At 34.0% G+C, this 71048-nt stretch overlaps 6 protein-coding genes across 12 annotated transcripts; 1 reads left to right on the top strand and 5 right to left on the bottom strand.

Moving 5' to 3' along the window:
- Positions 1 to 2061: 2061 nt before the first annotated feature.
- LOC132043177 (protein SRG1-like) lies at positions 2062 to 6035 on the bottom strand. 2 transcript variants are annotated; one of them, XM_059433668.1, is made up of 5 exons: positions 5654 to 6035; positions 4758 to 5005; positions 3425 to 3749; positions 2601 to 2864; positions 2062 to 2101 (listed from the first exon to the last, which is right to left on the bottom strand). In XM_059433668.1, exons 1-4 carry the CDS (start codon positions 5906 to 5908, stop codon positions 2601 to 2603), a joined length of 1092 nt encoding a protein of 363 aa, XP_059289651.1. In that variant the 5' UTR covers positions 5909 to 6035; the 3' UTR covers positions 2062 to 2101. The 2 variants fall into 2 exon arrangements, with proteins under 2 accessions (XP_059289651.1, XP_059289644.1); XM_059433661.1 differs by lacking the exon at positions 2062 to 2101 and having other exon boundaries at positions 2425 to 2864.
- An 802-nt stretch (positions 6036 to 6837) lies between these two features.
- On the bottom strand, positions 6838 to 12730 carry LOC132043256 (transcription factor GTE12-like). The gene is made up of 11 exons (XM_059433765.1): positions 12558 to 12730; positions 9964 to 10889; positions 9775 to 9838; positions 9594 to 9692; positions 9446 to 9498; positions 9300 to 9354; positions 9123 to 9206; positions 8901 to 9019; positions 8743 to 8809; positions 7506 to 7627; positions 6838 to 7285 (listed from the first exon to the last, which is right to left on the bottom strand). Exons 2-11 carry the CDS (start codon positions 10873 to 10875, stop codon positions 7055 to 7057), a joined length of 1806 nt encoding a protein of 601 aa, XP_059289748.1. The 5' UTR covers positions 10876 to 10889; positions 12558 to 12730; the 3' UTR covers positions 6838 to 7054.
- A 1876-nt stretch (positions 12731 to 14606) lies between these two features.
- On the bottom strand, positions 14607 to 17829 carry LOC132043265 (bidirectional sugar transporter SWEET2a-like). The gene is made up of 6 exons (XM_059433775.1): positions 17633 to 17829; positions 16468 to 16504; positions 16131 to 16347; positions 15885 to 16043; positions 15667 to 15786; positions 14607 to 15027 (listed from the first exon to the last, which is right to left on the bottom strand). Exons 1-6 carry the CDS (start codon positions 17694 to 17696, stop codon positions 14917 to 14919), a joined length of 708 nt encoding a protein of 235 aa, XP_059289758.1. The 5' UTR covers positions 17697 to 17829; the 3' UTR covers positions 14607 to 14916.
- Positions 17830 to 21541: 3712 nt separating this feature from the next.
- Positions 21542 to 30759, top strand: LOC132043274 (exonuclease 1). Of its 6 annotated transcripts, none has more exons than XM_059433792.1 (16): positions 21542 to 21896; positions 23153 to 23272; positions 24263 to 24386; positions 24465 to 24602; positions 24714 to 24923; positions 25013 to 25187; positions 25294 to 25367; positions 26164 to 26287; positions 27094 to 27266; positions 27368 to 27422; positions 27496 to 27864; positions 27939 to 28156; positions 28264 to 28312; positions 29872 to 30094; positions 30186 to 30256; positions 30424 to 30759. In XM_059433792.1, the coding sequence occupies exons 1-16, from the start codon at positions 21736 to 21738 to the stop codon at positions 30447 to 30449; spliced, it is 2310 nt and encodes a 769-aa protein (XP_059289775.1). In that variant the 5' UTR covers positions 21542 to 21735; the 3' UTR covers positions 30450 to 30759. The 6 variants fall into 6 exon arrangements, 4 of the variants coding, with proteins under 4 accessions (XP_059289775.1, XP_059289766.1, XP_059289782.1 ...); XM_059433783.1 differs by having other exon boundaries at positions 30438 to 30759; XR_009411768.1 differs by having other exon boundaries at positions 21543 to 21896; positions 30186 to 30348.
- A 10527-nt stretch (positions 30760 to 41286) lies between these two features.
- LOC132048156 (protein S40-1) lies at positions 41287 to 42082 on the bottom strand. The gene has a single exon (XM_059439074.1). It carries the CDS (start codon positions 41933 to 41935, stop codon positions 41522 to 41524), a length of 414 nt encoding a protein of 137 aa, XP_059295057.1. The 5' UTR covers positions 41936 to 42082; the 3' UTR covers positions 41287 to 41521.
- A 12434-nt stretch (positions 42083 to 54516) lies between these two features.
- LOC132043307 (subtilisin-like protease SBT5.6) lies at positions 54517 to 58753 on the bottom strand. The gene is made up of 8 exons (XM_059433810.1): positions 58377 to 58753; positions 57847 to 58023; positions 57253 to 57364; positions 56531 to 57095; positions 56128 to 56225; positions 55691 to 56030; positions 55303 to 55516; positions 54517 to 55210 (listed from the first exon to the last, which is right to left on the bottom strand). Exons 1-8 carry the CDS (start codon positions 58657 to 58659, stop codon positions 54681 to 54683), a joined length of 2319 nt encoding a protein of 772 aa, XP_059289793.1. The 5' UTR covers positions 58660 to 58753; the 3' UTR covers positions 54517 to 54680.
- Positions 58754 to 71048: the final 12295 nt, after the last annotated feature.

Genomic DNA, 71048 nt, shown 5'->3' on the forward strand with positions numbered 1-71048 from the left:
CACCTTATCCTTTAGCGGACATGTATGCTTGTCACGGAACTCTCTAATTCTGAACATTTCGGATTTTCCAACACTCAATGCGCTGAATTTCCAATCACATTCTTCGGACATACATACAACAGTATAGCTACAAATACACAGATCAACACAAATACATTAAGTACAAAATACATCAGTCAATAAATGCATATACTCTGATAGAACAGTTGAATACATAGCCCAATTTATGATGATACAAACTATTTGAATACATATACTTATACAGTATAAATACATAACATTATATACAGCATAAAACTTTTGAACTTACCTTATTGCATTAGACCTATCGGCACGAAAATTGAACCTATTTGAAATTGCATAATTTGCCATCACAGCTTTTGATGTATCTTTGTTCTGGTAGACTTGATCAACAACAACCTCTCTTTGGTTCTTGTCTTCGATAATCAGATTGGTGCCTTTTTCAAATACAGCAACAGCCTTGCCATAACTTGAAGACGTCAAGTCTACACACCCGACTGTTTCCATAGCATTGAATTGACTTGTGTATCCAAGTTGCAAAACCTCTCCTTGAATACAACTTTCATCAGCTACACAATTGTCGCTGCTCTTATCATTAGTAGTTATGCACAATGGATACATTGCTAACTGTTTATTCTCTTTCTTCGATTCCACATACACTCTCACACCCATATCATTGTGTATTTCCATCGGCATATCATTACCTTCCACCGTGTATTTGATGTATATATTTGTTCTTGTCGAGTCTAGTTTCAACTGAGTTGCAATTGACTGTAACAAATCTATATACATCGAATACTCTTTGAAAACAACAGCATCGATTTTGAAATTCACATAACAGTTCTCATCGTTCCAAATACCAGAGTGTCTAATCAACGATGATACAGTGGATATTTTCCAACAACTGAATTCAATGTGATTGATTAAAACCTGAAATACATTATCAAATAATATACGTTAATCATTAATCTAAAACAACTAACAATGGAGAAAATCAACACATAAAATTAAATACAAATACTGACAATCAAATATATACATACATTAAAATAAATTCATACATTTTGATAAAAAACTTATGCATACACGAATTTGAATGTATGTGTATTTGATTCAGCTCAGGAAAAGGCTCTAATACACATACACATACATATGAATAAATACACATACACATATTTGAACAAATACACATACACATACATATGAACAAATATACAGTTCATCATTGCGTCAAATATACATACACGAATAACAATGTATGTGTATTTGATTCGCAGTTCATCACTGCTTCTAATACACATACACATACATACGAACAAATATACAGTTCATCACTGCTTCAAATACACATACATGAATTTGAATGTATATGTATTTGATTCGCAGTTCATCATTGCTTCTAATACACATACATGTGAACAAATCACTGCCTAAAATACAAAAATTAGATACGAACTCACTATTCAAACAAAAATTAACAATGGAGAAAACCAACAAATAAAATGAAAAGCAAATACAAAACAACCTTCACTCACTACAGTTCGACGATTAGTACAAAAAACTACACAAATTGCAATTACGATGCAACAAATGGAATGCGATCAACAAAAGCTCAAATTCAACTGTTTGTTAAGTGTATTTGATTTTATAAATGATTTTTTCCGAATTACCTGTTGTACGATCGTAACCTTTGTTTTTGTGTTTCCTCTGTTTTGAAAGTTTTTGAAATTTAAATTTACTTTTCTAGGTTGAATAAGGAAAGAGAGAAGAAGAAACGTGTGGTTAATGGGAATCTAAATTGATGGAACAGATTGTAAAAGATTTTATTACGCCTTCCTTATTTAATCCATGATTAATGCCTAATATTCACGGATCTGTTTTTAAGATACACGTTCTATACAGCTTCTGCGTGTATTTGAAGGTCTTCAAATACACGCGAATTCACACGTATTTTGCTGTAATGTTAACTACGAGCTGTAAATTTGAAATGATAGCTACGGTTGGTAAGTTCCACCTTTAAGGTAGTTATTCCTGTAAGTTTCCCTTTTTTTTATCCGGCACATAAATCTACAGAGCAGGACTGTCATGTATTGTTCAATACAAGGAAGCTATGTCAGTCATTTAAATAACTTGTCTAAAAGAATAAAGATAGATTTTTCCAAATATAAAAGAGTGTTTTTTCCAAATCTAAGTACTCTTATCTGTATTAGCGTGCAAAATGTTTGACATTTATAACGCTGGTAATTTTTTCATACAGTTTTTACAATTTACAAGTATTCAGAGTTATATAATATTCAAAATATAACATTGATGCAACTTTTTCTATCAAACTAACTTTTCGACTGTTGTTTATTCTTCCACTGCACCAATATAATACAACAATCAAAGTAACATTTTAAATCCTGTAACAAGTCAAACACCATCGTTTCTAATGGAACAAAGAATGTCACATTTTCTCCTTTATTACAGTCATCAAACAGTGGAATTGCATATTACAACAGCAAGAGTGCATGAGTAACTCGTCAAATATTTCACAAGATGTCGATAAGCTAATAACCAACTAAAGTACCAAATGCTACCTACGATTCGCCATCCCATGCCTCTTCCTTCATGAAATCAATGTACGATTTTCCATCAAGTTTTCTTGCAAAAAATTCCTTGAAATATTTTTCTACGGGAACTCTTCGGAAAATTGGAGGATTGTTTGGTCCAATGAGGCTGTGTGTAGGTCCCAATTCGGAGTCAAGGTTGGAGCTATAGAATGTTGCAACAGAGAGCCTCTCTTTGTCTGAGTTTACAATTGCTCTGTGCTCAATGCTCCTATAAACACCATTGCTCACAATCTGCCAAATCAAATAACACATGTATACAGAATTACATAATGATATTTTCATGAATATCCTTTTTCTGAAAAAGAGCTCTTTAACTTCTTTCCAAAATTAAGATAAAATAAAGTCTCACTTCCAAGTAATAAAAAAGAGCAGCCCCACCACACTATGTGTGGGCTCGGGTTAAGGGCCATACCACACTGTCTTCAGCTAAGTCTAATATCTATGACCTCCAATTTGTTCTAAACGAGCAAGTTTTAACCTAATTAAATCAAATGAAAATGGTAAGACAGTCTTATTTCCACCTCCCTCAAAGCTTTTATTTTCTTTTTCTTTTGTTGGCAGGGAGAGATTGAAGACACTTTGAAGCATGTGTAATTTTATTAACTCGCAAAACAATGGTCTGAGTTAAGACCTTTCATGAATGTAAATGAGTTAATATATGAAGCATGATAAGTTGATAACGCGGTGAATAAACCAGAACTTAACCTATAACTTACAGAACAAAATTGCAATTCTCACTGCGTTACCACCCTTTGAGAAATCAGTTACTTAACAAGTTTGTTCTTATTTACCTCCATAATATCACCAATATTCACAATCAAAGCATTCGGGAGAGGCTTTATAGGCACCCATATGCCATCTTTTCGGACTTGGAGGCCTTCAGTTTCATTTAGCTGGAAAAGGACAGTGAGGGCATCAGCATCGGAATGAGGGCTGAAGCCAATGGTTTTGTGTGGCTCAGGGCAAGGCGGATAATAATTCATCCTCATTGACTGCACGCCATCACTGAATAGCTCTCTCATTTCCTGTTCATCCATCCTTAAAGCCTTTGCCAATTGACATAGGATGATCATTGCTAGGTTTTTTATTTGTTTACAGTATGCTTCCATGATTTCCCTGCATTTTGGGATTAAGTCATGATCATCTTGCAACTATACCACCTTAGAATCAAATTTATCATCTAAGAAGTAGAACCACAATGTTTACACACTCCACGTGACAAAAGAAGCACTAAGATTATCAGCAGATTGTGTTAGAATCGTATCTTATATCTAACCATTTTTAGTCCTTAACCATCATTAATATATTAACAGAATATGCACAAAACTAACTAAAGTATTGAATAGGATACGACATAACCATTGATGAACAAAAATAACGTGTACGTAAAGAAAGCTTATAACTTGAATGCACCTTTTTTAAGATGGTGTGTTTTCTGAAATTGTTGAGATACGGGACGTTTTATATGCTTTTCTTATACAGGTGTGTCTCTCTTTGCATCTTCCCTTCAAAGATGTAACTCCAGTAAACAATAGTTTTATCAGGCATAACTGAAACAAGACCTGGGCGTATCTTTTTCTTTCCGAAGAACATGGGTGTGTTATGTTGCAACGGGTTATAGATACTGCAGCAATACACACGACCAGAAAATGCACGTGGAAAAACATGGGTAACTATTGCAGAAGAATATGATATCTTTAAATGAATCTGATTTCTTTTGCTTTCTTTGCACATAGGTGTGAGGCCACATTTGTCTTACATGGGAAAGCCGAAAAGGTCCAAATATACCCCTGAACTGTGCTAAGTGATTCATTCATGCCTCCATTAATAGTTCGGTTCATTTATGGTTTTTGTAAGGAAACTGAAATTAAGTGACTAAGGGGGGAAGACTTATCAATCTCTAATCGTACTAATTAGCACCAGCAATTGCTACATAAGTCGTTCACAAGGATGTTTCTTAAGGTGGTTCCCCAAGAGGATACAGCAAAGGGACCTTACTCCTGGTTCAAGAATGGTCCAAGGTAAATTTATTTTGTTTAGGACCTCCGCATCATTGGAAAGATCAATATGATAGACTCCGGGGAGGGTGAACCATGGTGAGAGAGATAGTGGGGAGAGAGGCACCTGAGTTTTGAAGGCAATTTTTGAAACAAGTCCATTTGCCGGATATGAGGGGGAAGAGTAGTTATGTAAAACATATCACTCCAATCAAGTTTCTGCTCCTCTGATACAACAAATAGCTGACCAAAACCTTCATGGTTGTCTTCCTGTTGCCATAGCTTCTTCTTTTCTTCCATTGGGAGTCTGAAAAATTCAATAACCTCTCTCTTGAAGTTCTCCAGTAATGAAGGTGTCACTCCATGGTTTATAACCTAACTTCTCAAGAGAAGTGTCAGGAGAAGATGGTAAAAAAAAAAAATTTAAACTAATACTGATACAACCAATAAATGAGAAGGAAGAGAACACGAAATCTTATGCATTTCGGAGTCTATAACTGTGATATTACAGCATATTTCCTGAAAAATTGAACATAAGTCCCTTCTGAAAAAGAAAGAAAAATGGGTAAAGTTGACTCTAATAGAGCTCCAACTTGAAGTATAACGAAGCTTAACTTTTAATCATAGTTAAAAGCAGAGGGGTAAGGCTTGGACATATTCCTAAAGCAATTTCGCACGAAGTATTTTAGTATAACAAAAAGATATTGTACCGAACTGTAATGTATTAAATTGATAAGTGAATTAGACTTTCTAAAACAAGTTTGAGCTGTGTATCTGTGTGCCAAATATTTTAAAAGGCTTTAAAACTAAAGGAAATACCACATAATTTGAGACAAAAAAAGTACTGGTACTATCATTTTCACTGGTTGACAAAGGAAAGGAGTTTTAATTCATAGTATTACTTTTAGGAACTAAAAATGAAAACTACAAATCAAAATATTAACAACCCCAATAATGAATAGAAGAAGCAACGAAAAGCAAAGAACAATTGAATTATTAAACAATTCATGAAGAAAACCAAACCTGGAGGAAACCCCATTCTTGGCAAGCAGAGTGAAGCTCTTTCAGCTCAGAATCCATGGAATCCCCTGATGTCAACTTTTGAAGATCGATAACCGGTACCGTAGGCACCGCCTCTCCAGCAGATACGGCCGGAGATTCCAGTCCTGGACGGACATACCTGGCCGGAATATCAGCAAGGTGCTCTTTGGCAAGCTCTTGAACACTTGGAACCAACACAGATTTTCCAAAGTTTACCACTTCCGGGGGTGACTCCATTGGTTCAGTTAATCTCTTGTTGGGAACTTGAATATATGAGTTCAATGAAAACAAACAAACAAACCAAACCCAATAGATTCCTTAATTAATTATTTGAATTATATAGTACATGCATATATATTTTTATTTTTTTTCAAGCATATATATTTTTATTTTTTTTCAAGTGGAAGCACCGAACCTCCAACGGGAATCTCTAGGTAAATATTTTTACTGGTTTGAAAGAATAATTAAGCAGGATTCTAAATAATTGAAATGAAAACAGGCCGGTACTATCCTAATTACATGGCAAAACAAACTATGGTCTGAGCAAGGATCAATATAAGAAACACAAGATCGCCACGCAAAATTGTACTAAAGCAAATTACTATGAAGCTCTTAAAAGACCCGAAATTTAGCATTCCATATATACTTCTGCGCAACATGAAACTGCAACTCTATGATCTAATTGACTCTCTAGAATGATGAGAAATGTGATGGAAGATATGAAAAGGAATTCCAATGATTTTCCAGGGAATTCTCCACTGCTTCGCTGCCATCTTCACAGTTAGGGGATTCGAATTTCATATGTACCTACAACTTTCAAAATCCATTTGCAGCAAACTATTCCAAACCATGAAACACTACAGCCTCTATCCGTGTTGATTCGTCGTGTTCACATTTGGAGTCCGTATGGTACAGTTCTAAATGATGCTTTTGGATCTTCTCAGGTACGCGTAAGACTTTTCTCATCTGTCGTTCTGTACTGGTATTATCGATAAATTTTTTACCCAATTTCAGGTTTGCTGCATCTCCCATATGAATTTTCACACAAGGGGTGGTGGAATCACAATACAAGGATTATAACACATGGACAGAAACTCAATGCATTGTTGTGCAGAATATTTGGTTGACTGCACTATTAAAATTGAGATACCGAACCAAAACCGTACTGAACAGACCAATGAACACCCTACTACTTGGTATATCACAACCTCTTGAGCATTTCAGATATATGCAGTTAGATATCAGGTTTACATTATCGCACTACGAACCTAGAGAAAAAGGGTGGGATAGAAATTGATGCATTTATACAAGGAGTAGCCTACTATAAACAAGAGGGGCAAGAAACAAGAAACGGTACAAAAACGGGCGAGGCTCCGCCCCTTATTACAAGATCTCCCCATCTTCCCAATCCCCGTCCACTATTGCATCTTCATCATCATCTAAGTAATCCTCTTTGATGCATAAGCCAAGCCTTTCCAGAGGGTTGTCCCCCAATATGATAGTGAATCCATCTCCATTACCAGTGAAATTCTCAGCTTCTGAGCGGCATTTACATAGTTTCTCTAGATCTCTTAGTATCTTCAGATTATCTTCAAATTCAACGGTCCTTTCCATCTGTTCAGGAAGGGAAAAAAAAATTCAGTGAGTGATAGGGGGAATTCAGTTATTAAAAACAGGGATATGTTCTCTTCATTTGTTATTTCTCCATCTTCGCTTCTTGCTTGGTTTTTATTCTTTTCTGGCAAGGGGTGTTGCAGTTGGGGAGGGAGGTATGTGTAAGCGGGGGTAAAGCAAGGAGAGGTGGGGGGTGAGAGTTTCAACAATAACCACAAACCTTTTGTAGAGCAATCCGGGCAGCTTCCCGTTGTCTCTCCCGCTGCATCTTTAAATCAGCCTCCGCCTTCCTTCGAGAGGCAACTTCAGCAGCTTTAAGTTCTGCCTCAATGCGGGCTTTCTCTGCACACACCCAAGGTTCTGTCAGAGAAACAGCACCACATCCAATAAAGGAAATAATGTACGACTACTTGAAATGCAACCACTTAATTACAGATACGTGCTGCTAATTATCTCTGAACTATGAGATTTTATCGCCTCATAAGACGACAGCAAAAGAGTGATATAATTGAAAAGAGGCTGTGGACTACTTCAGCCTCGCAACACGTAGATTCATTCCAAGGCAGGTGTGTGCATTATTCCCCACAAAATGTTGGTTCTTTTATTTATTTGCTGTTATATCGAGCATCAAGATTTTTCAATTGTTTAATATGCTTGCAATTTTTGCGAGTGCTATTGTTTCCTATTAGTCATTTTGCGAGTTTTTGAATAAATATTAATTTAAGACTACTTTTGTTTTATGAGTTTGCACTCTTTCCTCAGAAAGTTTTTGTTTAAAAAAAACTACATTTTCTTGTTCATGAAATTCTCTCTTTCTGCGAAATTAAATCTAAATAAATTCATGATCTAGATTAGTTTGTAGTTACTAATGTCCATTATATACACAGTTTGTAAATATACACTATCTCACTAAATCTCATAGCTAATTAAGAGGGAAAGCGGAACAACTTTAAAAACCGGAAAACCAAACCGAAATGGAAAACCGAACCAACCAGAACTTAGTTTAGTTTGAATTGGATTTTATTGTTTTTCACACTGAAAACTGAAAAATCAAATCCACAAAACAAGACCAAACCCAAAAAAAAGGAATCCAAGGACTTGTTTTTGGCTCAAATAGTTTGAATCTTTTGTAAATTCAGCTATATAGCATCTTTTTTATCCAGGCACTCTCCAAAGAATATTAACATCACATTAAGAGCTTTCTAGAATCCGTGGCAGGACCAAAAAGGGTGACAGTGCATAAAGCATAAGTTTTTGCCTTTTATATAATTTTGTTTTGTTTTATAAGTATCCTAGCATTCTTCTATTTTATCTGCATCAATATTGATAACTAGCCAGATAGAGATCCTCTACATATGTCAAGTGTGTTCAATTACTTGAGTTTATTATCCACATTCCATTTAAGCTACTACCGTAAGAAGAAACCAATCAATCAATCACAACATAAACCATCAAACCTTCAAGCTGCTGCTTTTCCAGTTGCGCTCTTTCCTGCTGCATTCTATGCAAATCAGCCTTATCCCTCTGATTCAGCAAACAAAAAAGTTGTGACAAACCAAACCAAATTTAAATAATGTATGCCATAAGTTCTCTAAGAGGAAAGGGAAGGCATTACATCAACTGGAAGCGATTTCTGTTTTGCTTTGATAATGGTGTCAGCAAATCGGCTCTTCAGCATTGCAGCACGTAGCGCTTTGGTCGGGGAAAGATCAGCGTTCATAAGAGGATCCCACCCTATTTCCAGAAAACAGTAATCGCAGATTAGAATTAAGTTCATTTGCCTTCTTGGGTACCAAAAAAAATGAAATGATATAAAGAGTGCTAGACACACAATCACCTTCACAATATGTAACAGTGGAATCACATGTTGATCTACTTGGACTGGAACATGAATTTTCTTCACAAAGGATACCTCGACCACCTTCATATTATCGAAAGCAGCTCGTCAATAAAGAACATTAAAGATTTTTTTTATGCGTGCTATTGAACAAATATAAGAAAGGTTTGCAATCACCATGAGAGTTCAAATCATTTCTAACTGATGCCGAGGAGTTTGTCACCTCTCTATCCTGAAAATGCATAGAAGGGGTCAGTTGCAAAGAAAGGAATGAGTAACGCCTTAAATCTATTCAAAGATGTTCTAAACATCAAGACACCCACCCTTCTAGCAACACCCAAATGATCTTTCTCTGGCTTTCTTTCTGTTGGAATATCTGAATTGCGAACAGAAGTACAACTTGTTTATTAGCAATTGAAGGTTCAGAGCTCCAAAGAAGCTGAAGAAAAAAGAGGGGCAGAACAAACTTACTCCTAGGAAGAGCATGAGTATCAACACCCTGAAGGTGGCAAGCAACAATGTTTGCTTGTTGCTTGGTATTGACAGAGCAAATAGAACTTGTGCTACTATCTGTGCCCAAAAAGACACATCTCCAATCAGCTTATGGAAAGGATCCATGAAAGCAGAAATTTTATACCCGCCCTTTTCGTACCTTTAGGGACAGTCTCCATGGATGACAGATGCCCACCACTTTGTTTCACGCTAGCGGGCTCTGCCTGTACAAAAGAGCATCAATTAGATAACAAGTAAAAGTTCCAGAAGAAAAAAATGATAAAACTTCAAATTTCCTTCGCAGTAAACAGCTATTGTACCACTTGAGGTCCAATATATGACTAATTACCTTTTCTGTAGCTAAATTGGAATATGCTTTAACCACCCTCTTTAACTCCAATAGTGTGTCGTCATCATACTTATCTAGGTCCAAGTTAACCTTCTCTTCTTTTAGACCCGCCAACCCAAACTTTTGAAGAGCATTCTGCATTTTCTTAATAACATTTCCCCTAAGTAAATCAACAAGTTCTTTCTTCAGCTTTTGCTTCTCCTCCAAAGGCATTGATCTCTTGTTCAGACCATTAGCATGTGGTGTAGATTTCTTGAAGAAAGTCTCCCTTGTATTCTTAGTGTCATTTTCTATACCACTTGAAACACACTCCTCACTGAATTTTTTGCTCTCAGATTTCCACTTCCCTTCTAGCAACTTCCATCTCTGATTAAAAGCATTATCCAATCTCTTAGCCATGAGGTGAAAATCATTGCTAGGAGGATTATACTTCATTGCATTTGCGAACGTCAACCTCACATCAGCAGCAAATTCATCAACATCGAAGTAAAGATTGCCATCCAATTTAGCTTTGACTGTTCCCAAATCCATTGGTTTTCTAATTATAGTGAAGTAGTCAGGAATGTTATACAGGACGGGATCCACTGGTACAAGGAAGGGCCATCCACTAGGATGAGCCATCAAGGTTTTCAGAACGTTACTGCATTGTTGCTTTATACTCCGATCCATTTTCCGCCTTTTCTCTCTTTCATTGTCCATCACCAACTGAGGTGCACGTTTCTTAGAGTCAGACGGCATAGGTAGTTTCACCTTTATACCCATCTCAGAACCTCCGCCAGATTCAGCCCGCACTCCCTTGGAAGAAATTTTTATTTTCAGCTTCTTCGTCACTATACTATCACCAATGTTCATGGTGGGCAACTCCAGGAGCTGAAGAGAACTGTTCACCTTCGGAGATTGAGCATTAACCATTGAACATACAGACCCTGGAAAATATAGAATAACAAAAAGGAGTTAAAAGGGAAACCAGACAGCACTTTTGATACAAATAGAAAGCAAACTTAAAAGACGAAACATTTACCCAGGCCAAAGATATGGTTAAAAAGAACATGACAATAACCTCCTAATCAGATATCAAGACTAAATTTACCTCTTGCAAGTCATCAAAATCCCATCCCTCTCATATCCCACAAGAGTAAAGAGAAAGACAATAAAGCAAAGTAATTGATACTCAGGGACTTGAAACCTTTTTTGTTTTCTTTTTAAATATAAAGAACAGGGACTTGAAACTAGCATACGCTCTTAATTAATGTACTATACTTCCATGTTTCATTGTTAGTGTTCTTCAACATGGATTTGCTTAAAAGGGAGCAAATTCAGATGATTCCAATCAGATGAGGTGAATTTCAACCAATAAATTGAGCACCAAGTTCCATTAATTGAAGGATCAACAAGAGCTCCGTCAAACCCCCCCACACCTTAAAAAAAAAAAAAAAAAAAATAACGCCATAATTTCTTTTCCCCCAAATCACACAGACAGAACCAAAAGCGTTGAATCAAAACAATCAATTCCCCAATATGACCTAAAAAGAAAACCCCATGATTTGATTTTCCCTGAAACCCACATACAAAATTCAGCCTAAGAAACAAGTTCCCCAAAACACAGAGCGTGATCAAACCTTTCTCCTACAGCACAGAGAGAAGGAAAAACCGATGTTTTTCAACAAAAACAGAAAAAATAAACAAGACCCACAATTTATTCAGCCATAAATTGCACAAAAAACAAACTTGACATTGAATTACATTGAAATTCAACTCAAAGCCCCCTAAAGCCGAGTCGCTCTTCTTCAGAGAAGAAAGGGCTCTGAGAGCAAATCTAAACAATCAATTCCCAAATATGAATCCCCGTGATTTTAATTTTCCCTGAACCACATACAAAATTCAACCTAAAAACTAAGTTCCCCCAAACCAGAAAGACCATGATCAACATTCTCTCCTACAACACACATAGAGAAGCAAAAACCGACGATTTTTCAACAAAAACAGGAAAAATAAACATGACCCATAATTATTCAGTCATAAATTGCACCCAAAAAAAAAAAAACTTGACACTGAATTACCCGACAAAGAAAACCCCGTGATTTAATTTTCTTGAACCACGCATACAAAATTCAACCTAAAAAATAAGTTCCCTAACACACAAAGACCGTGATCAAACTTTTCTCCTACAGCACAGAGAAGCAAAAAACGATGATTTTCAACAAAAACAGATAAACAAAAGAGACCCACAATTCATTAAGCCATAAATTGCAAAAAAGTTTAAAAAAAATTTTAAAAAAAAAAAAAAAAAAGACTTGACACTGAATTAGCTGACAAAGAAAACCCCATGATTTAATCTTCCCTGAACCACAAGTTGCCCAAATCACAAAGACCGTGATCAAACTTGTCTCCTACACCGCATAGAAGGATGATTTTCAACAAAAACAGGAAAAATAAACAAGACCCACAATTTATTCAGCTATAACTAGTACAAGAAAAAACAAATTACACACAGAATTAACTGAATTTCAACTCAAACAGAAAGAAGGATGATTTTCAACAAAAAAATAACGAAGACCCAGAATTTATTCAGAGAAAGAAGCAAAATTTGACACCTGAAATTCAACTCTAAAGGCGAGTGAAAAAGGGCTCAGAGAGCCCTCTCTTTAATGAAACAACTGCTGCTAAGAGTAGACCACCACCTGCAAAGAGCGAAGCGACTATCACTGAGGTTTTTAGGGTTTTTATTATTGATTCATTCATCATTGCCTCTCTCTCTAGTGTATGTATATATGTGCCGCCTTTCTTAATATATAAAGACCCTTTTAACCCTTTGAAGAAATTCGTAAATATATATCACCTACTCCTCCTTCCTTTTTCTTTTTCCTTCTTTCTTTTGTGTTTTGCTTGAGCCCCAAGTATCGGTTCAATACTATTTTTTTTCGCACAGATCATAAATAAATTTTTTATAAGTTTAACCGAGATTAACAAGTTAAAGTTTATAAAGATGTCAAAAACAATTTTATAAATTAATGAATTCACAATTATAAGTATTTTCGTTAAAATTAAACTCAGATGCGCTGAGTTTTTTTTACTTTTATGATCTTTTACGTGACAAAACAAAAGGAATAAGTTAAATTTGTCCAAGTCCATATAAGCAGAATATCATTCCAACCAGTATGGGACTCTAACCCTCTCTAACATAGGAAAATACATAAATTATCTCCTAGACTTATTTCGAAATCACGTACACATCTTCTACCCCTCTTCTAAGTATTTGTTGGTAAAAACATACTCGGACCTGGTGTTTAGTAATGTTTTTTACCATGGCTAAGTACTAAATTAGGCGAAAATATATATAAATTAATTAACCATAGTTAGGTGAAGAGCAGGCCGAGGATATGTGATACTATTATTGATTTAGTGTAAATATCGGGTATGGATAAGTTTTTACCGTGTTTGGTAAACTAAGAAACTTGGTATTGAAGTGTTAGCTCATAGTTATGGGATACTATAGTTATAATTGATCCATCTTTCAAAGTTTCTCTTACAATGGGAATTAAAGAAGGGGTTAAGCTTGGGTTGATCGCCTGACCAAAGTTGATCCTTTTTTTTCCCCAGAAGAATTTTCTATTACATTGAACTTTTGAAGGAAAGAACAGTGAGAATCACCCACTTATCCAACAACTACCCTAAGATTTTAAGCCTTGATAATAGTTTCTATTGGTCCTGTGATTATTTAGAAGGGAAAAGGGTCAAATTTCTTACCTCTAAGTATGATTTATAGTTTAAATTTGCCCTCCGTCAAAGTTTGGGATCAAATTTGCCCCTACCCATATCCCCATCCCATAAATATTCTTTCAACCCTAGTTCATTTTTTTTCCAGAAAGAGAGGGAAATCACGTTGGTTATGTTTAGTGTCTTTGTTTTGGTGCATAGCCTCTCATTTATGCTTCTTGTTTATAGCACAATATGAAGTTGAGGTATATGTTTATAGCACAATATGAAGTTGAGGTATATGCAGTCAAAGATAAAGTTAGTCAACTTGCTAGAACTGAACCAAAGTTGCTGGCTTTGTAATGCCTTCGTTCCTAGTCTCTGCTTGCAGCTCTTGACAAAAAAATTTAACATTGTGAGGAGAAGAATTCTTGGAATATTGATTTTCATTGAAGAACACTACCTGAGGACTTCAGGTTGAAATATAACCATGTCAATTTTGGATTTCGCTGCTACTAATTTATAGTTCTGTAAAGAAGTAGGATTGAAAGAATATTTATGAGATGGGGATACGAGTCGGGTTATGGTTTATTGGGTTGGGTATGAGTTGCCTACATGGATCTGATGTGGATCCAACGTGGCTATTTTTTTTGCTGTGATGTGGACTTCCATCCATAAAAGGGCAAATACATCAAGTATCCTAACGGGGAGGACAAATTTGATCCCAATCTTTGACGCAGGGCAAATTTAAACTATAAAACATACTTGGAGGATAAATTTGACCCTTTGCCCTACTTAGATCTTTTTTCTAACGTCAACTCCATTTCTTTTGGTGAATTCTTTAAGATAGCGAGTTGTTGTCTCTCTCTCTCTCGCTCACTCTCTATCTTTTGTTTAATGCTTGCTTGAAACTTTTCATTAAACAATAAGGATGGAAACCCAAAGAGTAAACGAATACTTGCTGAGAGTTAACTCAGCACTTGAACCTTTCATTAAACAATAGATGCTCAATGTGAACTTGAGCACAGAACAGATGATAAATAACTGTAATTTCCCACAAATGACATTATACTGCTATACCACCCTTCACCACTCAACACATCTTACCAAATTCTTCCCTCAAAGAGAAAAGTAACAAAAATTTCTCACCTTCCCACATTCTCGCACAAGGAAAAAGAATTAAAAAAAAAAAAAGAGAGAGAGAGAGAGAGTTTTGTGCCACTTCTTAATGAATCTTCCAGCCATAGTTTCTGTATTTCATGCATAAGACTCCAAAAGAGGTGCTCTTGGCTCCTCTCCGGAATTGCTATATCTATAGTACAGGACCAGTTGTATGACACCAAGAACTCCTCCTATCCCATTCGGTACCTGATCACATTCAGAAGAACACACGTTCATTCAGAAAGCAAAACATAAAAACATACATCAACAACAATCACCATATATCAATACAAAACCAAAACACCGTGGTGGGATTGGTGCAATCTTTCGAGGGACATTTCTTGCTTTCTGGTGTTCTTCATTTTCTGGAGAGTAGGTGAAGAGGTGTGAATCACATAGGTCCGCTCTGACCTGAGCCTCGGCTCCCTTCCCCGAATGTGTAAAAGTAATGTATAAATAGCAATGGCAGCAACTATCTATGCACCAGCACATCGGCCAATGCAGTAGGAAGTAAAAGCAGTTATGCAGAAAGCCAAACATTGGGCATTTTCTAGATGGTTTAAAACATTAATTTAGCCACTTTCCAGTTCTCCTGTTTTTTAAAAAATGATTAAAAGGCAACTAGAATAATGTTCCATCTTTCATAAATAGGTGGTGTGGGAAAACTTTGAAAGTTCATATTCCTCTGATTTATCTCCAGAAACAATGAGAATAATTTCGAACATAATAAAATTTCAACAATGTTGTCTATGACTCAGAGCTATGTTACAAATTAGTTGACTTAAATAGGACATCAAGGAAGTAAAAGAGATGGAAATCAGCCTGAAGAATGGAAAATTTACTCACAGATATGAAGGGATCATTCTTGAACATTCCGTAGGCAAAGAAAGAAAGGCTCATGAGAAAAGTTGCAAGGGATAGATAAAATGGCATGTACTCCACGCTCTTTGTTTTGATCACCAAATTCTGAAAAAAAAAAAAAAAAATTGTTTCGTAAACCAATTAGTCTGAGGATTGGCGTCTTTATCATCTTAGTTGACAGTACTTTGTTTGAGAAAACTTACAATAATGAATAGTGGAGAAGCAAACATGGAAATGAGAGAAAAGACGGATAAATATCCAACAAAAGTCTGCCGACTAGGAGGCTCAAATAGATATAGGCTGATGGCAACTATAGCAGCAAATACAGCAAAAACGCCAAGCACCAATCCTAACATTTTCAACTGCATTGAACATGTAATGATATAAGCAATAGATCAGTTTGCATCAGAAACTTTAGCAAAATTTGGTATGTAAGAACCAAGAATTACCTTCTTGGACCCCTCTGCATGAACGATGAAGATGGTGATATATACTAGCTGGAACACTGCTCCAATTGAATTGACAGTGAAAACCAATATAATGCCAGGAGATACAATAGGCGTCCCATACCAGAGGCATATTAAGCAATTCAAGAGCGCATAGATATAAGGTAATCCAGAAAACTGTTCTGTAGACTTGCTTCTAATGATTCTTCTGAATGTTGGTCTGCAAAAAGGAGGGAATACCATTGTAAAAAAAAAAAATGGAGGAAATACCATCAACTTCAATGCAATTTATGTGTCACTTACAATTCATTGTCACTGTTCAAAGATTTAGGGTACTTACATCGGTGACACAAACAAGACGAACGCAAAGAGGTTCCCTGCATTACACATAAACCAAATATTTGGTCAGAAAGTATTAAAAAAAAAAAAAATCTAACTTAGCTCATGTTTTGGTTGTTAGATTGAATAAAACCTTCATTCTTGGAAGGATTTAGTCAGTCGGATAGAAAGGAAACGAATGAAAAGGACAAGAGAGGAAATGATAAGTATGAACATAGAAGGAGAAGTATAATACTACCCACCACCCTAATTGGATAGGAATCAAATAGCTGTGCATTTTGAAAGCAAGAACAAAGTAAACTTATATATTCTTCTTTCCATTCCTTTCTGTTCAGTTGTCTATGCAATTAAAAGATCACTAATTCTCTTCTTTCTTATCTTACATTCCAATTTCTTCTGACCAATCAAACCATGAGGATGACTTCAAAATATAAAAAGTAGAAGATTAACATTTTGTTACCTTGACTGTGCCACTGTTTGGAACTTTAGATCTTAGAAGTCAAGCTTTCTAAAACTAAAGCTTTAAGGAAGGATCAGTCTGACTTTTAGACACTATTGGATCTTCATCAATATGATGCCACTCCAATTTAGTTATTGCCCTAAATGCTATAACATGACAAATGCACTTAATCAATCTTTGAATCTAATTATTAAGATGAACAAACCACACCCTAGCTCATTCAATTTTTGGGTTTTCGACAGCAGGTCTGAATAATACTCTTAGATTTTTAGCATTTATTATCTTTAAAGTCCATATCAAGAGGTCAACAGCTACCACATCCAGAAAAAATTGATACAACATCCCTTTCCCCTCAAAAAAGAAGGAAATAAAGAAAAGGAACCAACTTTCTAAACAAACAATCCTCATTAAGCACAAAAGTCAATTGGGGTTTTAACAGATATTCTTCAACTATGTGCCAAAACTTGTCAAGTTAGAAGAAAAAGATGGAACTTTTACTAGGGAATAATGCAAAAAATTAAAGAAATCAACCAAAAAGAAAGAAGAAGAATAAAGTTCAAGATTCTGTAGAGCTTTAGTAAATGAGATCCAATTATTGCTGACCACCAAAGTTTCTTCTCTTTAAAAAAACTGAACAACACCATATCAGAAACAGACACAATTGATAAAAGTAAATGGTTGAATTGGGGTGGAGAAAGAAGAGTACCTGCAATCCCAGCTGCAAAACTGCAGATTGAGTAAATTGAATACAATTCACCTAATGCTGACATCCTCTCTTTGTTCAAATAAACTTAGAGAAAACAGAATTTTACATATAACACAAGAATATCTCAATTCTTGTTCCTCTTCCCAGTTTTCAGAAATAAATATGCTAAGACAACATTTTAAAGGTGCTAGTGGTTATGTATGTAATGACAATTTTGCATAAATACATCAAGATATTGTTGTTTTCCATTGGTGGGGCCAGCTGGAGAACACCTTTCCATGTATGATTATCGACAGCACTTATCTGAATTGATGATTGAATTAACCCCTAATACGCATATGCCTAAATTGCTTACGGGTCAATTCCTACCTTAATGACGTTATTAGTCAATTTTCCCCTTCCAAGAAAAGGAGGAGGAAAAGAACTACGTTTGACAAATCAAAGTCAGTGGTTATCATTAGAGTATTCATGGTTTGAGGTCGAAAATGTCAATTTTAAAATATTTATTCTAATATTATCTGTATTTATTTCACATATAGACATAATTTTGATCAAGAAACAATAAGTTATGTCATATCCGCGGCTTTTATATTGAACTTGCCATTGAATTGAACCTTGTTCCTCTTACTCTTTGGAGGCTAAACTAATTGATCAATCATTAAGAAAAGAATTGAAATGAGAAAATTATTTCACAAGTTGCACTTTTAAATAACATTCAACATTGGTACATTACTCACATAAATTCCTTTTTTTACTCCCATTCTTTGAGAAAGATGATAATGGAACAGATCTTGGTAAGTTTTTTTCTTTGAATTTTAGAGGTCCTAAGTCGTTTTGGGACACTTAATTCCATATTTATTCAAAAAATAAGGTTAAAGTATAAAAAGGCAAGCTTTGGTCGGATAATTACATCATCGAGATTGAGATTGAATTTGTCATTCCTTTTGTAAAATAAAACAATGTTAACTTGAAAAGTCCATTATAAATTTAAAAAATCCTTAAACTAATAAGTTGCAGATTTTCTGAACTAATAAATAAGGTTAAAGGTGCAAATATATCTCTTAATTTTGAGATTTAGAGCAAATATACCCTTCGATCAAAAAGTGGTGCATATATATACCCTGCCATTACACTTACACAAATGGTGCAAATATACCTTTTTCACTGAGAGAATTTTTTTTAAAAAAACATTTAGCTTATTTTTTTAATAAGAAAATGTCACGTGATTTCAAAAAAAAATAAGTCTATCCATTTTTTTTTTTACAGCCACGAGGAAACTTTTTTTTCATAGTGGGTTGTCTGGTTGGTTTTGAAAAAATATCTCCTTGGTTTTAAAAAATAAGTCTATCCATTTTTTTAAACCCGATTCACTTGAAAAAAAAATTACCGCGTGATTTTAAAAAGATAAGTCTACTAAAAAATGGGTAAACTTAATTAAAAAAAAAACTACGTGGCATTTTTTTAATTATACAACAAGCTAAATGATTATTATTTTTAAATGTTGTCAGCGAAAAGGTTATATTTGCACTATTTATGTAACAACAAGGATATATATGTATCTTTTTTTAACGAAAGTATATACGCTCTAAGTCATAAAATTGAAGGATATAGTTGCACCTTTTCCCCATAAATAATTTTGGAAAAAAGACCACCGAAGAATGTTCAAGATGATGCCAATTTTTGCTGATATTTTCCACACAAGTAAAATTGAGCGTGTGGCGGTGCACCCGTTATTGCAATTCACTCATATACTGACATTTTTATTGAATACTAGTAGTAGTACCAATTAGGTGTGGCCTGTCTCTGTCTACAACTTCAAATTGGCCACATGAATCATGTAGCGAAAAAGAAAAAACATGGATGGGTCCTGTTTTAATATAGTACACATATTTAGATCATGACCACATAGCTTCCTGATCCAATATGAACAACTCCCTAAAATCGGGAAAAAAGTTTAAATAATTATGAGGACGAGGTATTTCACACTATCATATTAAGTAAAAATTAGAAGCTCTTCATAGCAAATCTAGTATATAAAGTAAATTTAAAAAATATAGTAATATGCCATAATCGGTTTTATTGCACAAAATTGTAATAAATATTTACAGCTTCATAAAAATATTATCAATTCTATTATTTAGTACAATTTATTCAAGGGTTCAACCTTAGTTTAAAAGATTTTTGTGGTGAAATATCATTGACGTTTATAAATTATTAAATTATAAAGATATAAAGCCCAAAAACTGTAAGTTGAAATATCATAAAACAAAAATGTAAAATATATAACCAATGTGGTAAAAAGCTAAAGTAATTAGTCACTCCACAAAACTTAGATCACAAAGTCTGGAATTGTACTTTTTTAATTTTTGGTCAAAGAAGGTTTTGTTTATTGATACTAAACATTCATTACATTACATTAGTTAGATAGACAATACTCCGATTCCCAAGTTTAGCTAAATTATTACATGCATAAGAAGAGTTTTTTTAGTAGTATAACGCTCTTCTTTATCTAATTGCATTCTCGTAGAAGCCTTAGAATATTCAATTACCATGATAAGTAGACCACGTGGTAGCTAGCCACACTTGCTTGATTTAATTAATATGGAAAATGTGCTTTGTTGGCCTTCCCAACTGCTATAAATCTTATTTGTTGTTATTACCCTGTCAGCATGTTCCCATTAGTAATTTTATATACTGCTACTATTTGTTTTGCAGATTTTTCTACTACAATAAGAATTTAAGAAACATATGGATATGATTCACGCATGCCAGCTAGGCAGATAAGAATATGATCACATAAAACTTTAATTTTTTATGGACTAATCTTTACAAGCCACCTAAGTGCATTGCTGTCAAATCTTTCTGAGTGAGAACACAAAATTCTTGGAGTGGTTTTATAAGGGAAAAAAATTAAGCAAAAAAAAAAAAAAAAGAACATTATGGATGTATGAGAGAGAATATGGTGGAATGAGAAGAGAAGTAAGAAAATAGCGGCAATAACATTATAGTAACTGATAACACCAAGGCACAGTGACTAATTTTTATTCTTTCTTTTGGTTCAAAAGATAATATATTAATATAAATTACTTACTATCACACAATTTATAGTTTTTCAGTAACAATATAGTTGATACAATATATTTTTTTTTATCCAAGGTTTTTATTTTACTAAGGGGTGTTGAGTTTCCACAATCACTTGAGATCAAGCTCTTTGATGGCTTAATTACACATACGGCCATCAAATATATAGAACTATAGAAAAATCGTTATATTAATTTTCTAAAGAAATAAATCATCACGTTTAATTAATTTTCATAAAAAGTCATTTTAGCCTTTCACCCAATAATAATAGTCTAAGAACTAAGAGCAGTTGAACTCCTGTCTCAGAAAATAGACTTGAAGGTGGAGAAATGTCTTTTCTAGGCCTATAGCCATTCGCCTACCTATAACCCGATCCAACGCAACTTTTTAACTTTTATAAATGGACAGTCAAAAAGCTCTCACCCATCAATAAAAGGGCAATTTGCACGATTTTCCTTATTCGGGGGTGGTTTTTAATTTTTATCTTTTACCTAAAATAATTTGAGGTTTTGAGTGTGAATTCGGCTCAGTTAAAAAAAAAAATCAGACAGAATTTAATAGTAAAATTAGGCCTATTCAAGCAACTTTTGTAGAACCCTAGCAGAGTTGCCGTGCAAAATTTGGCAAGGCGAACTCTAGGCAGAATTTTCACGAAGTCTTGCCTTGTATTTTTTTCTTTTTTTGTAAAATTGAATGAGATTTTGAACCCAAAACCTAGGCTATTTTCGGTTACTTTTGCCTTAAGGCCTTTTTTTTTTATTTATTTATTTTTATTTTAATAACCATAAATAGAGTAACATCAAATTTCCGAAAAAAAATAATACACCAAATTTCCACAGATTCCCCGCATTACTATACACTCTCAAAAAACACTTCCCGCCATTCCTCTCTATGAAATGGGTATTATATTTCCAAATGCTAAAAAAGCTCACAAATTAGGGGTTTAACACCAATTGTAGCTGAAACCCATTTCTCAAAATTGCTGACATTCTTGAAAACCCAATAGAATACTCTACATAAAAATGGGTATACAAGGACTTTTACCCCTCTTGAAATCGATAATGTTACCCATTAACATCAAGGACTTAAAGGGGTGCAATGTTGCTGTTGATACATATTCTTGGTTGCATAAGGGTGCACTTTCTTGTAGCAAAGAGCTTTGTAAAGGCATTCCTACTACCAAGTATTCACCTTTTTCCCCCCTCCTATTAGCTGTTTCTTTTTGTGTGTGTTGTTGTTTTCTTGTTGTATGATTTCATCATTTGATGGTTCAATGTGTACAAGAATCTTTCTTGTTTTTGTTTTTTGTTTTTAATGGGTACTACCCCGTCCCATTTATGTGATACTTTTCGCTTTTCGTGAGTCGACTAAGCTTTGAAGCTAAATTGTGTTTAGATTAATTCAATATAAGATTAAATTTTATATATTTGAAAACTACGTGGAAAGTACTAGTATAAGTTACAACTTTTCTCATATTATTTTGGTTAAAAAATGCTATCTTAAAATGTTGGTCAAAATCTTGCTCTTCAACTCCTGGTAGTTTCTTCCTTTTTCTATCGAAAGAGAGTGAATGCAAACCTTAAGGAGTATTAATATTAAATGGGGGAGGGATAATGGGGTTGCTGCCTTTTTTTTTTTTTTTTTTTTTAACATTACTTTGTGGCACATTATTGTTATTTTTATCTCTGTTGTTTCATTTTTCTAAGGTTTTATGTTCATGATGGGGTTCTTGGTATGTCTTTGTTATGCAAAAGTGATGTTCAAATAAGTATTTTGTAGGAGTATTTTTCTTTTTCACTTGATTGTTCTTTTGCAATTTATGTGTAATATGGATAAAGTTTAGATTCAGTTAATGATTGCAAAGGGACTACAAATCCGAGTCCACGTGATTATACCAATTTATTGAACAAGACATTTTTTGCAAGGAATGTTGCTTTATGTATGTATCATTGCATTTTGTAAATTCACCTTTTCATTATAAAAAAATATCATTGCCTTGGGGTTTAACAGGATTGCTGCTATGGGTTTTTCTATTATCTTTATCTCCTGGTTGGATTCTAAGAGTTCCTATCAAAAAAAAGAAAAAAAACAAGAGTTCTTATGGAACAAAGGTCAAACAAGTTAACATACTGTTAGAAGGAAAATATTTTGTGTTGTCTACTATAGGGAAGATTAATTGTTAAGATCACATTAAGAAAATATTCTACTCCCAAAATATTGTAGATTTCACATTAAGATTGATTTTGGTTGAGATCAGGAAGTGTGAACTACCTTTAGAGAAGTACACAAAATTTTCATGTTTCACTATATTAAACGTCTTTGAAATCTCTTTCCTTGAAAATGGAAGTCTTATTGATGGCAGAAAAGACTATATATATATTTTTTTTTTGTTAGCTTAGTGCAAACCCTGACAATGTATTTCATTTTATGTTCTTTTAGGCATATTGATTATTGCATGCACAGAGTAAATTTATTGCGCCATCATGGTGTCAAACCTATTCTTGTGTTTGACGGAGGTCCCTTACCAATGAAGATTGAACAGGAGAACAAGCGGGGAAGGTACTTATAAACTCCTAACTTTAACTTCTTAGTTGTGAGTTCCTTTTCTTTTTGATTGGTCTTAGTTCTGAGTTGTGAATTAGGTCTTAGTAATTATAAATCAGGTCTTAGTTATGTCAATAGAATTCCTATTTAGTTGTGATACCTGCCGCAACTTACTTGTAAAAACTGGACCCCTGTCACTTAAATTATCCTTTGACATACCACAAAGTTTAAATGTTTGTTCCATGGATAGCTTGAGAACATTCACTGCAGAACAAGGATGTGAAATGGCTATAAAAGGGGCATACTTAGTCAATCTGTCCACTTCCACCCAAATGACAGTTTTTCCCCGGGACCTTGGCAACACTTATGACTCCCATGCTGATGCTACTCCTTGGTAGATGAAGGTATCTTAAGAAGTTGAAGTAATCCAGGATATGCAGCTGAATCATATTTGTTCTTTTGACACGTCACATTTCTTAACCATAATTCACCACTTCTTCCCTCATTCTTTTTCAATGAAAGAGAGATGGTCCTTCTGTAGGTGTGATCAACCCCGGAATGACATCCATCTACCCGTCGTCCTGCCAATGAAGTTCTTTCTTCTTTCCACTTAAACCAGCTCAGATATATAGATAGATTAACCTTTCTAACTTCTCTCAACTTGCAAATCCTTTTATGGTCTCTGTTGTCTTGTGCTGTCCTTCATTACAACCATATTCTTTCTTGGTGTTTTCCTTTACTCTTCCTTCTATAAAGAATATATAGCACGAAATTTGAGTCTAAGATAGTGCTGTTCGTTGTAGAAAAGTTATTTAATGCAATTTTTGTAGTCACAATACTTCATACTTGCCCTGTTGAAAAAACGCTATTTGAGAGATTGACCTATGATTGTTATTTAGTCTCAGAATAATGCACGTTTCACTTAATTTTGAGTAAAAAGAAGATTTTTTGTAAGTGTGCCATTCAAGATGAGACTGGTGAAGTTATTCATACATTTTTCTGCAGGTCTAGGAAGGAAAATCTTTCTCGTGCAATAGAGCATGAAACTAATGGAAACATGACTGCTGCTTATGAGTGCTATCAGAAGGCTGTTGATATATCACCTTCAATGGCTCGCGATCTAATACAGGTACTGTATTCCAACATGATTTCATTACGGCAAAAAGTCAGCCTTTTGTTTCTCATAATCTAATATTTGCATTTGAAGGTCCTAAAGCTGGAAAATGTATGTTACGTAGTGGCTCCTTATGAAGCAGATGCCCAAATGACCTTTCTGGCCATCAGCAAACAGGTTGATGCTGTTATAACTGAAGACTCGGATTTAATAGCATTTGGTTGTCCCAGGGTAAGCTTTTGGCTGTTTTTTGGCAAGTTTGTTAGAAAATTTTCGTTTTATGCTGTTACAATGTTTTTGTACTTTGTTATGGAAGTCCTGGTATTTGTTTGTTGAATCCAGATCATTTACAAAATGGATAAGTTTGGGCAAGGTGTTGAGTTTCGGTATTCCAAGCTGGACCAAAATAAGGAACTGAATTTAACAGGTTTCACAAAGCAGATGCTTCTTGAGATGTGCATCTTGAGCGGTTGTGACTATTTGCAGTCCTTGCCTGGAATGGGCCTCAAAAAAGCTCATGCACTTATAAAAAAGTTCAAGAGTTTTGACAAAGTGAGTATTATTATCTTATCTATTGACTTGCATTTATTACGGAGCACTTACATGAGCATGATAATAGAAACTAATTTGTTTGTTTACAGGTCATTAAGCACTTGAGGTATAATACTGCTGCAGTTTCTCCGCTGTATGAAGAATCTTTCAAAAAAGCAATTATGACTTTCCAGCATCAACGAGTTTATGATCTCATTACCGAAGATCTAGTTCATTTGTCCGAGCTCTCTGACCATGGTAGTCAAGATCTAGATTTCCTAGGCCCATATCCTTACAAATTTATTCTTTAAGCAACTTTGATGTCTGTAAGAATCAATCTCCTTTATTTTGGTTGGAGTTTTTTCTTTGAGCCATTCCTTAACCAGGAGAACGCTGATACCCACCGAAGTAGCTCAAGGAATAGCAAAAGGTGATATTGATCCTTTCACCATGAATCCCTTTCAGGTATTTAATTTTAGTCCTCTTTTCTTTAATGAAGTTTCTCCCTTTCAGTTCTCTTGAGTTAGAGGACCAACAACTTTTTGAGTGCTATTCCCTACATTTTTCTTCAAATCTACGTCATTATTTGCATTTATGCTCTAGCTTCAGCAATACTGATGTTCCCAATGTACTGAGGTTTGAAGGAAACTCGAGGCAGCCTATGGTAGTATGGTTAACCATCTTTTTAATTTTTTTGTCCCTATCAATAAGTTGACCTCTTTCTAAAATGACAATTTCTTCTCCCACTAATCTTAATTAATAAATGAATACTATGTACTAACTTAAAGTTGATTCGACAACTTTCTAACTCACTCTCTACCTTTTTATATTTTTAAGTGTACTTTTAAACCCTTTGCTACCAAACTCAACATCAGATTCCTCATTCCCTTAAAAATTACTTGAACTCTGCAAAAGTCGATGCAGGTCAATCAAAATGGCACAGAAGGAGTAACTGAATATAGCGCCACATTCTGAGGGATATCTGGACTTTATTTCTTGTTCTAGTGAAGATCTGCATGCTGGCATGAAAACATAGTGGTTTTCTTGATGCATAACACCTCTCCTAGCCATGCTTCTTTTTGTGTGTCTTCCTCTTTTATGATTATAGATGTTCATTCATTTCCATGCAAATGAAAAATATTCTTTGCAACTTTATGCAAAATTTGATGTAGTGTGCAAATGTTTCTTTCCTTTTATTAACCTTAGATATACTTCATACCAAGTCTATATTTCACTAAGTTATAGAATTATAATGCACCAGAAAGAAGGCAACGCTGCTGACCTGGTTCATAGCAGAACTTATGAACTGAATGACTTCAAAGTGGAAGGTGAAAGGAGGAAGCTTGATTTGCCCGCACAGAAAAATCTCCTGACCAACTACTTCTGTATCCTATTGTACTAGTACATAGATTTATACTATTTACTGTTGTTGGGAGCCCAAAGCATCATTAACTGTGATTCTCTTTTTCTTTTTCCATATGTTTACGACAATTGTTTTAGCAATGTACCTTCCATATTAGGAGGAGAAGCCTAACGGTATCTGAACATAGATTATCTTCCTCTTGTTTATGGCGTAAATCTGTATTTTGCAAGTATCTCTCTTTTTTGTTTTCTCTGAATAGAGTTATGGATATTATATTAGGTCTAACGTTCGCCAAGAGTCTTTTTGGCTGGTTAAAGACGTGTATGTCAGTGTAGCTATAAGTATGAAACTTAGAGAACCTCTTATTTTGGACAATTGTTAACCAACATTAGAATTAAACTCGCCCAGATAGGGCTGAATGGATATAGAAGGTTCATAAGTCATATCCACCTAGTTTAGGATTGAGTATAGTAATTTTAGTTGACTTTCCCAGCTATTGCGGAGAACTTACATCCAGAGACACTTGAGAGTTATGCGTAAAATCTTTTTCCCCGATGGGAGTTGTGTAATCTGCAGTCGGTAAAATCCTTCTTTCTGATGAAAGTTATGTTAGTCCCACCCCATCGGCGTTCGAATGTTTGCTAGATGTTAGGCCAAATAGAGTGGAATGGGTATAGGGGATTCATATAGCCGATGTCAGACTCGTTTGGGATTGAGGTGTAAATGTTGAGAGATATGTGAAGTTCAATTTTTTTGTATCCATACGGGCACAATAGTAAATGATTTTCTGATTTATTGGTAAGCTTGTGTGTCCTTTAACATTTATAGGCGCTGCTTCTCTTGAAGCTAAACAGAAATTTAGGGCACCAAGAACTAGCCCTATTGTTCCAAATTCAAAGGTTGGAGTTTCAAGCCCTTGGGCAGGCAGTAGAGCTGATTCTTATAAATTCGAGAGCTTGTCAATGTCCTCGCCTGATCCTCTGGGTGTATCTTCTGCTCGGGTGAGATTAATGGTTTTGCAGTTACTACTCTGACAATAACATTGTTGTATCATATCGGAATTTTGATTGCATCTCTCTGAATAGTAATTTCCTCTCTTTAGGTGGATGATGATATTCTCTTGAAAGCTTCCATGTATTTGGAGTCAAAAAGTCAAGGTAAAGATACAGAATTCTATAGAGCATCAATAATTGCATTTAAATACTTTCTTTCCTTGTGTTCTCCGAGCAGGACTACCACAAGAGGAAGAAATTGCAAACGGCCTAGGACTACAAACTGTTCCACTGCAGCATCCAATATGTAAACCCTGCATCACACTGAGTAATGAGTGTGCTCTGGATTTAAGTGAGAGCAAGACACGAGCTGCCAAAAACAAAGTGATAGTGAGGAGCAGCTATTTTCTTAAGAATAACAAAAAGGAAGATTTTCAGGATGATAAGAGAGAGAGAAATGAGGCTGCCAATGATAAATCTCGTAGCAGCATGCGGGAGAATGATTTTGATTCTATGGCAGATGCAAGGAATGGAGCAGTTTTAGCAGCAGTTAAAAATGCTGTTCCACGGAGTTCTTATTTTCAGCATAAGCCATCAGCAGAAAGTGGTCAGTACATAAACATTTCTAAGTTTTTTATCAAGGATGATGCTTTCTTCCTCCGATAATAATCTCATTTTTAGTTCCGGCAGGTGATACTGAAGAGAAAGAGAAAGAGAAAAAAAGAGTAATAGTAAGGAGTTCTTACTTTCAGAAGAACTTGGCAAATGAAAATTCTCACGGCAACTCGGATGTTGCTGTTGAGCTGGAACATACCTATCCCAGGGATTCTTCAGGAAATGATTGCTCTGAAAGGGGATTAAAGAAAAGGAAGGTTACCTTCATTGACACTGTTCAAACTGTAAGTTGCTTTCCTGTGATGCGTCTTCCTTCCATCCTTCACTTTAATTGACGCAAAATTTACTAAAATTTGCAGATTGTTACATCTAATTGTCTCTTCTTTAATAGGAAAATGCAAGTGCTGATTGTTTAGAGGCTGACACATCTGGCTATCAAGGTACGTGAAAGGCCAAAAGCATTATTTTGAACTCATTATGTGAAAATTATTTTACTCCGATCATTGTCTCTATTTACATTTGATATTCCTAATTTGTGCTGGAAATGCTGGAGCTGTGCACTTTCTTTTTTATAGCAGCAAATGTATCTCGGTATGCTAACCAAAATTCTACGGTATATTTTTGTAAAGTCGGAACTAAAATTTCAACTAACAAGTGAGTGAGCACATGAATGAAGCCACTGGCATAACCAGGAATTTTAACAAGAGGATTCAAAAACTTCAAACATGCCTAAAGCAAAATTTGAACTACCTTTGTCACTACTATGAAAACTTTCCTTACGTCAAGGGGATCCAAAAAGTTTATATATATATATATATATAATGAAAAAGTTGTTTTTGCCCTATTTCACTGTCCAATTTCCAACAATGGATGTTTGATTGGAGCCCTTTCATTGGCGGTGGCTCCACCAATGAATGAAGGGAAACCCAAAAACTGCAGTGTGTATGTTTTATGATGGATTATTTTCTTCTATGTACAGCATTGTAGAAATAAACGTTGTGGTTGATGTAGGAGTCTGTTTTGTGGTTAATTATTCTACTATTGATCATTATTAGTAAAGAAGTTGGAACGTTTGCAATACTCAAAAGCAGAACATACATGTCTGTTGGTATTAGTGACGTGTAGTTTAGTGATGATTACCGGCGTATATTATATATGTGGTACTGGTGCAATTCCCCTATTAGAAATATCAAAGGTTTTGTTCCTGTTTTAACGATTATAAAGCCGGATTCCAGCTTGCTCGTGGCTGAATTTAGTTTATTTTGTTGACAAAATAATGATGGTCAGAGTTCAATAAATCAAAGTACAAGAAAAAAAGATGTTTTGCTTACTGATAGATAGTTAAAGGAAGAGGTTAAGTCAAAAAAGAAAAAGTACCATCAGGAACTCCACCTAAAAAGAAGGAAAGGTCCAGGTGAGGAGTCTTCGGGCTAATACAGATGAGGAATGTGGTAAGAGCCTAGGGCATGTTGGACTTAAACCTAATGACATGCTACAATACAGATGTTACAGAATTCTATATCCTAATGATTTGTTGCCTGAAATTACCTAAGAAGGCATGTGGATTTCTTTTGACAGTAATTTGGATATTGGATTTTTTGGATCTTGTTTGTAATTAAAGATTCCTCTTGTTGTTATCCCTGATGAACTTTTTCACTAGTCAACATTTGATTTGTGCTTGCAACTAGGACATCATAATTAGGATATGCTATGTTGGAGATATTTCTTGAGACAGTGATGCAATTTTCCACGACTTGACTGTTCCAGTTATTTGGAAGATCGGATAATTCTTTTAGCTTGGCAAGTGGCTGTGGTTCTGCTCCATGTGATAATTTGAACACTTGATATTTTCTTATTTTACTTTTTTCAGTACCATTTCTTACAAAGAAAAGGCTTTGTCATACAATTATCAAGAATCTCCGTCATCCTTAAGCTTTTGTTGGTTATCTTTACTAGAATCTCTTTAAGGGAGAGACATCAGATTTTCTTTCCATTTCAGGCGACTTCAACTCTAACCTAGATGATTCAACTAAGGAGACAAAGGACGGACAAGGGAAATTCGGTTCCAACATCTCTCATTTAGGAGATTATTCTCAAATATCAGAGAAATCAATGGAAAATTTTGTTTCAGTCATATCATCATTTAGATACACCTCAAATGGTTCTCGAGCCAGTGGACTACGAGCCCCTTTAAAAGATATTAAGAATACCAGCACTAATAGGTAAACGCTATTTTAAACATCTATGTTTAATGTTTAGCTTAAAAATTTGTCTGTTTTTGCTGCCATCTCTGAATTTACCTTTTCACTGAAGGTCCTTTATTGACATGGATCTAAGCAAGTTTGTCTACAAGCCAATAAAGCAAAAGCAATTATCAGCACGTCGTAAGGTCTAAAACTTGCAAAACTACACTGACCTGCTCGTCTATAGTGAATTTAGCAGTTGTCAGCTTGATAACTAAATTTCCATTTTATAGGTGAGTGGGCATTTCTTGGCTAGATTCACAGTTTCTCTTTTCTTTTCCTTTTCAAGGTAACTAAAAGTGTCTCAGTTTCTTTGATTCAGGTTCAGCACTGAACGGGAAATCTTGTCGAGAAGCCATTCCTTTGTTTCTTTGGCTGCCTGAAATTTGAAGGTTCTCATCACATTCATTGTAGACTAAATTTTTGAAGGGTTCATAAACTTCACCTTGGTTTTCTGTTTTTATTATTTTTTATGATTCTTCTCCACCTTGTATTTTTAGTTTTCTCAATTCCCATATTTGACATGCATTTAGGTTCCCTATTGATTTTTCTCAGAGGGTTAAGGCCTATACACAGCTCATTTCACTCACAACAATTTTATCTGTACATTAGGAATGAAATTCTTATCTGAATACTTTCTGTTATGAATGTGTGTAGCGTGTACATCTACTTTTCTGATAGCGCCATAGTGGGGTGAATAAAGAAATAAAAGTGTGAGGGTGGCGTTTATTTCAGGGGAAAAACTTTCCTTTTTGCAAAAACTGAAAGAACTTTTCTGGAAATTGCACACCAGAACCATTAAAGAAAGTCATATTTTTAAAAATAAACTGAAAACTACTAACAGAGCTGGTTTTCAGTTTTTACAAGACTGTAACTTTTCTGGAATAAGGTTTTGATTTGTAAATAAATAAATCAGAAACTCAGAGATCGTTAGGTGTTCCATTGATGTAATTAGGCTGGACAGTTTCTACTTTGCAAGGTTTCTAACTACGTGATTAAGAGACGTGAGAAATAAATTATTCCAGGAACCACTTTCAGCAGCTGACAACTGTATAACAATTATTCTGCATTTCTTGTAGTAATTGATTATAGGTGATAACTACAGATTTCTACCATTACTATTTGAGTCAGTTTTCTTATTTTTCTAAATAAATAGCAAGAAATGTTTGTTCTGTACGCTGACAATTGGAGGATACTGGAGATGAACTTGTATCTTGTAATTGACTTCCTACTGCACTCTAAAAGATAAACTAAACTAATTACTGACATGACAAATTAGATTGTTTCAAAGAATTGGTATCAAAGAGGACTTCTATCGTGTCTTAAAAAACACTTATTAGGCCTCTGTGATCCTCATATGATATATAACACACTCATAGGGTATCGGACCATATTCATTCTTTCAGGGAACACACTTTCCTCAAAAAAAACTCTATGATACCATCATATTATATACATATATTGAGATGGTATCATGGAGGTCTGCTTCAGTCCTTCAATGAGACACTTCTCAATCCTTCGTGATACCATCATGATATATGAATTTACTTAGATGGTATAATGGAGGAAGGGTTTGGACGAGGGTGTACTCGAATAAATAGTTTCGGCCGAGTGGGTAGTCCAGAAATTAGTTCATAAAGGGGCATTTTCGTCTAAATAGTTTGCCTATAATAGACATTTTGTGTTGTTTTCCCAAAATATTTTCCATTTAAACATATTGTCCAAGTATTTTCTTAAGAAATCTTTACAAAAAGTTTTCAAATTTTGCTTTTTCCGAAGAAGTATTTCAGGGAGTTTCTCTAAATAGAAAATATATCCGTACGTACATAATTGACAAGATTTTAGAACTATAACTACAAAGATGTTCTCTCTTTTTTTTTTTTTTTTTTTTTTTTAAACCTTTTTTTCCTCCAAAAGTTGTCTAAAACCGTACATTTATAGAAAATAAAAAATTTGAGATAGGGAGCGTTTCTTCCTTCTTATATGGATCTACGCAATATAAAAATTGGATTAATTTAGTAAAAATACCAGATAATTAAACAAAAAAATATCTTATTGTGTTTAGAAGGGGGGAGAGGTTGGTTAGGTACATTTGATGAGAGAAAAAAAAAAAAAAAAAGAGGTACATTTGATGAGAGGTTCCTCTGTGAGGTCAAATCAAGGGTGTATTAAGGGACAACTTTTCTTTCAACATTTATCAATAGACCCCACAAACTAATCATACAGTAATATTCTTACTATGAACAACAAATTATCTTTCATCTCATGTCCTATGTTTGGTCCAGTTCTTTGCTATTTTTTAAGGAAATATTCCTTTCACGTGGATAACTTTCATCTGTCAAACGGTTTTCCATTCAACAGTGCTTTGAAAATGATATTCCAAAGAGGTTCACTCATGCTGAATTTTACAATGGGTGTTAGGTGTAATGCCAAAACACGAGTTAGGTACAAATTGATTGTTAGTATTTCTTCAATTAGTTCATGAAACCTTGATTGTGCCTTGGTTATTTTCAGTTATAAAAACGTCATCCTCATATTCCTAACCTAAAGTGGATCATAATAATTCCTCTTAATAAATTCCCAATTGTATGCAATTCTTTCCTTACCATACGCAATTCTCTCTTTTATTTCCTTCTATGGTTTCATGTCACTATCAAAATTAACCAACAGTTAAATTAAGGATTATCTTCAAGGTCACAAGATGTAGGAAGGAAATTTCTACCTTAAAGATTCTACATCTCCCTTTTGGAAAAAAGGTACTAGAAAAGAGAAAAGGAAGATGGGAAAAAGTGTTTGACAAATTGTTATTATCAATTGAAATAAATTTATGTTTTATGCACTCAAGAGTAATGAAATTTACATCATCAGTGCAATTTAACTAACCATAGTAGGTTCTCATTCTATTTTTCAAGTGGTATATCAGATTCGACAAGAAAAATCAGTGCTATTGTAGGTCAATTTCAGCAAATGATATAAAGTTACAATCAGTGCACAGATTTTAGACTCATTTAGACTGAGTACCATAAATCATTCTCTTTCTAAAAAGCTTGTAAACAAACAATGTTCTTCCCTCTCCCAGCCATCATAAGTCATAATCAATTAGACACACGAGATACATAAATTTGAAATTAGCCAAAATGCCAATATGGAAAGAAAAAAATAAAAAGAAAAAAACAGAAAAGTGAATGAATTGAATTCCCCCATTTTTCTCCAATCTCAATAGTTTGAAATCACAAAAATTGCTCCTCTTAACTAATAAGCTTAGAATCTCTTTTTCTTTCAAAGCTACTTTTGGCCGAAAACTAAAAGAAACGAAAAAAGGTTTGGACATTTTTGCACATTTTAGCTAACTTTCAACCTATATTTAAACTATTCAAGAAATAGTTAGGCAAAGTTACTCATTCGTTACGTTGTTTTGGTGTTGTTAGTTCTCTTATGCACTTATCCTCGGCCTTCAAGTCTTCAAATAGCAAACTATGTTACATTAATTAGTATTGATGGATTAGCTCAGAGAGAAGAACGTTATTTTTTTTCAAGGGGAAAAAAAACATTTTTTTTCACATAAAAGAAAGTCACTTTTTCAGGGAAAAAAAGGTAAAATTGTGTCTGTTACGAAAAGTCTCTTTGAACAGATGTGTCTACTGTGAACAGATTCCTAAGGTATTATAAATGTCGGGTTCTGCTTCAAAACAAAACATATACAATTACAGACTTTCGCTTCTTCTCTCTATTGCTTTCACTACAAATCACAACATTTTGTTCTTGTGGAAAATTCAAGTTAATTGCTGAAACTTGAATTTCATTGGCTGTGTAAATCCTGAAGTAATTCTGCCACCATCACTGAAGCAACGAAGTGGGAGACTTAAATTCCTTAAGGACAGAGATTACGCTGTCAAAGTCAGATTACTTCTTCCCCACTTCTGAAATCTATTTTCCTAACAAACTAACCCCGCAGGTTTTCTATTTGCTTAGATGATTCCTATAACTTTTTTATATCTCATAATCAGGCAGTTACTTTTACATCCCTAGCTATATTATATGACAATGTTATATATGAGTCCAAGTTCACAATCTCAAATCCACAAAATAATATAAATCTTAATAAAACAAGTCGTATCTTTTTTAATTGTAGAAGGTACGTAGAATAAGAAATCATTTTGGAATCATGAGCGACAGATCTACGTGGGGGAGCAAGGAAAGTCAACTAAACGGCCTTCAACCAAAAAATACACACTTTATAATTTTATACATGTAAACTATGTTAAAAAATAATTAAGTAAATGTATGTATTCAAATTGAAGCAGCTTAAATTGGTGGAGAAGTGTAACGTACTAGTGAAGAGGATTTGAACTTATCTTATAACTAGTGAATTTAGCGGCGCGAAAATAATAATAAATTGATTTTTTTTCTTTTCTGAAAATGTAGTTGGGATAGAAGATTTTAAATAGTTTCTTATGTATACATACAAAAACTAATTTTAGAAGTGAGTTTAATCACCAATGTATTAATTCTCAGTGACATCCATATAGATCAAGCGGAATACATATGGTTACAGGCTGATTATGACCTCATGCAAATATCCCTTTTCTTAGCTAATTTGTATATGTGAACATGATATATACGTATTTCTAAATTAAATTACCTATTTTGTTCCTTAAAAATGAAAGAAAGCTTCAAGAAAATTTGTAATGTTATTTTGAGAAATAATAAATATATTTTTCTAATATATATTTTATGCATATTTAAGTGTGGTTTTTTAAAGTAGTTTTGAATGCCTCATATTTAGAAACTTAAGATGGAAGACGATATGTGAAAATGAAAAAAGAGAAAAAGTATAGAATAAATCTGTCACCCATCAACGGAGAAACGCCGGCAAGCATAACACTCTATCCTTCCTCTTTTCTATGCGCCTTTTTTATTTTTGTCTCTTTCTCTTCAATTCTTCCCTCTTTAATACTCAACACTATAACATTATTATATCAAGGTAAAAGTTCTTGTCCTCAAGTTGTAAGAAGGCAAGAGATCTCATTTCCTCGAAAAAAAAGAAGGTACGTATTGGTCTAAGTTAATATCCAATTTACGTTGAACATCACTATATGAAGAACCGATATATAGAAATATTATTACACCAATAGACCTTTTATTTTTTTTAATCTTTAATTTAGTTTAATTTCTTGAGAATATTTAAAGTTGTTTAACATTCTTAAAATGGGAACCAAATGACCCTCTTCATGTAATAACTTAAGAGCAACTAAGCGCACATAGTACAAATAGTCAAAACATGATAAGTATTGATTTTTATAGCAGTTACTGTTTCCAAAACTATTTATCTTTAAGTAGAATTTACCAAATTCCTTGCAAAGTGACATGCCATTAAGGAGAAAAGCACTTTCAACTCCTTTTTTTTTTTTCTCTCTCCTTTTCTTTTCTATAATTAAAATTAAAAAATTTACCATTAAAACACCTCATCACTCAATTTAAATGGAGAAGATGGACTCTTTCAAAAGAAGACATACTTGCTTCTTCTTTTTCTCTCTTTTTCTACTATCGTGAAACAAAGTAACCCAATTTCATCACCAAATTCTATGCAAAATTCCCAGAGATATGTATTTTCTCTCTCTACTATCTTAACACTCCAGAACTCTTCGCATAAAAATGATCCATAAAGTAAACATAATCCATTCAGTAAAAATATAAAATACAAGTTAATATAATTATATGAGAGAAGGTAAATAATAAGAAGCAACCATATATAGGATTTTGCAGTAAAAGGAATATTGGTACAAATACTTCAGTAGAATCAATTTCGAGTCTAATCCTACGCATGAAAAAAATAGAGAGGAAAAGAAAAAAAAAACCAAAGTTAGTAGAGCCCTCATCTTTCATTCAACCAATATCCATGAAAAATAGTCAAGACTAATTTCTAAATATGAGACTTGCATACTCAAGGGCGGATCAACAGCTCATGAGGATGTTCACCCGAACACCCTAAGTAAAAAATTACACTGTATATATAAGGTATTTTTATATATTTTATGTACATTTATAAATTTTGAACACCCTGAACAAAAGAGTTGGGGTTGGTTCAGTGGTTAGGAGGTTCAAAATTCGCCTTGAGGTTCGAAGTTCAAGCCTTGAGCACTACATTTTTATTTTTCGAACCCCCTTAGAGAATATCCTAGATCCGTCACTGTCAGCATAATAAGATAACAAAATCATTCAAAAAATAAAGTTGAAGCATATAATAATAAAGTGTGTAAGAACATATTCATATTTGAAGTAATATTTTTTCAGATCAGTTGCATCATCAAAATGCGTATGAAGGTTGAAATAAAAAAGTGAAACCTGAAAATCTTAGGGACATCAAGGAGATGCTTGGATTCTAATCTGAAAATTAAACGCTAATTCAATGGTCATGCCATTTTTGTTCTTCAATCACCAGCCACAACGATAGCAATGACCATGGGATATATATGGTCCAGGACAAAGCTTTTTATTTTCTTCTTCTTTATTGTTTTGGGCATTTGAAGGAGCAAACTTTTGAGTAATTATTGCAGATTTCAACTTGTAACAGAAAAGACTACATTGTGGAATCATTACGATGTATTAAGTGCAATTTTTAAGTACAAGGAAATGAAACGGACTCTCAAATTTTTATTTTTATGCAATAGAGACTTGTTGGCTATTGATTTTGAATAAATTGTGATTAAAAGATTAATAAAGGAAAAAGAATATGCAGCCAATTATATAAAAAAAAGGAGAAAAAAGATAAATAGATAACTTGTATGGATCCCGTTATACAATAATTATTAGAGAGGTATATCTCGATCCACGATATACCCGTTTTGGTATATTAATTTTTTGTCCTTCTTTGGTAAACTTTAATCGACTTATTATGCTTTTTAAGTACAAGGAAATGAAACGGACTCTTTTTATTTTTATGCAATAGAGATTATATATAAAAGATTAATAAAGGAAAAAAGGCCAAAAAAAGGAAAAAAGATAGATCCCATATATATGTGTATAAAACTTTATATTATATATAGATATAGATTCTAATTTATGACTTATAAATCACACAAAGACAAATTTTATTATTCCTTTAAGACTACTTCCTTCTCAATCTACAATAAATTATAAACTGGGGAATTTTACATGTCAAATGAGCTAAAATCTTGAGAGAAAGAGTTATCCACAAGAAGTTGCCAAGTAGCACGATGTGCATTTGCTTCCTAACAACCACTCAATGTTAAGTCTAAACTTCTTGCCGTTGAATATTTATTTATTTTTATTTAACAATTGCTGATGAATTCTTATCTCCAGTTAGATTTGATTGTGTCATCACAACTCTTAAAGAAAATTCTTTCAAAATGTATCGCAATATATTTATTCTTTTTAAAGGAAAATCTGGACACTTGTCAAACTTTATTTTGTTAACAATGAAAACGGTTCGTTTTCTTATTTGTTTCGAAGTTTCGGGTAGAGAAAATTTCAACAAAGGAGCAATTGTTTCCGAATAATCATCAAGGATTGTGATGGAATACATATAGTACATCCACTCTTCATTAAAGGTTTTAGATTTAAGTCCTGAGTATAATTTTTTTTTTCCAGAGAGAGTATTTCCCTCTTTAATGATTTAACACAACGCAAATTCGAATCGATTGTGACATCATCGAAAGTATAAAGCATCAAATGAAAAATTCTCTCCGAACTATTAATTTATTATGGAAACCGAGATCCTACTATAATATACTCTTTTGGTAGGTCTATATATTTATTTACATTTAAATAGATTTCACGTAAAACATTTTAAATTAGAGCATAAACATGAAAAATGATTGATGACCTCAGAAGAATATTTGGCTATGAATTACACCACGTCATAGGCATGTGAAATAGACGTGTCTTTATTTTTTAGGTTGAGTTGGCTCATCATTGTGTTCGTGGCACAATAGTTCCCGGTCAATTTCTGTTTTTCACTGCCATTGCTATTATTGGTTTTGATGAATCATCAATCAGAATTATTTTTCTTTGTTTTCCTTTTAAATTCTTACAAGAATTACATGATAAAAGTACACTGATCTATTGTCTTTAGGTGACAGATTAGTAATTACTCCTGATTGGTTATCGAGGACTACAATTGGAACAGTTACGTAAGGGATTTTTTTTTGTTCTATCCAGGCTATAAATCTTTACATGGAGGAGTTAGACACGACTCCCATCTATATATATATATATATATATATATATATATATATATTAAAAATAATAATTATACGGAAGAAAACAAATATTAGTCTCGATAACATTATGAATTTGGATTTAAACAACTTCCTAGTTCACCTAATCTGGTTTTTTGGGTCAAACCTTTTGAAATTTCTCGTTACATAATAACCCCACACATGAAAAGGAAAAGAGAAAAGCAATTGAGAAAATCCATTTCAAGTCGTTCCATAGTCCTTGAGCATGTCATAAGATGGTTGTCATTTGTAGATAATATGTTGTAAAAATGAGGAAAGAGTGGTTGTTGAAGTGCTAATTATATAAATTGATTGATAACTTTTGTTCTTAGTTTAAAGAAGTATAGGCTAATTCGGCCTTTGACAATGGTAGCAGAAATACTAACTATTTTCAGCTCGAATTTTATATATTTGAATTTTATGAAAATATATATCTATATTAAGCCTTTACGTTTTATTTATTTACGCTACAACGGAATTCTGATGTTTCTAGCGAAGTTTTCTTCATTGATGCACTGCAATAACAATAAATAGGCCTTACGCGATTGTGGTGTGATGAATAGAAGTCAATATATTGGAGTTTGCTCATCCTTAATTCGATATTTTGGGTTCAAGCGTGTGTGTGATTTTGTAAAAATAAAAATGCTTCCTTTTTAACGAATCTTACGCCGTGTAATTCGAATTAATTGGTAACCTCAGTATAGATAGGTTAAAAAATAGAGAGTCTAGTCTCTAACTTAGGAACATCTCACTTGTTATTGTTATCATGTTGATACAACTAATATCCAATGAACACAATAGATCTTATATGGAACCATTTTTCGTAACAACCTTCAACTGGAATCTTTTTAGCTTTAAAAGTATATGATTATGCCAATAACATCCAAACAGAAAGTAGAGTAGCAAATGAGTAACAGAGAAACAAAATATATATATCAGATTCACGTTTATGTGCTGAATTTTAGGATTGGCACCTAATATAGCTAAAGAATAATTAATGATAGAACAATCCCAAAATTCAGCATCTTCCAAACACCAATCAGATTTTAGAGATCCAAATCATAATATTTCTATTTTATCTTATAATTAATTTGTTAATAGTATTAATTTTTATAGTTTATTGCTTGTTTAGCAAGAAACTGAATAATAAGTGATTCTTATATTAGATTATAATATTCTTGATGCCTTAAATTAGAATCTTAATATTATCAATCCAATGATTAATCAGTAACTTATTAATAGTGGTGCAAATTAAGATCTATCTGTCAAAACACTTGCGTTCCTTTTCTTTACCCTAACCTGGCTCTATGTATGATAAAAATATGCTATTATACTATTTATATTATTTTATGTCAGGCTATCACATGTAGAAATCAAAGGAAATATTCTCCCTATGAACCTAATCTTCTAATTTTGCTTAACACTCGGATAAACTTTTATGATATGACTTTTATTCATGAAAACATGTCGGCCTAGCTTCTGCCGTCCTGACATATATGGATTAAGTCAATTATTTAAAGGCAAAACAACTTCAAGATCAAGAAAAAATTGAAAAGATAAATGATATGTCGAGTTCGATTTTCCTTGTCAACACAATTTGGATAGCCAATTACAGTCACCTAATGTAGAAATGTGAATATATTTATTTCTGATCATCTAAGTAAATTTGCTAAAAGTAAAACTTTAAAGACCAGTTTTTACACTTAGGTCATAATTTTTTATACTATTAAGTCATTTAAAAGTTAATACAGATAGCTTGTCATTACAAGCATGGACTAATAGCTTACAAAATATGGTATAAGATCTTTTAATATTAGGGAAAAGTTCTGATTTGCCTTTGTACTTTTGCTAGAAGGTCAAAATTTGCAATTATTTAGAAATTTGACTCATCATATTCTTTCCATTGCCAGTTTGGCTCGAAATTACCCTTGGTTATGATTTTGGCTTAAATGCCCTTATTCATACATAATAGATTATAGAGAAAAAGTCCGAATTTGCTCTTATAATTAAGAGTTTGGTTTAACCATGACCCCGCCATTAGTAACTGAGGGCAGTTTCAAGTCAAAATTATAATGGTGAGGACACCAAGGAACTAAACTTCTAACAGAAGAGCAGAGGGCAATGTTAGACATCTTCAAAAGTACAGAGACAAAGCTAAACCTTTTCCTTTTAATCTATTAGATATGAACAACTTAATTACAATGATAGCGTAAAATTCTTATTACAATGTCAGTGTATAAGGCAGTAACTATATAAAATCATAAATATTTTGAAATTTTCACCAAAAAAACATTTTGGTAGAGGGGTAAATAATCTTTAATCCTTAGTAAAAAATTTTGAATTCGAGCACTAGATACGAAATTGTCTTTATTACAAAGCAACTTCTCAAAGCGAATCTGCACCGGCGAGAAACCAAATTTTTTGGTTTTGAAGTTTTGGTGTTAAAGTTCTTTTTTTATTTTTTTTATTTTCATGAGGCTACACAATCTTTTTAGTTGGATTTAAAAAAAAAAAAAAAAAGAGAGATATTTAAAGCCTGTACATACAACTCAGAACCAATCAAACAAAGCAAGATTTAATCTTTGATAGTAATATAGGCAGTACTTCGTTAATCTTTCTTTATATCTTAAAACTACTAACACAACTTCATAATATGTACTAATGAGAATCTAATCATATTTTTGCTGAGCTGTACAATAATTTATTAAATTTTCTAAAAGAAACCAGAATTCTGGCACCGCTTAGACCAGCTGTTTGTGCTGGGCTTTGTCTGAGGTTCAGACAGAAATAAGAAAACTCAAATGAAACATAAACAGTGTGTCATCACTGGCATATGTAAATGTCCAACCACAACATCTTAACAGAAACCTACTCACACATAACAACCTGGATTTTCCATACCAAACACAATTTCCCACAGAATCAAATTAATTGAATCATCAAAATTTGAACTTTCATTTCTTTTGAGGAAATGAATAATTCATATATAACTTTTTGTTTCTCTATTACAATGATGGAGCATGGAATTGGAATTCCATAAATAAATGGAAGTACATAAGAAAAAAAGAAGTAAAAAAAAAATCTCTCTCTCTTTTTTATTTTTTTGTAGACTTTTCCTCTTCTTAATTCTAATGTGAAAAAAATAAATAAAGACTGAACTCTAAAGTCACGTTTCCAGAAAACCAGTCATCTTAAGAATTGAATTCCTTACTTGACTCAAATCTCTTCCTTTAAGGGTCCTTCCATTTCCAGTACAAACTGAAAATGCCATCATTTTTCCAGCAATTCTACGGCCAGTTATAACATGGGGTGGTACAATTTCATCGTCATCGTCATCATCATCATCGTCGTCTTGAAAAAAGTTCGCTTGTTTTTCCACGTACTTGAACCATGAAGTTTTGTCAGGAATATTCACGGGGACAGAATTGCAATTCCGCTTTAGTTTCTTTATTCTAGATACCTTGTTGTTACGACGAATTTGGAAGTCATACTCTTCATCATCATCAGCTAATTTTTGTACCTCTTGATGTCCAACATTTTCTTGAAAAATCACTTCATATTCTTGAAATTCTTCAGCCATAGAGAAAAAAGTAGTAATAAAATTTGGGCCTTTTTTTTCTTTTTTTTTTTTGTTTTTTGTTTTTTGGTGTGATGGAAATGAGTTGTATTTAAAAGGGGTTATTGGGTATTATAGAGAGGGAAAAAGAGGAGTGAATTTGTTATTTGGGGGAAATGAAAGGAATTTATAGGGAAATGAGAAGAAAGGATTGAATGATTGATCTGAAACGTAGTGAGTACACTTTTGATTGAGTTGTCGTCATATGGCGTCATTTATTGAGTGTGGTCCCAGTTTTCTTCTCTCTCTAGAAGCTTAAAACTCTTTCTCTCTCTTTCTCTATATATCAGTTACTTGCAGCTCACGGCTTTGTTTGTGTGTATCTATAGGTTTAGGTTTGTGTATGTGTATGGATTTAATAGATCTTGGATTCTAAATGGGGTTACGCTTGAGGCTTTAATGAGTTTTGTCAGCATTAGATTTTCATATTTCATATTTTTTTGAACAGTGTAAACATTTTTCTTGTTTAGTTTGTAGGAGTTGTTCATACTGTAGTTGACGAACTATAGGGTAACGTTTTCGTATTTTTACAACTACTAGGTACGACTTGAATGAGTCATAATGGCATCCTTTAAATTTTAGAAAATTTATTGCTGACATTTCCAAATATGAGATACACATTTAATTTGCAATATCTTTCGTCCCAATTTATGTGATATTTTTCTTTCAAATTAATAAAAAAAGAAAAGTAGTATTTGTAGTATCTTTCTATATTTAGTATGTGAGTACTCCCTCAGTCCTATATTATTTATCTACTTTAAAAGTTAAATAATACAAATTTTGACCAACAATTTTGAGATATATTTTTTCACTATATTGATATGAGAAGAATTGTAACTTGTAGTACTTTTCGTGTAACTTTTGAATAACTTAATTATAGTTTTAAGATATTGAATTGATCTAATCCAATTTAGCTCCGAAGAATAGTCAACCCGACTCTCGAAAAGTGAAACAGGACAACTAATATGGGACAGAGGGAGTACTACTTAACAATTCAACTTCAAACTTTCTATTGGATTATAGTTTTATGTCTTATGTTTTTTCTAAGTATTGTGTCCGTTCCAACTTGCGCTCACCTCGACTAATTCTACGGGATATCTGTCACTTCCCACCGGCGACATGTAGCAGGCAGGGGTGATTTTATGTGCTACTATTGCGGCACGTGAACACATGGTCACTCCGTAAAACTAGGTTTTTTATGTATATATATTTTCTAAAATTAGTATAATACTATATGCTGGAACCTATACTACAAAAGGCTAAATAGTGCACTTGGTTGAAGGTTGAGTTATTTACCTAGAGGAGTAGGGATCAAGTCCCACTTAATGCATTTTTCTCATCTTTTTTAAAGTGGTGAACCCATGTTCCAGAAATCCTAGATTCGCCGACCTCATAGTTTTCAACCCACTTCATTAACCACTAGGCGACATCCTTGAGTGTACAAGTTATATGTTTCGTCACCACTTTGTCCGAAATCGTTAGGTATGAATATGTCAGAAACCTGTGACTCGTTTGGTGAAATAGTATCTCTTCCCCAAAAAGGAGCTTTATGTCTTATTTTAAATCACAAGTTTCAAAAGTATTTTCTTTTTTCTTAAATTCCGTGCCATGCCCAATAAAACATTATAGTGATCAAGGTTGAGACGTTAAGGGGTAGTTTGTTGTTTGGTAGCTGGTTTAGAGGTGAGTTATGCAAGTTTTAAATCCTGAATAATTAATGGGTAGTGGTCAACAAGACATTATAGTGGTCAAGGTTGAGACGTTAAGGGGTAGTATGTTGTTTGGTAGCTGGTTCAGAGGTGAGTTATGCAAGTTTTAAATCCTGAATAATTAATATCACATTTGGTAGCTGGTTAGTGTTGGGTTTTTTAAGACTTTAAGTGTTGGGCTTTAAAGAAGAAGTGTGAATTGAGAAATAGTGGTAAATAAAATTGGAAGGAAATGAAATTTGAAAAGTTACTTTTCAAATGTGAACTTTGTCCCACATTGATGAGAGAAAGCACTTCTTATGTGTTTTTATTGTCATGCCCCGAATCATAGCTTGGGCGGAACATGGCACTCGGTGCCTTACGAAATGTGACCAAGCGAATCACATGGCTTGCTGAATCATTATGAGACGTATCATAAGCGGAATAAGACATGAATGCATAGTGAGCCTTTGTAAAACATAGTAAGTCATAATATTAAATAGAATAGCGGATAATATCATAAATGAGCCAAAATGGCTAACCGACTCTGAAAGCCTGACATAACATAACTGACTTGTCTAGTCTATGAAACCTTTATCATGAGTCTGACTGAAAAACATACTTGCTGGGACAAGGCCCCCAGCATACCTTAAATGCTTAGCTAATCATAAAATAAAGAGTTGACTAAACCCCGAATGAGATGGGGGTCACCAATAAGCTAATAAGTCTAAAGTTCTACTAAGCAAGTGCATCATCCTGTAAGTCTAAATCTGCATCGTGAAATGCAGGCCCCCGAGAAAATAAAAGAGGACGTCAGCACATTGAATGTAGTGGTATGTAAAGCAACTGAATGAAATAATATGGGACATGGAGATAACATAATAGAGACTAAACTGAAACATGATCATGAACGTGAGTACATATACATATATAATATATGTAAAGTATCGTGAGTAGGGAGAGTAGTAAATATAACCGACAACATGGTCTGGTACTTGCGTCCTACCAGCAGAACACTCATACTTTGCCAGGGACATGAGATTTAATAATATTATGAAAGGATCCAGTCATTATGAGAGATCGTCCTAAGCATGGGTGGAGCGATGCTCATCCTACGGTGGCTACATAGTTTCAGGCTGTTTGAAACCTTCTCGGTAATTAATGCAACCCCCAAAAATATGAACATGAAAAATAAGTGGCACTTGCATCCCATGGCTTTTCATGAATCATAACTTGCATGTACATGGATGACATTCGTATTATTCTTGCATTAACTTATAAAACATATATAGCTTTTCTTAAAAATATCATAATAGTTCATAAACTTGCATGTAAGAACCCATGGAATGTAAAGTATGGGTTTTCATGGATTACAGATAGATTCTCAATAATCATAATGAAATATTAAGAACTCAATGAAGAATTAATAATAATTCAATACATAATATAATCATGGGACATGGACTTAGGGTTATCATGAACATGGTTAAAAACCCTAGTTTTCTTAGAGCTTCATACTTTTATGGAAGAAGAGGTGTGGGGAAGAACAATGATGTTCCCACACGTAGATAGTAACCGTACATACCTTAATCGCTCCAAAACTTAAATTAAAGACTTGAACTTTGAAGAAGAACTCCAAAAGCTAGAATCTTGATCTTTATGTGGGTTTTCTTGAAAAACCTAGGTTAGGAATGATGAATTCTTGATTATTAATTTTAGTTACGTGTTAAAATTAACTTGGAATGGCTTAGAATGGCTTACCTTAGAGTATCTTGAGTTTGGGAGAGAAGAATTTCGTCCTTAGGGTTTGGGAGAATGAAAAATGGGAACAAAATAAGACCATACCCATTTTAAATGAGTTTTCTGCCAAAAATGGGCAATGTACACCCTAGGATGTACGACCCGTACTTGGAAGTACATACATTGGGTGAAATTTCCAGTGAAGATTCGGCTTTGCCACCCTTCAGTAAAATGGTCATAACTCTTTGTACAGATGTCTGTTTGACCTGCATAATATACCTTTGGAAAGGTATTTCAATTATCTACAACTTCCAAGGAGGAAGTTTTCTCAAATTACTAACAAAAATGCTAGAAAACTGGCCATGAATGAAGTCTGTCTCAGATTTAGACGGATTTAGAAGGCCTTAAGGACTTCATTTTTTGGTTTGACTTCAAAACAACTATCTATCTCTCGAAATCATCCCGAAGGGATTCATATAACTAACATTTCATTATAATACCAATATTACCCATTAGGACCTAACTCGAACTGACAGGATGTTACCGATATGGTTTAGTATGGGCGTACGAGGTGTTACATTCATATAGAATCACTTTTCTAACTCTTAAAGAGTTGACTAAAAGATCTCTCCTCGCGCCGTCATTGTCTCTCGGTTTCGGATTTGGAATGGTCAAATGATTTGATTGATAAAAATTTTGGACCAAATTTATTTTCATTTTCATTATTTCCTCAAAATTTGCGACCAAAAAGAAATGATACCTTCTTTCTGAACATGTGTCTTTGCAGGTGGTCGGCTCCAACTGGTTGGCTATAAAACTTTCAAAGGCTTTGCTTCATTTCACATATTGAATCACGGAATAACTCTCTGAAAACTTCATCTTCTTCTTCCTCTCTTCCGTGCATAGTTTTTCAAGAGAAAAGTTAGTGTCTTGTTATTTACTGTCGTTTGTTGAATCACTGAAGTTCTGCAATTTGAATTCCCATTAATATTGCAGAATAAAATTTCGTTTATCCTGAAAGGAATTAATCCAAACCTTTAGCAATTGTGAGGGGATTAAATTCTTAAGGAAACACAGTTCTCTGTGGGCTCGAAACTAAACATTTTTCTGTTTTTTTTCCCAGTATATATAACTCGAATACAGGGATAACAGTTAGGAGGTAAATTATTCATGTAAAAAATTAATTCGCTGTTTGTTTTGCAATTTAGAAACCCCCATAACTAATATATGGATGATTTATGAGGGAATCTATGTATTATGTTGTGAATGATAGAAGCTAGAATAATTAATACATAAAAAACTAAACCCCGACACTACTAAAAAACTGCTGATTTCCAACCTCAAAAAAACCGACCTCATGAGGTCGGTAAACGCCTCATATTTTTTTTAAATAAACCGACCTCATGAGGTCGGTAATATTATACAAAAATCCGTAGCGAACATATATCGACCTCACGATGCTGCAAATTTATTTGACAGTAAATATTATAAATTATTTTTAATAAGCCGAACTCGTGAGGTCGGTAATATTTAAAATTTAAATAATACTAATTTTTAGTACCGACCACATGAGGTCGCTTAATTTTATTAAAAATATTCTATAGAATTGTTTTTTAGAAAGTGACCTTGTGAGGTCGCTGTTTTAAAAAATTTGAAAAATAATAATTTAAGTTATAGGTCGGTAAAAATTTGCAACCTGCTCTTTCCAGACCTACTGATGAGGTCGGTTTTGAGGTCGCATTTTTTTTTAAAACCGACCTCATGAGGTCGGAAAAGTTGATTTTTTTAGGTCGTTTTTCAGCAGTTTTTTTAGTAGTGCCCGCATAAAATAATATATAGATTCTCGCATAACTAATCGCTATATTATTAATACCTGCATAATTCTAACCAACTACCACATCCCTGAGACCAATAAATCCTATCGAACTCTGGGTTGGTGTACATTGGTATTTTTTTTATTTTTTATTTTTGGTTGCTATACAGTATACTGCAGGTTCAACTTATTCAGCACCAAGTAATATAGGCATTTAATAGCTCAAATTAATGCAATCACAAGTTCTTGTAATTTTTTTAAGATGAACACTACATGTGAATAGGAATACACGGCCAAAATGAACTTAACTAATTCAGCAATGGATATTATTTTTGGGTCCATTTGTTGATAGTTGGCATATAAAAAACGTGACCCACATGATGATTGTGATATTCATCTCTGTTACAATTTTAGCTCGCGTTAGGAATTATATAACAATAGGTCACTTGTTCAATTATCAAAAACATAATTTCCATGAAATTGGTTGAAGGATCGATGGGTTTAGCAAATGCATCTTATCGTCTTGGGAGCGAAACCGGTCAACAACAGCCTAAGAGCAAGTCAAAATTATCAGAAGGGCGCGAGATTTATTTTTACTATATGCTTGAAATTCACACTTTCATACCTAAGATTTCATAACAAGTAGGTCACCTCCTTTAATATGCAAATTGCCCATAAATGGACAACAAAAAAAGGTAGAATCCATTAATGCGTTATAATGGAGTTCAGTTAGGTGACTTTTACTTGTCTACTTGATTGATTAATTATCTGAACTTTTACCTTGTTGATTAGAATTTAATTTTTTACTTTGTAAGCTTCTCCTCATTCCCAGCTCTCCTATTAAAAGAAAAAATGTTTAATTTATTTTGGAGCCCATTTAATTCGCAGACTCTATCAATTACCAGTGTTGCATAGATAAATTGGTAGGTTCTCCTCTGACGGCTAAGCTGTGAACGTGGGTAAGAGGATAAGTTTGGGGGAGATATTTACAATTGATCATTATAGAATGTATTTGGTAAAGGTTAGATGAAAATTCCATGACTTTTTTTTTTTGATAGAAGCTTTTCTCATGCACATGTGTTTATGGTATTTTTTTTTTCTTTCTTTATCATATTTCCTTTTATTGTTGTAAAAGTTATATCATTGTAATTTGATTAGATGTTCTAATGGAGTATTTCTATTTGTAAGGTATATAAGTTGGAAAAATTAGAGCTCCAAATTGATTCACTGAATGCCCTCTTTTCAGTTGTATTGAATGTTAACCTGTTTATATGAAATTTGCTTGACGAACGTCGAAAAGTAAAGTGGTCGAATTTAAAGTTAAAAACAATATTTGGAAGTTAAATTGTATTTATATATATAATTCACTCAAAAAATTGTGAAATAATAGAATTATTTTACGTAAAATACGACCATGCACCTATCAAGATTTTCATTACGTTAAAATAACGTGTTTGGTATCCAAATGGATTAAAACGTAATCCCACACCACGCCACCCCCCCCCCCCCCCGCGCAAAACAGTTAAAATAATTCAAACACGACAAATCATTGTTATGTAGACAAGTGTTAAGCAGTGCATTGGTACGTCAGAGGCACAAAGGAATCTCACGAATTGTTCTCTGCTTTAATGCCACGTTAGTACTTGCTACTGTTGTTGCTTTCGTGAAGTAAATTGCATCCCTCATTATCCATTCTATATTTCGGATTGGATAAATATTTGCCACCAAGTATCTATAAGGCAAAGAGCTGTACCATCCATACCTCGCGCTCAAAGTAAAAGTAAAAAAATAAACAAACACACACACGCACAAAGGTAATAAATAAATAAAAAGAAACAACTCGAAGCATAGGGCCACACTCCAAGGGATGTAATGTTGACATCTACCTTAATACAAGTATTAGTGGTTGCTCACAGAAACTAATAACAAAACATCAATAAATAATTAAAATTAAAAAAAAAAAAATGGCAAAAAGAATCTAACACGTGGCAAATAAGGATTGGTGCTTAATTTTCTTAAAACTGAGGTTGATAAAAAATAGAGTTATTTATATTACTTTAAAGTTGTTCAGAAAGTAACAGAACCCTTCTAAAATTTTAGTGTATGTTGAAGTTAAAGAAGGATTATAATTAACGGAATTTATCTTTGATGCATATTCTCCCATTTGGATAATATTGCCGTCGAGTATATGTACTTGGCAACGAGCTGTGCGGCCCATTTCTAACGCCGAAGTAAAGTGAAACACATAGCTACAAAGCTAATTAAAATAGGTACTTAACGTATTGTATTACATTCAAAAGAAAACGACCTGAGTTTTGAGACTCAAAGGAGTCATTTTCTTAAAACAATTATTGTACCATCTTGCGTGCTTGTGGTTCATATATATGTGTTGTGCTGCTTTTTTGTCATTTTTATCTGTTACTTTGTTTCCAAATAGTTGTTTTAGAATATTTAATATTAAAAAATTCAAGAAAATACATTTTTCATCTTCAATATCGAAGGAATTAAGATATACAGTTATTAATAGCTCATAGAAGAAAAAGAACAAAGTGTAATCAAATATTTCGTATGAACTTTTTAATAAACGACAAATAAAAAGAACGGAGGGAGTAGTATTTGGTGTATGATAACGACTATCGACTTCGCTCTGATCATCTTATTCTGAAAATTTGAGGACTTGATTAATAGCTTTTTCGTGTCCATTTGTGAAACTTTTAAGACTCGGCGAATAGACACCTAATTAACGTTTAATTTATTACTTTGTTTTGTTTATTTCTCCCCTTTACTTTCAACCCCACGAGTGGGTGCCTAAATCAAGATCAAGTTGATGTATTCTACTTTTTCAAGTCAAGAAGTTTTAGGTAATCTACATGTCAAGACTTTATACCTACATAATCGGAGATTTTTCCTCTCTTGTAAACTTTCTTGGATTTGTTTTAGACCCATTGAAGAATAGCTACGCACAAGAGAGCTCTATGTAAGCTAAACTTACATATCGATTAGGAAATTTTGATCAACACAAATTGTTTTTTCTACTATACATACATTTTTTTTGGACAATTATTAGTAACCCTTCTTTTATTTTTTCTTAGTAACTTATGGATCTTTTAGACCATGGTGTAATTGCCTAATGCTAGATCTCTTTTAGATTCCATTTCACTCTCTTTCAGTCCTACGCCTATAGGAAATGAAATTCGTTGAGTTTCTACTATTAAGTAGCATATTTGATTCTGATCAAATTGAAAAAAGTCAGCCTTATATATGTTATTAATAAAGCGATAAGGCCCTATCTACCGTAAGGGGAAAATTTGTAGACATTAAACAACATGATGATATTTTATCAGTCCCAAAAGTTATATTTGCACAACTTTAAAAATAAGAGCAAATTTTAAATGGTTGCGTAAGAAAGGGACATTTGCATAGACTCTTAAATAACTTATTGCATACTCTTAAATAACTACCCCTCCGTCCCACTTTATCTGTCGCTATAGCTCGAAAAAAATATCCCAAAATAGTTGTCACTTTAGAAATTCAAGACTAAAATTGATAATTATTTCCAACTACGCCCTTTGACATTAAAGAAGTAGCTCTTATTAATACAACTCAATTTTCAAAAAACATCTAATAAATAGGAATAACTTAGTAAACTATACCTTGTATTTATTATTTTTCTTAATGGACGTAAAAAAAAGCTAAAAAAACAGTTAAAATTGAATGGATGGTGCATCGTTTTATTTTTTTGTTTTAGTTCTTGATTTTCCTTTAAGAAAACGAGCAATAGTCGTCCAGCTTTAACTTATTTTCACGATTGCTATGTAAAGAAAGTCTAAAATAACATGCTACATAATTAGTTGTTTATCTCCTACTCAAGTAGTTAGTGTTGCTTACAAGACAAGAAGTGATAGGGAATTGAAGAACAATATATCCATTACTCTTTGGTTGAGAAGAATGCGCCGCTAGTTGGATATGAGGTGACTATAGACGTAAGCGGATCCAAAATTTATGCAGATTAGATAATTAAGATTTTTAGTATCGTGCCTATTGTATTTTAAAATAATGAATGCACCCTTAATATTTAGGGGATTTTACATAAATGACTACAATTTAGGGGTTTAAAATTGGCATAACTACGTTTTCAATATTTACATGGCATAACTACTTTTTTTTCGCTGTATTCATTTTTTTTTCGGTTGTATTCAAATTTTTTGCGATTTTTTTCCACCGTATTTAACGAAATGGCATTATCTGTATTCATAAATGAGTTCGATGTATTAATGACAACGTGAAAGAAACTGAATATATAAAAACATAGATACGCCAAAAATTAACAAATACACCCCTAAAAAAAATGAATACAATCTAAAAATTTAACAAAAAAATAGCTCAAAAATGTGAATACAATGATCAGAATTCGTGGAATACAACAACATCAAACACTAGTTCCGGCTAGATTTACCGACGATTTCCGGCCAAATCTGCCGGAAATTTCACAACAACAACAACAATAGCCCTTATGCTAACAAATACACGCTAAAAAAAATGAATACAATATAAAAATTTAACAAAAAAAGCTCAAAAAAGTGAATACAATCGTCGTATTTGTGAATACAACCGCACCAAACCCTAGTTCTGGCCAGATCTGCCTAAAATTTCACAATAACAACAACAACGATTTCTGGCCAGATCTGCCGGAAATTTCATAACAACAACAACAACAGCCCGTCGTTGCTCCGCCATCGGCGTCGGATCTGGCGGAAACAGTGAAAGCTATAGATCTGGAGCTCCGTCGTGTTTCGACGGAGCTTGTTGTGGCGGCGTGGTTCGTTGTGGCTGTGTCCATTTTCAATTAATAAATTAAAATTTTTTATACATACAGTTTCGAAGTTATCTGATACTATTATAAATTTTTAATATGCTGTGACAGAAATTATACTTACTGTAGCTTTCCGTTTTGTTGAAGAAAATCTATTGGTGTCTGACTTGATTTTTTTTTCAATTTTAAAGAAAGAAAGATAGTTAAACTGGTAGCAAACATGTGGCTAAGAAATCGGAGCTCGTTTGCGGAGCTCCGATGGCTGTCCATCGGCTTAGCAGCAAGAAGAAAAAATTATCAATAATAAAAATAAAGTATTCTACTTTAAACATATATGTAGCTATTAATTGTATTTAACATATTACTTTTAGCTATAGGAGGTAATTAATCTAAACTATAGCTACTAAATATAAATATGTGCCAGTAGTTAGTTATGCCATGCAAATTTCCCTAATATTTATTCTAATTTAGGGTATCTTTGTACAAAAAAAAAAAATAAAAAATGAAGTTCCGCATCAAAGACTTAGTGTGTCGCAACATTACATCCGTCTCTTTATGTACTTTTTTTTTTTGCGCAGATTGTCCTTTATTTGGGGTGATCTTTAATTTTTGTCCTCCAAATTGGTGGTCTTTAACTTTTGTCCTCCAAATTGGTGGCCTCCAAATTAAAGAGTAGTCATTTAATGATTTGCAAATTATAAATGTTTAGTCAAACTTTAATAGGTTCAAAACTCTTTATCTTCTCCAACATGCAAATTTAGTCATTGGGCCACTTTAACTCATTCTTCATTACCCTAAGCTTTGAATATGTAGCCCATACATAAAGGGCCAATTTGCAGGATTGCCCTTCGCTAGGGGTGGTCTTTAATTTTTACCCCTCAAAATGGTGGGCAGAATTTTGCTGGGCAGATTTGCAATTTGCAAAGTCTGCCTTGCGATTTTTTTTTTTTTAACTGAGCTGGATTTTTTTTTTAACTGAGTTGGGTTCGAACCCACAACCTTGGGGTGTCAGGCGAGGAGTAAAGTTTAAAGACCACCCCAAATAAGGGCAATCCGCGCAAAAACATCTTGCTACAAAAGGCATTTGCTTGTATCTTTTTTTAGGATTGAACTCTTCGGTATCTGAAGTCTACTGGTCCAATTAATTCCTTTTCACGCTATGTAGGCCTTTTAAGATTGTCAAGCGTTCTCTACCCCAAAATTCTATATCCCCAAAGCTCGAACTCAAGACTTTCGATTAAAATGAATGTGGTTGTGCATGAAATTTGTAAGTTGAAGGTGAGCTTTTCAAAGTATGACCCTGTTCAAGCCTAGGATGATTGTAGCCTGAAATCATTTTTTTGTGCGGATTGTCCTTCTTTTGGGGTGGTCTTTAATTTTTGTCCCTCAAATTGGTGGTCTTTAATACTTATGTCTTAAAGCAAACTTTTACCCAAAATCAAGCCTTAAGGCAGAGGTTTACAAAATTCCAGCAAAATAATATATATATATATTGTTTTTTGCCTTAAGGCAGAGTTTAAAACCCAACTTATGCACTGCGAATCCCAACTTATGCCTTGCGAATTTTTTTTAATTTTTGACTGAGCGGGGTTCGAACCTAAAACCAAGAGGCTTGTAGCCAAGGACAAAAATTAAAGATTACTGATTTGAGGGACAAAATTTAAAGACCATCCCCAGCGAAGGACAATCCTGCGAATTGCCCCTAATCCGAAATCGATGCGGATGATAATCGCAAAGAGGTGTTCACCCGAACACCCGGCGAAAAAATTACAAAAGGTATATATAGGGTAAATTTTACGTATTTATGTGCATATATTAACTTTCGAACACCCTCGGCAAAAAATTACAGTGTATATTTAACTTTCTTTTTTTTTCGAACACCCTAGATGAAAATCCTGGATCCGCCCCTGCCTGAAATTAATATAGTTAAATGGCTAGGCCTGGAAGTAAGGCTTAGCCCAAGGTTAGAAAGCAATAGCCAAGGGAAGAGTTAGGCAAATAGCCACCTTTCGGACCATTAATTAACATTTAACCATTATTTCAAAATTATTCAGTTTTATTGAAAAAAAAAAAATTCCTTGCGAAAATATGGAAGAACTTCAAGAAGTGCAAACGTTGAACATAAACAGTGCTCCGAATCCAATGGCAACACTCCTCCCAGGAAAGACGTTAATTGCTTCCAAAATAGCACCAGTTATTTTGTGAGAATTGGCAATACGTCGTTGACATTACTCCAAAAAAGTTAAGTTTCAGCATGCAAAGGCTGTTCATCTGTACATATAAAAATGGTGTAAACAAACGCTAGATCATATCACAAAAAAAGGTGGAATAGAAGTCAGACCGTGAAACAAATTAATCATTTTTTTAAAAGTATGATTTGGTATTCAAATTGATCCTTTATTAGGTTGAGCAGCCACACTAAAGTATTAAGGTTGAATGAAACGTTTTTTTATTTTCATCATCTTTTGAAATTTGATGGCCATTGTTGGGATTTGGGAGAAAATATAGAGTTAATCAAATAATGTATATGTATACAAATGAGTGGAGCAACGAGATAGTAACTTCTATATTTCGCATAGTACAATTCATTCGCATGATCATGCTTCAGTTAATATAACACTGAAATATTTTGGGCACTATTCACAATAGTGGAAGTTATGTTGATGATGATACTGCAATGGGACTTCGAACCACATGGACTCCATCACTCCATGTGTACCAACCAAAGGCAAACTCATTTCTCCTTTCAACACTACTTTCTGCTCTAACTGTTATATTGAAGCTACGTTTCTCTTCCAACTTGCTGAAGCGCAACGTTTTTGGAACAATATCAACAACATATCCCGGAGGTGACCTCACAGCTAAAACATAAGTCGAATTATCTTTTCCAACATTTGTAACGACTCTTCTGACAATCCTGCTTGATCCATTGATGTTAGCTATTGCAAGTGATGGATAGTTCAGGTTGCTCGGGTGGGGTACTTTCTCAGGGCAGTTGAACGACAAATCTAGGCTTATGTTTTGACTACAGAGATATAGAAGATAATCATTGTACGTAGCATCATAAATAAGTCCAGGATCTGCTGCTCTTGATGGCCTGAAATGTCCAGCTCCGTATTCAAAGGGGGTTGCATCATCACCAGTTGCATTTGTTATTGGCCTACCAACTACATTATTGATTGTTGCTGCAGTAAAAACAAATGTCTGTGAGAAATTCTATAGAAAAAATTAACAACGAATAGATTTTTTTACGAGAAATAGAGTAAAGTAGAATTACAAGTGGTCATTAGAGCTGATCTGATTGCAGCACTACTCCAATTTGGATGAATAGATTTTAAAAGTGCAATTACAGCAGAAACATGTGGGCAAGACATGGAAGTTCCAGACTGCATGTTGTACTTAACAACTCGACGATCCTCTGGCAATTTCAAGGGAGATGATGCCTCGCTCCAAGCGGCTAGTATGTTAAATCCAGGAGCAGTTATGTCTGGCTGCAATTAATGTAAAAGTATTCTTCAGAAAGAGTTTACCTTGTATGCACTGAGAATACTACTGTAAAAGAGCTTTAATGAAAATTATGCTTAAGAAGTGAGTTACTAGTCTGGAATAGACAGGTTACTTGCTAGAAATATTCATTTTGTGGGGCTGATATACATATATATTACCTTGAGAATGTTAGGATCGACACTATTTGGTCCCTTGGAACTGAAAAGAGCCATGACAGGTGCTGGCTTGGTACCAATCAATGTGTTCCCTGGGAGAAGTGTTGCCATTGGATTTTTTTCAGTCTGTATATATTTTCGAATTGTATTTAGGCCATCTGAGAAAGCAACTGTTGTGGGATACAAAAAAGGGGTGACTTGTATCTCACTAAATGGAGTTGCTAAAATAGCTGCAACACCTCCAGCTCTTTTCACTTCCATTGATGCCTGTATACCACCACCTCTGCATAGGACAACTTTTCCTCTAACAAGATTTCTTGATAGTGTACCAGGACGACATACTCTGTATAATAAGAGCAGCAAAATAGTTAGTTTTCATTATTACATCTACTCATTAAGATTGAAGAGATAAAAGAATTACAAAGTAAAATGAAAGTTACCCGGTTGTAGCGGTTGTCGTAGTTCCTCTAATTTCTACATCTCCTGCATAAACCAGAGGATGCAACCTCCTCCTCCTTATTGGAGTTACTGTTTGTCCCTATATATTATAAATTAAATAAAGACAAATTAATTTACTTGTAAAACTGGATTTAACAACTTGATGGTAATCTTGATAAGGGTTCAGCTATATGCACTGACAGTGTAATGTTCTTTTGCATTATCAATATAGTTTCATTTGCCATAGTAGGTTACTTACCATTTTATCAGGTTACTAATTAATGATTATAACATAGATTCGCTTGTGTCTACCTTCTAAGCGATCTAATTCTGTAAACATTTTCTATACATAAAGTGCATAGAACTTAAACAATATATATTAACGATTCATGGGTCGACCCTTACCTCGACGATCATTCCATTTCCGAGCATAATTGGAGATGAAAAAACTCGATCAATACTACTTGCACCAACAGTGATAATCCATGGTGCTACATTTGCGACAGTTGAAGCCGTCGGGCCATTATTTCCAGCACTACAAGCTACTATAATATTCCTCTTCACCGCATGCAAAGATCCAATCGCAATCCCATTCTGTGTGTAATACGTTGTTTTAGGTATAGACCCTAGTGAAACACTGAGTACATGAACCCCATCAGCTATAGCATCATCAAAAGCAGCAATAGTGTCATCTATAAGGCATGTAGCTAACTCAGATAAGCTCTGTTCTGGAGCAGGCCAACATACTTTATAGATGGCAAGACGAACATTCGGGGCACCTCCACTGGCTGTACCCATTGCAAATCCACCAATTGCTGATGCATTTGCTACTCTACGACCACCCACTGTCGCTGCTGTGTGAGTACCATGACCGTCTCTGTCTCTTGGTGAACGAAAGTCCCTTGTCTCGTCAAGTGGACCAAAGTTTGCCTCGTAACTTTTTAAATAGTATCGCGCTCCAATTAATTTCCTTTAGAAACAAAGGAGCAAAAAAAGTTAATTTACATTGTCAGTGTATATAAGTTAAACATAGAGCGAAAATAATGGCTGAAATTAACTCGTCATTGACTAAGTAATAGGGGTAATTATGACCTAACATTTTGACTAATTGGAAAGACTAGTTCAACCTGTTGCAATGGGAGGCATTGAAGGCAACACCTTCTTGGCAAATTCCTTTCCATGACTTTGGAACTGGTTCCATTCCTTCATCATTGAAACTTGAAGATTCTGGCCACACCCCTTGATGAAAAAATGAAGAGTAAATATAATTAGACAATTTTGAGGTATAAAGGAGGATGTAAACCTGGTCTTTTTTGCCATAGATATCTTAAGTACTTTGCCTTACTGATTCTCAAGAAAAACATATTTACAAACAGAGTATCGGGGTCGACAATGAAGGTTGCCTTAAGGTTTCTTTAGTTTTTTGTCAATACTATAAATAAATGTAAGTTCAACAACCCAGAGAAGAAAATAGGGGGAAAACGGAAAAGAAAAAGGAAAGTGCAGGCCTTGAATTGACAGACAGTGATACATTAACAAGCACACATACACACACAAGAAGGAAAAAAGGGGGTTAGACCACGGTGATATTCTTGATCAAATCTTCCTACCATACGTATAGACTGTGTCAAAATATGAGTATATAATTAACTTTGGGTTCCCAAAGAGTATTATATTCAAATTAAAAAAATTAAAAGAAGGAAGTAAAGAAAAACTCTTACCACTGTCCATAACCCCAACAATAATGTCCTTTCCATAACTTGCCTTTTCCAGCAAATCTTCTCCAGAATTTATTAGCGAAGTCCCTTCCAGCAAGCTCACAAAGTCCCAAGATCTAGTAGTATGAGGCTTTATTTCATGAGGATCACTATGAAAAACTGATATTACCCCTTCCATCCCTGTAAAAAAAGAAACAACTTACACTGGTCAGACACATATGAGAGTAACTAACAAACGGGCAATTTAATTGGTACGTAGTGCTAAGACATAATATAATTAATTAATTTTTCATAGATAATATTAAAAGTGGGTTAGCTCAAACAGTCGATTATACAATATAACAAGGTATCTATGTCTGGAGTACAAATCTCTCCACTAGCTAGCTAGAGTGCAAAAATAATAATATTTTCACATATGTTTATCCCATGATACTAGAGGTGTGTGTTGACACATAACATAATTAAGTTATAGTGTGTTCTTTCTAACCGGTTAAGCTGTAAGTTCATATGTACGAGTTTTATGAAGTTTGTACCTGATATCATATCGGCTTCTTGTGGTGTTAACAAGGCGGAGAAGCCATTGATGACGTTCTTGTAGCTGTGAAGTAGTGATGCTCTAACATCTTCTTTGGAAGTAGTACCCTTGACTGAATGAAGAAATGAGCAGTGGTGATCTTCTATTTCTTTCAATGTCTTCTCTCCACTGTGCTCTCCAAGGTACACTACATACACCTTTGTTTCTTCACTACATGAAACAAAGCCATTAAGGATCATGAAGAAGAGGGAAAGGAGAAATATAATGTGATTATTCTTCATTTTCGATGGCTTGTTTGGATTTGTTAATTTGTCGGGTATGAGTGGATTTCTAATTAAGAGGTTTTATAGTGATATGATAGAAATATAATAATCCTATATGTGGTTAATCAATTATTGTTGACCTTACAAGTCAATATATACATACGTCGACTTGATAGGAAAGAGTCTATAGCCAATTAGGAGAATATATAAGAAATGGACTATGACCATTATATAAGAAATGGACTATGACCATTTCTTGTCAAAGCTTAAACTTGGTCTAATTATCCGCGTCTAGTAACGCTAGATGAAATAGTACTCTTAACAATTGTTGTTCCTATTTTAGTACGTGGAGGTAAATAATTTCAACTTTCAAATAGGAAATAAGGAAAAACTCAGGTCAATTTAGTTGGTCTAAATAACACATACACACAGCTCCATTAGTTGCATGCATCCAAATTTCAAAATAAAAAGATCGAGTGGTGTCAAATAAAACAGTTAATTGAAGCATAGGGTTTGCTTACATTTTAGGGAAAAGGGTCAAATATACCCCTCTACTTTGTTTTATTAGTTAAATATACCCTTCGTTAGTGAAAGTTGATAAAAATACTCTTGCCGTCTTCAAACTTCACACTTATGTCCCTATATGGATGGAAATCCGCAAATCCTCTCAAATTACCTAATTTCAAAAAAATTACCCACTTTTTTTGTTGACCCGCCCCGCCCGACCCGCTTATCATCATCATCATCAAGCTCTAGCTTCATCTTCTTCCATGTAGAAAACAAGAAAAAAGCAAGAATACACCCAAATAATAAAATCCAAAACCCACCTCAAATTTAATCTTTAAATTCAACTCCAAATGCAGCCAGTACTTGAACTCGTGTGTGTATTTATTTTAAGTTTGTGTGCAAGAATGTATGTTGGTTTATTAAATTTCTGACAAGTTGCGAGAAAAAACCGGTGGAAAAACGATTTTTTTGTAAATGTCAGCCAACCAAACTTATATGTGGCTATATGGCATTCATCAATTAATTGTTCGTTGGAGCAGCACCTTGCCATTATTAGTATGAACACTAAATGTGAGATATTCAGTCATTTTCTAGTAAATGTTAAAGAAATAAATTGTAGCTGAATTAATTTGTGGATAGTTTCATAGTGAAGTGACATATATAGGGTTGGCGGCCAATTAAGTAAAGAGTATAATTCTATGTATAAATTGGAGTAATTAGGTTACTATAATTACAGATGATTTATAAAGTTTCAGTTATATATATTGATAACGTAATTTTTTGGTAACTAATATTCTTTGTTAATCACCAAAGCAATGAATTAAAGAATCACAATTCACAGCTATACTAGCCTCAGAGTAATTTGTTCACGCTACCAGTGAATTTTAATCTTTGAAAGTCGTCTAGTTACCATATTTGTCACCAATTAGGGCTTATCAAGATATAAGTCACCTGATTGGCTGCACCAAGATTTGGCTGTAATTATATTATAAGTCAACTTGTCCTTGATAGACTCCAAGTATGGTCGCACCAAGATTCGTTTCTGATTTAAAGCATTTAAATTGTAGCGAGTTTTGGGATTTTATCATTTGGGCATGTTTTACTTTTTTCTTTTTTTAGCTAAGAATTTAAAATTTTTTGGATGGATACAAGCAAAAAAAGTGGGTAATTTTTTTGAAATTGGGTAATTTGAGGGGATTTGGGGATTTCCATCCAACAGAAAGATTTTAAGACGCCAAGTATTTTTATTAACTTTCACTAACGGAGAGTATATTTAACTAATAAAACAACGTAGAGGGGTATATTTGACCCTTTTGCCTACATTTTAAAGTCTCAAAGTAGAGCAAAGCTAATTCCAGAGGAATTCCTAACTTTATTACGCTCCCTAGTGAAGAAACTTTTGTTAGTTTTTCCTTCATTTTCTTTTATTTATGATATATACTTTTGTTTAATATTTAATCAGCTGATTTTTTCAAAATTTTGGTCATACGGGTTAGCTACTATGTGATTCTCCGCGAGAAAAACTCTATATGTGATGTTTCAAGAATATAAATATTTAGTATTTGGATTCACTAATTACTCAAAGTTTCTACATGCAGAAGCGAATTTATGTATAACAATGAGTCACGTGAACTCACATATCTGACTAAATTCGATATATTATGTGTATAATTTTTAAAATATATCTAGTATTATATGAAGGAACCCATAGATAAAAGAGACTGAATGGTGCACTAGTTTGACTGTTTGAGTGCTGGCTTGTTGGAACTTCATCGTCATAATTCCGAGCAAGATCGAGGTGGAAGAAGATGGATTTGGTCAATGGGTTTTCTTAGTCAAACAAGCCACAAAGGGACGTAAGATTCCAAACTGCTTCGATATTTTGAACAAGTTTATTCGAGTATTGGGCTTCATTACTTCATCGATTTCTTTCTCCTTTGGGCCGTAATTATTGAAGACTAACAGCCACCGATACAATAGAAATTTTGGCCCATTATACAAACCCTCCGCATTTCATTCTTGTAAATATTTATGATATGTTTGCTCGCTAATTTCTAGTACTAGTTTGTTATGTATTGTAAATGTATACGGCAATTTGTCATGATTAGATTCCTTTACACTTGTGTATAAATTAGATACAATGCTCAAGACTATTCACGAAATTAAATCAAAAAATTTAAAATTTTCTATTTTTCATTCCAAATAGAATTTTCTATTCCAAAGATGGTATCAAAGCAGGAATAGCTTTTCAGACCATCTTCTAAATTTTTTTTTCCTGCTATTTGTTTGATTTATCATTTTTACAATGTCAAATATAAGAGTGTTAATAAAATATTGACGATGTTATCGCATCATCGGATCAACTACAACTAATGTTGTTGATTCCACCATCCTTTTTATCTTCACCCTGATTATCCAGGGATGAGTCTTGCTTTCCGTTTTTGATGGAAGAGGCATTGGCCGTGGAAGAGAGGAGTAATTATCGCTTCTTTCACCAAGAACAAGCTTGGATTTACCGATGGATCCATAGTCGTTTCCGACCTCCGATCCTATCCTACGAAGGCTGATCCGCCGTAATGATACGGTCCGTCACATGCTATCGAACTCTCTTTCAAAAGAAATAGCCGAGAGTGTTTTGTATTCGGGGCCGTTGCCAAAGATTTGTGGGAGAGACCCGGGAAGAAAGATTTGGTCAGCAACGGTGCAAAACTTTTCCAACTTCAAAAGGATTTAAATGCCGTAACTCAAGGAAATACAAGCGTGTCAACTTATTTCACAAAAATGAAAAGTTTGAGGGATGAGTCTGGATGCCTTAAACACCTTATCGCTCAGGTGTGCACATGTATTTGTGGTGCAAAAAAGAAAGGACACAAAGCACATCAAGATGAAAGGTCATATGCTTTTAATGGGACTAAATGACGTGTTCATAGGCGCAGAAGCAACATTCCGTTGTCTTCCCTTTACCTTCTATTGGTCAAGCTTATTCACTAGTGGTACAAGATGAAAACAAAGGAGATTCATGCTACACCATCCTACCCCGGTGAATCATCTTTCACCGTCGCTAATCAACAAGAGGAAGGAGATTTAATGACTATAGAAATCGTAAACCAACTTTTGACTCTAAAAGAATAATCTGATTTGTGGTTATTGTAAGAAACTGTGACATAACATTGATAAATGCTATAGGCTTCATGGTTTCCTTCGATTTTAAGTTCACAAGACCAAGGAAATTTTGTACCAAGTCAATAATGTTTTTGGATCTAGTGAAGAAATAAGTGACATGCAACAAAGCTTGAGCCAGAAAATGTCTCTCAACTTCTTCAACAATACAAGACTGACCAGCAGCCTGAGAATGTCACTGAAGCTTTTGCTAATATGAGTTTTGCTGGTATAACTAAATTTTTCAACTCTTATGCCTGTTTTATTAATGTCGACAGTTGTTCTTGGATATTAGACAGTGGAGCTACTCAACATATGACACATAACAAAGCTCTCCTTTCTAACTTAAGGGTTCTTCCTCAACCTCAAATGGTTAACCTTCCTAATTCCTATAGAGTCAAAGTAACTCATTCAGGGACAAAGGTCCATCTTGCCTAACTTATTACTTCATAATGTGTTATATATTCCTTCCTTCAAGTTTAATTTATTGTCTGCGTTCAAAACTATGTAAACAACTCCAATCTTATATTCTATTCACTCCTAATTCTTGTTTTATGCAGGCCCTTCTCTCAAGAGCCCTCCGGAGATCGCAGAGCACAAGGAGGTCTATACATTCTCAATTCAAGTCAACCATCTCTAAGAAGTCAAGTTTCGCTAGAATACTCCTTTTTCATCCAAGAAATCACTATTTCAAATTTCGTTTTTAGTTCATGTAAAACCAGCTTATTAGTTAAATCTAGTCCTAGTTTCAATTCTTGTCTTAGTTGTTTTGATAGCAATGTAAAAGAACAGTTGTGGCACTATAGGTTAGGCCACATGCCTTTGAGCAATATGAAGAAAGTTTCCTGCAGTTCTATATCTTCTTGTCAACCTTTCTCTAATCTTTCCGTCCGATTGGCAAGACAAGCCCAAACTCCCTTTCCCACAAGTACTATTTCCACTAAGAGAACTTTTGATTTAATTCACATCGACACTGGGACCATACAAAACCGCCACTTATGATGGACATAAATTTTTTCTTACTATTTGGATGATTTTAGTAGAGGAACATGGACTTTTTTGTTAAATTCAAGTCAAATGCCTTTTTCAGACTTCTTAAATCTTTTCTATCCATGGTGGAAAGACAATTCCAAACTAAAGTAAAAATTATAAGGTCGATAATGCTTTTGAATTAGGGCAAAATCGTTCAATCCGATTTTTTTACTTCCAAAGGAATTTTACATCAAACCTCATGTGTGTCAAGTTGAATGGAATTGTAGAACGAAAGCATAAACATTTAAAACGAAATGGCACTTCTATACCAATCTCATTTGCCTATTAAGTATCGGGGGGATTGTGTTTTGATAGCCTACTTATCTAATAAATAGGTTCCCATCCAGAATTTTACATCACAAAACACCTTTTGAATTACTTTTTCACACAAAACCAAATTACAACTCACTTAGATGCTTTGGCTGTTTGTGTTTTGCCTCCACCCTACCCACTCACAGAACTAAATTTGATCCCAAAGCCATACCTTGTGTGTTTTTAGGTTATCCCCATGGAAAGAAGGGTTATAAGGTCCTAGATATAGCACATTCCAAGGTTTTTGTTTCAAGAGACGTGGTTTTTCATGAAGAATATTTTCCTTTTGCTTCTTTTAATCCTATTTCTTCTTATTTTCCACCTAAACATCGGGCCTAGTCCTCCTCCTATCTTCTCTCGATTCATCTTCTTCTTTCACTCCTTTCGATCAAATTCTTATCGCATCTACTTCGCCACCGACTACACCCTCTATTCCACCTACTTCCCATAATAATCCTCTTCCACCTTCTCCATCTACACCACCAAGTTCCAGTTCTTCTGATCTGTCCTCTCCACCTATTTCCCCTGACCATTCTGTTCCGCATTCTTTCCCTAGTCCTGTTCCTGTTCCCTCATCTCGCTACTTCTATAATTCTCGTAAAATCCACTAGAGAACACAAGGTTCCCGCTATCTTCAAGACTATATTTGTAATGCGCTCATTTCACCGATGTCGCATCGCTATTGTCTCTCAAGTTGAGTCCTATTTCCTTTTCTATTAATGATCTTTCTTCTTCTAATCAACATATGTTATGCTCTTTGTCAACTATTCAAGAACTCCGTTAGCTACAATCAGCAAAGACTTCATAAAGGATGGAAAAAGAAGCATGGATAAAGAAATACAAAGCTCGAGCTAAACAACACACAAAGTGGTTCATTACCACTGTCAAAAGTGCCTTACCCCGTAAATGGGTTTATAAAGTTAAGCAAACAAATGATGGTACCATTGAAAGGTCAAGGCTCGTTTATTATTGGGGGTGACATACAAAGAGAGGCATCGATTTTAATGAAACATTTTCACCCGTGGTGAAAATGACCACTATTAGATGTCTTTTGGCTACGCTACCAAGAAAGGTGGGGCCTTTTTTCAATTAGACGTTAATAATGCGTTTTTGCATGTGGATCTTGACGAAGAGGTATATATGAAATTTCGCCGGTACTACTCCCCCATCTCCTTCCCATGTGTGTAAATCATGGAAATCTATTTATGGTCTTCGTCAAGCTTCACGACAACGGTACTCAAAATTAACATCCGCTTTGAATTTTAAGGGGTTCACTCATTCTCTTAATGATTATTCTGTTTTTGTTAAGAAATCCAATTCTTCTATATCAATAGTTGCTGTATACGTCGATGATATCATTTTAACAGGAAATGATAGTGCAGAGCTTCATTCTCTCAAGTATTTTCTTCATCAGGAATTTAAAATTAAGGATTTAGGGGACTTACATTTTTTTTTGGGCATGGAAGTTTTGCGAGAATCCCAAGGCTTGATCTTGTCTCAAAGAAAATTCACGCTCGACCTCTTGAATGAGTTTGACGTCGCGCACTTATCTCCGGGCCTCATCTCCATTAGATCCTATCGTCAAGTTGTTACTCAATCAGCGGGGATGCTATTCCAAATCCCACTTTATATCGTCATCTCTTGGGAAGTGAATTATTTAACTCATAGACGGATCTTGCATTTATCGTCCAACACTTAAGCCAAGATATGCAAGATCCTCGTCAACCTCATCTCAAAATTTTTGCGAGGGTTCTTCGTTACTTGTCCAGAGATCCTTTTTTTTTCTCAATGCATCCACTTCCTTTCGAGCTTCTTGCTTTTTGCGATCGGACGGGGGTACCGTCCGATTCAAGGAAATCGGTAATGTGTTCTACATTTCTCTTGGAGGTTCTCCGATTTCACATGGAAATCGAAAAAGCAAACTTCCAAAAAGTATCGTTCACAACGCGTCGCGTGGTTGTCGAACTTACCCGGCTAGTTCGTATTTTTCAAGATCTGTCCATCCCCATTGGCTCCTCTTGAAAGCGGCGATACACATCGCGAAGAACCCAAGATTTCACGAGAGAACCAAGCATGTTGAAATTGATTGTCACTTTCGTGCGACAACAATTTCTCAATGGCTTGATTTCTCTTTCTTTTGTTCCATCTTCCTCTCAGGTTGCAGATCTATTTACGAAATCACTGACTGGACCGAGTCATCACAATTTTCTAGCCGGGTGTCCTCTCGTCCCCTCCACCTCGGGAGGGTGTTGAACTTCATCGTCATAATTCCGAGCAAGATCGAGGTGGAAGAAGATGGATTTGTCAACGGGTTTTCTTAGTCAAACGGCATTTCGACAAATATTTAAGATTCCAAATGGTTCTGATATTTTTGAACAAGTTTATTTGAGTATTGGGCTTCATTACTTCATCGATTTCTTTTCTCCTTTGGGCCGAAATTATTGAAGACTATGTTGGCCACCGATACAATAGAAATTTTGGCCCATTATACAAACCCTCCAGATTTCATTCTTTGTAAATATTTGTACAGATCCTATTTTTTTAGTTAATTTCAAGTATCTATGTTATAGAAAATTAAATGACACATGGCAATTTGTCATGATTAGATTCCTTTACACTTGTGTATAAATTAGATACAATGCTCAAGACTATTCAATAAATTAAATCAAAATTTAAAATTTTCTATTTTTCATTCCAAACAGTAAATTTTCTATTCCAAGATGGCTTTACCCCTTAAGGTCATGGGATCAAATCCCTAGACCTATCCTTGTGTCTTCTTTTCTTTTTTAATTTCTAAGAGAGAGTTCTTATAGGTTTTCTCTAAAGCAACTTTCTTTTCCTTTTATTTGTTCATTTCCTTTCTTTCTTCTAAACTTATATGTTATCCTTTTCCTTTTTAATTCTATTTCTTAACTTAAGTTCTCTCTTTCCTCCTTTAACTAAATTTTTATGTCTAAAGTTAAATTTTCTCTTTCCCTCTTCTAATAACAAATACGCAGAACAATCACAATTTCTTTATACGTTTTCTCTAAAGCTACTTTCTTTTTCTTTTATTTCGCTATTTTCTTTCTTTCATCTAAACTTATACGTTATCCTTTTCCTTTTTAATTCTATTTCTTAAGTTCCTTGTTCCTCCTTTAACCAAATTTTTATCTCTAAACTTGAATTTTCTCTTTCCCTCTTCTAATAACAAATACGCAGAAAAACAGCCACAATTTCTTCGTTTCTTTCTTTATTCTAAAGCAAAAGCTTATGTTCCACAGCTAATAACTAGGTAGTTGGAACACTTTGAGTTTTCTCTATCCTCATATCTATTCTCTATTATAGTATTATTCTCTAATCTTAATTTATCCCAAAAGTAAAAACCTCAATTTAAATGGTGTTGCCTCTCTATAGCTCTAAACCGAAATGGCTAAATCACCATCGCAAAGGCCAAATCAACATTTCATTCCTTTCTCTTCTTGGTAAGCAAACTAGCAACATCAAGATGCCCAAAATACAGTGGGCCCAAAATGCCTAAAAGGTCGTGAGTTGTGACATATATTGTAGCTGCTAGTGAAGTACGTATTAATTATCTTTTGCTCCACATGTTGTGGTTGCTATAAAACTTTATATATTATTTCAAGAATAATGATGGACCATCCTTTCGAAACTCGTTTATATATCATGACAAAAAATTTCCGAGTGACTATGACCATGAACAAATAATATCATGGCATTAGAATATGCACGTCTCTCGTAAAATAAGTGAACGAATCGAAAGATGGAAAAGATAGTAGTACTTGCAATACATCTAACGGGAGACTGAACATTAGTTATTATTCAAACAAATATCAACCATTTTTCATCAGCAAGATATTGGAAAAGTATTTGTACGTTAATGCAGGGATAAGACAATAGTATTAATTATGTGAGAGTTTGATAGATTTAATGGTAAAATTACTCAAATGACTACCTTATGGTAGTTTTCTATCATTTATAGCTACCTTTTTAAATATTACCATTTGTAGCTATGTTTTCCCAAATTAAGGTTTTTTTTTGTATTTGATGCGTGTAAATTCATAGAAAAATGAAAAAAAAAAAAAAAACATATCCCTTGATTTTAGGCCATAACGGTGGGATCATTTAATTAGTTATTAATTGGTATTTTTTACCATACTCTTCCACAAAATCAGATTTTAGATTTCTTTTCCATAATCGTTTTCTATTCCTTCATCCAATCTTCAACATTCAAACGTAAAAAATCAAAAATTCAAAATTTGAAAACATTCAACAGTCAATGTATTTGAAGTTTTCAATATTGATTTCGTTTTTAATTTATCCATGTATTTGATAGCATAACTAATGTATTTGAAGTTTCCAATCAAACTCCATGTATTTTATATTAAATATCATGTATTTGTGTGAGTAACAATTTGCATCACCCATGTATTTAATGGTAATATATTTGAGGTTTTCAATATTGATTTTTTTTTATTTACCCATGTATTTGATAGCATAACTAATGTATTTGAAGTTTCCAATCAAACCCCATGCATTTTATATTAAATCTCATGTATTTGTGTGAGTAACAATTTCAATCAAACCCCATGTATTTTATATTAAATCTCATGTATTTGTAAAGTAACAATTTGCGTCACCCATGTATTTGATGGGATTAATTTGAACAAAATACATAAATATATAGAAAACTTACCATGTATTTGCGTCACCCGTGTATTTGAAACTAGATGAACTGATGGAATTCATTTGAACAAAATACACAAATATACAGAAAAACTTACAAAAATATACCACCAACCACAACAATTGGTAGTTATATCATTGAACATACACAAATACATATATTTTTCATCTTCTCAAAAACCCTAAAAAACTTTCTCTCTCCCTTCTCTCGTGCGCGCCCCCATAACCACCAACGGCCTGAGCAAAACAATCACTTCCACTAAATAGTTTTTGTGGAAGAATAATAACACAAATAGCGAAAATTTCACGAAACAAAGGAGATGGGATAGAACGTAAAAGAGGCCCACTTTGACCACATATGCCTTGAATCGAAATAACCGTACTGAAAATACCGTTTTAGATTGCAATATCCCAAAATGAAAAATCGAATTTTGCAGAAGGGTGAAGAGAGGAAGAGGACAACTATTCCACTGGGCATTCACAAATTCTTCCCTTTTTAAAATGGTAAGAATTTATGAAAAAGGAGAGAGAATGGTAATGTATATTAAGTAATTAATATTGTCACCATTAAAAGGGGATATGGGATTGGGGTGCTAATTTTTAGGTGTATTTGTGAAATGGTAATTGAAAGTTACTGTGTAGCTATAATAGTTAAATTAGAAAAGTATTTAGTTATTATTAATAATTAAAATAAAAGGTAGTTATTACCACTAATTATGTATTAGAAATAGCTATAACGCGTAAAAATTCCTTAAAACAGTTATTACGAGAAATATATTATTAAGAAAATTTTAGAGGTGCGCCAATTTTAATCCATCATATCATATACTTAACGGGTTATACAAACCTCAAATTAAGATATTAAGGGCAGCCATAATCAAGACAAGGACTGATTATATCTAATCTACATTTACCAGGTCGTCGAATTAAGTTCATGTATGACTTACCAACTTGCTGCACTCTAGGACAAACCAAAACAGAGAGAAAATCTATTCACAAATAAACCAAATGAAAGTCCTAACTAGGGGTGGCAAACTAGCAAGCAAGTCGAGTTGGATATGAGCCGGGTCGAAAATGAGTTGATAAAAAACGGATCAATTACCCAACCCGCCCATATTTAACACAATTAAAAAATAGGTTACCCGATGAATAATATGGATATCCATCATATCCATATTATCCAAAGCTACTTCATAGATATCGGCTTCATGTAGCCAATATGGAGAAGATTAATTTAACATTTTGTCCATAAATCCAATCCCTAGTACATAGTTGCGCCTCAACATTTGTGTGAAGAATAGAACTTCAAAAAATTTCAATGACACGACCTCCAAGAAAATCTCTTTTGGAAACTACCCACCCAACCCCACCCCCCACCACGCACTCCCCAACCAAATCCCAGCCCTACCCAACAACCACCCTCGAACGCACTTCATCTTCACCTACCCACATTGCCTCCACCCCATCCCACACCACCGCTCCACCCAACCCTCACCCACCCCCTCCCAAAACGTTTATTTCATATATGACTACTTTGCACTTTGAAGACAACCCCAAAAGTGACTATGTTTGTAAACTAGCCATTTTTTAAAAGTGACACAAAAAATGGCTATTCTTGTAAATTGACCATTTTTTAAAAGTGTCATAAAAATGATTATTTTTGCAAAAATATATTTCTTGCAAAACGACAGAAAATGCAAATTTGCAAAAATAGCAACTTTTTTTTGTCATTTTTCAAAAAAATGACCACTTTACAAAAGTAGCCATTTTTGTGTCACTTTAAAAAAAGGCTACTTTACAAAAGTGACCACTATCTTAAAAATGGCACATTGCAAAAATGATTATTTTAATACTTTCACAAATAAGCTATTTTAAAAAAGGGCTACTTTTGCAAAGTAGTTAGTTCTTAAAGTAACTACTTTCAGAAAATGACTATTTATGAAAATTGATTACTTTCAAAAAGTGACTATTTTTAAAAAGTATCTACTTTCAAAAGTGACTATTTTCTAAAAGTCACTACTTTTACCAAGTGACTATTTTCTTAAGTCACTACTTTTGCAAAACGACTATTTTTGAAAGTAGCTACTTTTCGCAAGTAATATTTTGAAAAGCGGTTACTTTTGTAATGTGATTACTTTTGTAAAGTTGCTATTTTTGAAAGTTACTATTTTTAAAATGTTTAGTTTGCAAAGTCGAGAGATAGGGGGTGGTGGTAGGCGAGTAAGGTAAATCAATACATGGTTATAAACATTAGGTGGTAGGGTTGATTAGGAGGGGGTGGTTAAGAAACTTGTTTTCCTAGAGAAAATGTTTTCCAAAACATTTTGACCAACCAAACATGGAAAAATTAGAAAACATTTCCTCAATACCAAACACACTCTATATGTTGTGGGTTTTATCCATTCATTTACTCATATTTTAACTGGATAATATGGGTTGACTCATATTGCGCATCCAACCAATTTAAAATGGATTGGGTCGGGCGGATAACCATATTTTTTAGGCAAACTTACTCAAATGACTACCTTATTGTAGCTTCCTACCATTTGTAGCTATCCTTTTAAATATTACCATTTGTAGCTGTATTTTGGCAAAATAGTGTATGTTTTCGCGTGTATTTGTTGCCAACAAATACATGAGAACACGGTAAAAAAAAAAACAGGATCCTTGATTTTAGCCTTTAACGGTGGAGCTATTAAATTAGGTATTAA

Source organism: Lycium ferocissimum, chromosome 2, assembly GCF_029784015.1.
Source record: "Lycium ferocissimum isolate CSIRO_LF1 chromosome 2, AGI_CSIRO_Lferr_CH_V1, whole genome shotgun sequence".
Taxonomy (NCBI): Eukaryota; Viridiplantae; Streptophyta; class Magnoliopsida; order Solanales; family Solanaceae; genus Lycium; species Lycium ferocissimum.

Excerpts from the sequence above, each read along its gene's own strand:
- LOC132043177 (XM_059433668.1), bottom strand. The coding sequence starts at position 5,908 with ATGGAGTCACCCCCGGAAGTGGTAAACTTTGGAAAATCTGTGTTGGTT. Across the intron at positions 5,006-5,653 it reads AAGAATGGGGTTTCCTCCAG|GTTATAAACCATGGAGTGAC; the intron begins GTTTGGTTTTCT and ends TTGAGAAGTTAG. Across the intron at positions 2,865-3,424 it reads ATATTGGTGATATTATGGAG|ATTGTGAGCAATGGTGTTTA; the intron begins GTAAATAAGAAC and ends TTGATTTGGCAG.
- LOC132043256 (XM_059433765.1), bottom strand. The coding sequence starts at position 10,875 with ATGGTTAATGCTCAATCTCCGAAGGTGAACAGTTCTCTTCAGCTCCTG. Across the intron at positions 9,499-9,593 it reads TACTCATGCTCTTCCTAGGA|ATATTCCAACAGAAAGAAAG; the intron begins GTAAGTTTGTTC and ends TTCGCAATTCAG. Across the intron at positions 9,020-9,122 it reads CACTGTTACATATTGTGAAG|GGTGGGATCCTCTTATGAAC; the intron begins GTGATTGTGTGT and ends TTCTGGAAATAG.
- LOC132043265 (XM_059433775.1), bottom strand. The coding sequence starts at position 17,696 with ATGTCAGCATTAGGTGAATTGTATTCAATTTACTCAATCTGCAGTTTT. Across the intron at positions 16,505-17,632 it reads TTTTGCAGCTGGGATTGCAG|GGAACCTCTTTGCGTTCGTC; the intron begins GTACTCTTCTTT and ends TGTGTAATGCAG. Across the intron at positions 15,028-15,666 it reads AGAATGATCCCTTCATATCT|GTACCGAATGGGATAGGAGG; the intron begins GTGAGTAAATTT and ends GAATGTGATCAG.
- LOC132043274 (XM_059433783.1), top strand. The coding sequence starts at position 21,736 with ATGGGTATACAAGGACTTTTACCCCTCTTGAAATCGATAATGTTACCC. Across the intron at positions 21,897-23,152 it reads AAAGGCATTCCTACTACCAA|GCATATTGATTATTGCATGC; the intron begins GTATTCACCTTT and ends ATGTTCTTTTAG. Across the intron at positions 26,288-27,093 it reads TCTCCTGACCAACTACTTCT|GCGCTGCTTCTCTTGAAGCT; the intron begins GTATCCTATTGT and ends TAACATTTATAG.
- LOC132048156 (XM_059439074.1), bottom strand. The coding sequence starts at position 41,935 with ATGGCTGAAGAATTTCAAGAATATGAAGTGATTTTTCAAGAAAATGTT.
- LOC132043307 (XM_059433810.1), bottom strand. The coding sequence starts at position 58,659 with ATGAAGAATAATCACATTATATTTCTCCTTTCCCTCTTCTTCATGATC. Across the intron at positions 58,024-58,376 it reads AGAAGCCGATATGATATCAG|GGATGGAAGGGGTAATATCA; the intron begins GTACAAACTTCA and ends CTTTTTTTACAG. Across the intron at positions 57,096-57,252 it reads AATGCCTCCCATTGCAACAG|GAAATTAATTGGAGCGCGAT; the intron begins GTTGAACTAGTC and ends TTGTTTCTAAAG.